Source organism: Aquarana catesbeiana, linkage group LG08 (genome assembly GCF_042186555.1).
Source record: "Aquarana catesbeiana isolate 2022-GZ linkage group LG08, ASM4218655v1, whole genome shotgun sequence".
NCBI lineage: Eukaryota > Metazoa > Chordata > Amphibia > Anura > Ranidae > Aquarana > Aquarana catesbeiana.
Window position 1 is genome coordinate 259,961,896 of NC_133331.1, and position 72,089 is coordinate 260,033,984.

The 72,089-nt window shown below is 44.1% G+C and overlaps 1 protein-coding gene across 3 annotated transcripts; it reads right to left on the bottom strand.

Annotated features, from left to right (window-relative positions):
• Positions 1–29,173: 29,173 nt before the first annotated feature.
• On the bottom strand, positions 29,174–47,582 carry LOC141105366 (bone marrow proteoglycan-like). 3 transcript variants are annotated; one of them, XM_073595230.1, is made up of 6 exons: positions 47,427–47,582; positions 40,859–40,915; positions 37,689–37,924; positions 33,819–33,953; positions 30,363–30,468; positions 29,174–29,375 (listed from the first exon to the last, which is right to left on the bottom strand). In XM_073595230.1, the coding sequence occupies exons 2-6, from the start codon at positions 40,911–40,913 to the stop codon at positions 29,317–29,319; spliced, it is 591 nt and encodes a 196-aa protein (XP_073451331.1). In that variant the 5' UTR covers positions 40,914–40,915; positions 47,427–47,582; the 3' UTR covers positions 29,174–29,316. The 3 variants fall into 3 exon arrangements, with proteins under 3 accessions (XP_073451331.1, XP_073451330.1, XP_073451332.1); XM_073595229.1 differs by lacking the exon at positions 47,427–47,582 and adding an exon at positions 41,103–41,185; XM_073595231.1 differs by lacking the exon at positions 40,859–40,915 and having other exon boundaries at positions 47,427–47,580.
• Positions 47,583–72,089: the final 24,507 nt, after the last annotated feature.

A 72,089-nucleotide genomic window follows, 5' to 3' on the forward strand; every position in this document is an offset into this window, starting at 1 on the left:
AAGCCATTGTGCTAAGTACAAGACCTGCATAATAGCGTAGTATTATGAACATAAATAATTACCGCTTTATAATTGCCTAAATTAAAAAATAAAAAACATGAAAAAAAACAACATACAACAAATAGGTAACCTAAATGTTTAATACATGTAACTTTACAGAATAGCAGACATTGCTATATAATAATCATTCATAACTGCATTTGTTAGCAAAAGAAGGAAAAAAACTAGGAATACTAATTGCAATATACATCAATAGATGCACATGAGGTAGAGCACATCTCACATAAAAACGTTTCTTTCACATACATGGATCATGGTTACAGTGCAGTGCTATATAATAACTTAGTAGAAATTGGCATTTGCTTATACGCAAAATTGCTAATTAGCACTGATTTCGAATTTACTAACATTTGTTCGCCGCTAATTGTGTGAATGAAGAAGAGCGCTTTCGCCTGTTAAAATTTCAATTGGCTAAAATGGGCGCTATTATTTGCAATAGTGCCCAGTACTTCCTGGTGCTATAGTAAATGACCGCCAGTATGTGATATCAAGCTTAGATTTTTATGATAAACCAGCAAAACCATGACTTGTTGTTTTTGAATTTGTGGCTTTTAACAAAACACAGAAAACAATTCTAGATGCATTAATTATTTATTGCAACATCTTCCCCTGCTTTATATACTACATGATGATTTTTAATCTGGAACTTTGGAGATGGAGTTCAGAAGCCTTAGTAGATCCTCCACTCTTAGATGGTACAGACAAAGGGCAGTGAAGTGAAACAGTTGAAAGTATACCATAGACTAGGGATGAGCCGAACACCCCCCGGTTCGGTTCGCACCAGAACCTGCGAACGGACCGAAAGTTCGCACGAACGTTAGAACCCCATTGACGTCTATGGGACTCGAACGTTCGAAATCAAAAGTGCTCATTTTAAAGGCTAATTTGCATGGTATTGTCCTAAAAAGGGTTTGGGGACCCGGGTCCTACCCCAGGGGACATGTATCAATGCAAAAAAAACTTTTAAAAACGGCCGTTTTTTCGGGAGCAGTGATTTTAATGATGCTTAAAGTAAAAAAAAAAAAGTGAAATATTCCTTTAAATATCGTACCTGAGGGGTGTCTATAGTATGCCTGTAAAGTGACGCGTGTTTCCCGAGTTTAGAACAGTCCCTGCACCAAATGTCATTTTTAAAGGAAAAAATCTCATTTAAAACTGCTTGCGGGTTTAATGTAATGTCGGGTCCTGGCAATATGGATGAAAATCAGTGAGACAAACGGCATGGGTACCCCCCAGTCCATTACCAGGCCCTTTGGGTCTTGTATGGATATTAAGGGGAACCCTGCACCCAAATTAAAATAAGGAAAGGTGTGGGGCCACCAGGCCCTATATACTCTGAACAGCAGTATACAGGCTGTAGGTTTGTTGTTAAGTAGAATCTCTTTGTAATTTTGAACGGGTACATTTTTAACGTGTTTAGCTCCAGCCAAAAAATCTTTTTTAAGCTTTTTGGAAAACATAGGGAAGGGTTATCACCCCTGTGACATTTGTTTTGCTGTCTTTCCTCCTCTTCAGAAGATTTCACCTCAATTTTTGTCCCAATGGATTGGAAAGCATCAGTGGAAAGGAGAAATGTTTTTCCCATATTAACTCTTACAGGAGAGAATTTCCCTTCCTAGGGGTAGATTTCATCTCACTTCCTGTTGTCGCCTTCCGTTTGCAAGTAGGAGTCGTTTGTAAGTTAGTTGTTTGAAAGTAGGGTCCTGCCCTATATACTCAGCAGAAATTTGGGCCTTAGGTGTTGCTGTGGCCACAACACTGTAAGCCCTCACAGGGCTCTGCTGTGAAATATTAGATCAAGAATTGTAATTACATGCCCCTGTTGAACAGGAGCTGAAAAATTGGGCCTTAGGCACTGGTGCTGGTGCCACAACACTGCAACCCCTCACAGACACTCTAGTTGGAATGCAGGAACGAGCCCTGCTGCAAAGTATTACATCAAAAATTGTAATTACACGCCCCTGTTAAACAGGGGCTGAAAAATTGTGCCTTAGGCACTGGTGGTGGCGCCCAGAACCAAAAATGTTCTTACAAGCTATCAGCGTGATGATTGAGGAGGAAGAGGATAATTACTCAGGGATAGTCACTCAGCATCAGCATAGGCTGTCTTTGAAGGGATCTGAGATTTTAAAAAAAATGATTCGGTTACATCAGCATCAGGTGCTTGGTAGCTGGTGGTGATCCAAGACTCATTCATTTTTATGAAGGTCAGTCGATCGACCGAGTCAGTGGACAGACGCACCCTGTGATCGGTTACCACGCCTCCAGCAGCACTGAATGTGCGTTCCGAAAGAACGCTGGATGCAAGACAGGCCAGTAGCTCAATTGCATACTGTGCAAGCTCTGGCCAGTGATCCATCCTCAAGACCCAGTAACCCAGAGGATTTTCGGTGGGAAAGGTGTCCAAGTCTGATCTTGCCCCTAGGTATTCCTGCACCATGTAAAACAGACGCTGGCGATGGTTGCTGGAACCGATCATACCTTGGGGCTGCGGACCAAAAAATTGTCTGAACGCATCGGTCAGACGGCCACCTTCTCCACCGCTCCTTCTTTGACTGACCGAAGCCTCAGCAACACGTTGTCCAGAAACAGGAGTTTGTAACCTCCCAGTCTCTGGGAACGCGTTGCACAGACCTTTCTGCAAGGCCTCCCGAAGATGTTTCATCCTCTGCTCCCTCTGCGATGGCAAGATAAGGTCCGCAACCTTACCCTTGTAACGTGGATCAAGGAGGGTTGCCAGCCAGTATTGGTCCTTCTCCTTGATACCACGAATACGAGGATCCTTACGCAGGCTTTGCAGGATCAGGGAGGCCATGCAGCGTAGGTTTGCTAAGGCATTCAGTCCGGAGTCCTCTGGGTCACTAAGGACGACATGGTCCGCAGCCACCTCCTCCCAGTCACGTACAAGTCCATGTGTTTCTTGGGACTGATCCCTTAAAGACTGCTGCTGATGCTGAGTGCCAGGCTCCACCTCCATACTGACACAATCTTCCTCCTCCTCCTCCTCCTCTTCCTCCTCGTCCTCTTCCTGTGTGATCGGCGGGCACGCAGGAACACTGTCTGGATAAAGGGGGCCTTGAGAGCTAAGGAAGTCCTCCTCTTCCTGCCTCTGTTCTGCCTCAAGTGCCCTGTCCATTATTCCACGCAGCGTGTGCTCCAACAGGTGGACAAGGGGGACAGTGTCACTGATGCATGCACTGTCACTGCTCACCATCCTCGTGGCCTCCTCAAATGGTGACAGGACAGTGCATGCATCCCTGATCATGGCCCACTGGCGTGGGGAAAAAAAAACAAGCTCCCCTGACCCTGTCCTGGTGCCATAGTCGCACAGGTACTCATTGATGGCCCTCTGCTGCGTGTGCAGCCGCTGCAGCATGGCCAACGTTGAGTTCCACCTGGTGGGCATGTCACAGATTAGGCGGTTCTTGGGCAGGTTAAACTCCTTTTGGAGGTCCGTCAGCCGAGCACTGGCATTATATGACCGGCGGAAATGCACACAGACTTTCCTGGCCTGCCTCAGGACATCCTGTAAGCCCGGATACCTGCCCAAGAACCGCTGCACCACCAAGTTAAGGACGTGAGCCAAACAGGGCACATGGGTCATTTGTCCCTGTCGGAGGGCAGAGAGGAGGTTGGTGCCATTGTCACAAACCACCATTCCTGCCTTAAGTTGGCGTGGCGTCAACCACCTCTGAACCTGCCCCTGCAGAGCTGACAGAACCTCTGCCCCAGTGTGGCTCCTGTCCCCCAAGCACACCAGCTCAAGCACCGCATGGCATCTTTTGGCCTGCGTACTTGCGTAGCCCCTTGAACGACTATGGAGCACCGCTGGTTCCGAGGAAGAGGCCATGGAGGAAGAAGAAGAGGAGGGGGTGGAGGAGAGAGGTGTATCACAATCATTAGCATTTTGGAGGCGTGGTGGCGGAACAACCTCCAACACTACTGCACCTTGTCCTGCATCCTTCCCAGCTGCCAGCAGAGTCACCCAATGCGCCGTGAAACTTAGGTAACGTCCCTGTCCATGCCTGCTGGACCATGAGTCAGCGGTAATATGCACCTTACCGCTGACCGCCCTGTCCAGCGAGGCATGGACATTGCCTTCCACATGCTGGTAGAGAGCCGGAATCGCCTTCCGTGAGAAAAAGTGGCGTTTGGGTACCTGCCACTGAGGAACCGCACATTCCACAAACTCACGGAAGGGGGCAGAGTCTACCAACTGAAAAGGCAGCAGTTGAAGTGCTAGCAATTTTGCCAAGCTAGCATTCAACCGCTGGGCATGTGGATGGCTGGGAGCAAACTTCTTTCGGCGGTGCAGCAGCTGGGGCAGGGAAATTTGCCTGGTACAATCTGACGTCGGTGTACCAAAATCAGATTGCCCACAAGTACGTGGCTGTGACACACCTAATTCTACACCTTCATTCCTCTCAGTGCAGGTCTCAGAGAGGACTAAAGGTCTAGTGGGGTTGGAAATCTCAGCTGATGAGGAGCAAGCAGAGGTCCTCTTTGTTCTTTGGTGTGGGTCTTTTAGATACGCTTGCCAACGAACTGCATGGCAGGTCAACATATGTCTGGTCAAGCATGTGGTACCCAAGCGGGAGATGTTTTGGCCACGCGAGATACACTTAAGACATATGTTGCAAATAGCAGCGGTGCGATCTGATGCACTCGTCTCAAAAAAGGCCCACACCAAAGAACTTTTTGAATAACGCGCAGAGACTGCAGCGCCCTGCACATGTGGAGCTTTGGGGTGTGATGCAGTCAATGTGCTGCCCTTAGGCTGGCCCCTGGAGGGCATCCTGCCTCGTTGGTGATGTGCCACCTCCTCCTCCTCCTCCTCCTCCTCCTCTCTCCTATCAGGCACCCACGTTGAGTCAGTGACCTCATCATCCCCTCCCTCCTCATCACTGGAGCAAACCTGGCAGTATGCTGCAGCAGGGGGAGCATGACTGCCAGATTGCTGTCCTTCTTGGGCACCCCCTCTGTCCGTGCTCGTGTTACTGCCTTCATCGAGCTCAGTATCATCATCAGAGCCTTCCAAATGCTGGGCATCCTCCTGGAGCATGTACCCAACACTGTGGTCAAACAGTTCGAGGGACTCCTCAGGAGGACATGGTGGGGCTAGGGAAGGAGTCACTGTCTGGCAAAGCAGCGGCCTCTTCCCTCGGCTCAATGTCATCAAAGTACCCTGGGCATGGGTGAGAGAGGATGAGGAGGATGAGGACGGCTTGGTCATCCACTCGACCAAGTCTTCCGCATGTTGCGGCTCAACGTGGCCAGCTGCCGAAAAAAAGGCCAAGCGTGTCCCATGGCCACGTGCTGATGAGGATGCACCGTCTCCACGACCAGCACTAGACACAGAGCTTGCTTGCCCTCTCTTATTGGCTTGTGACTGTCTGCCTCTCCTTCTTGGCCTTCCAGACATACTAATGGCCTGTAGCTGCACTAAGCTGGGATATATATATATATATATATATATATATATATATATATATATATGTACTGATACTGCAGCTAGCAAAATCAACTGCCTGCCTGTAGTATGAGAACACCACCAACCTTCTACAGGTAGCTTTAGCTGAACACTCTGAGGTGGACGCACCCCACTAACTTGTAGGTTTAGCAGAACACTGTGAGCAGGACGCACTGCACTAACTGTAAATAGTCTAGCTGCCTGACTGTGGTACTAATAGGATCAAAAGAACACCAGCAATTTTCTTCAGGTAGTTGTATTTACTGTAACAAGACAAGCCTGCCTGTCAGTAAGAAGATAACAGAAACGGATCTAGCTGAACACTGTGAGCAGGACGCACCCCACTAGCTTGTAGGTTTAGCTGAACACTGTGAGCTGGACGCACCCCACTAACTTGTAGGTTTAGCTGAACACTGTGAGCAGGACGCACCCCACTAACTTGTAGGTTTAGCAGAACACTGTGAGCAGGACGCACTGCACTAACTGTAAATAGTCTAGCTGCCTGACTGTGGTACTAATAGGATCAAAAGAACACCAGCAATTTTCTTCAGGTACAGTAGCTGTATTTACTGTAACAAGACAAGCCTGCCTGTCAGTAAGAAGATAACAGAAACGGATCTAGCTGAACACTGTGAGCAGGACGCACCCCACTAGCTTGTAGGTTTAGCTGAACACTGTGAGCTGGACGCACCCCACTAACTTGTAGGTTTAGCTGAACACTGTGAGCAGGACGCACCCCACTAACTTGTAGGTTTAGCAGAACACTGTGAGCAGGACGCACTGCACTAACTGTAAATAGTCTAGCTGCCTGACTGTGGTACTAATAGGATCAAAAGAACACCAGCAATTTTCTTCAGGTAGCTGTATTTACTGTAACAAGACAAGCCTGCCTGTCAGTAAGAAGATAACAGAAACGGATCTAGCTGAAAACTGTGAGCAGGACGCACCCCACTAGCTTGTAGGTTTAGCTGAACACTGTGAGCTGGACGCACCCCACTAACTTGTAGGTTTAGCTGAACACTGTGAGCAGGACGCACCCCACTAACTTGTAGGTTTAGCAGAACACTGTGAGCAGGACGCACTGCACTAACTGTAAATAGTCTAGCTGCCTGACTGTGGTACTAATAGGATCAAAAGAACACCAGCAATTTTCTTCAGGTAGCTGTATTTACTGTAACAAGACAAGCCTGCCTGTCATTAAGAAGATAACAGGAACGGATCTAGCTGAACACTGTGAGCAGGACGCACCGCACTAACTTGAAGGTTTAGCTGAACACTGAGCAGGACGCACCCCACTAACTTTTGTAGATTTAGCTGAACACTGTGAGCAGGACGCACTGCACTAACTGTAAATAGTCTAGCTGCCTGACTGTGGTACTAATAGGATCAAAAGAACACCAGTAATTTTCTTCAGGTAGCTGTATATACTGTAACAAGACAAGCCTGCCTGTCAGTAAGAAGATAACAGGAACAGATCTAGCTGAACACTGTGAGCAGGACGCACCGCACTAACTTGAAGGTTTAGCTGAACACTGAGCAGGACGCACCCCACTAACTTTTGTAGGTTTAGCTGAACACTGTGAGCAGGACGCACCCCACTAACTTGTAGGTTTAGCTGAACACTGTGAGCAGGACGCACTACACTAACTGTAAATAGTCTAGCTGCCTGACTGTGGTACTAATAGGATCAAAAGAACACCAGTAATTTTCTTCAGGTAGCTGTATATACTGTAACAAGACAAGCCTGCCTGTCAGTAGGAAGATAACAGGAACGGATCTAGCTGAACACTGTGAGCAGGACGCACTGCACTAACTTGTAGGTTTAGCTGAACACTGTGAGGTGGACGCACCACACTAACTTGTAGGTTTAGCTGAACACTGTGAGCAGGACGCACTGTACTAACTGTAAATAGTCTAGCTGCCTGACTGTGGTACTAATAGGATCAAAAGAACACCAGTAATTTTCTTCAGGTAGCTGTATATACTGTAACAAGACAAGCCTGCCTGTCAGTAAGAAGATAACAGGAATGGATCTAGCTGAACACTGTGAGCAGGACGCACTGCACTAACTGTAAATAGTCTAGCTGCCTGACTGTGGTACTAATAGGATCAAAGTAACACCAGTAATTTTCTTCAGGTAGCTGTAAATACTGTAACAAGACAAGCCTGCCTGTCAGTAGGAATATAACAGGAACGGATCTAGCTGAACACTGTGAGCAGGACGCACTGCACTAAATGTAAATAGTCTAGAAGATAACAGGAACGGATCTAGCTAAACTGAATACAGTGTATATATATATATATATGCAACACCTGGGATGCATATATATACACAATACACTGTAAGTGCAGCTAACTGACTGACTGTTCTGCCTAATCTATCTAACTCAAATCAAATGTTACTGTCTGTCTCTCTCTCTCTCTTAATGAACGCCGGAACACACACTACACAGGGCCGCCGTGCAGGCGGCCTTATATAGTGTGGGGCGTGTACTAAATCCCCTGAGCCATAATTGGCCAAAGCCTCCTTGGCTTTGGCCAATTACGGCTCTCTGTTAAGGCGGCGCTGTGATTGGCCAAGCATGCGGGTCATAGTGCATGATTGGCCAATCATCAGCCAGCAATGCACTGCGATGCCGCAGTGAATTATGGGCCGTGACGCGCCACACGAATTTGGCGCGAACGGCCCATAAAGTTCGGAATTCGGCGAACGACCGAACAGCCAATGTTCGAGTGGAACATGGGTTCGACTCGAACACGAAGCTCAACCCTACCATAGACCATCTGAAAGACAAAACGGGACAGAGGTGTTAAGCAATATACAGTATATGGTATGAGAAAAATCTTTCTTGAAAAAATGTTTATAAACCCTTTCCCTACTATCTAGAATTAAAAGTTGAGAGTTGAGCTTTAAATGAATTCCAGCCCAAAAATATTTTTAAGGGATTATCCACTTAAAGACCAGGCTTTTTTTGGCACTTTTTGTTTGAAAAATTGAGCAAAAAATACTAATATAAACACAATTTTTTGGAAAGAATACATTTTAATGATTAAAAAAATACACAATATATACCACAATTTTTTGTATAATATAAAAGATACTACTGCCGAGTAAACATATACCTAATATGTCACGCTTTAAAATTGTGCACGCACGTGGATTGGAGACAAACTACGGTACTTAAAAATTTCCATAGGCGACACTTTAAATGCAGTTTAGCTGTTTAGAGTTACAGAGAAGGTCTAGTAGTGGAATTATTGCTCTCCCTCTAACCTTCACAGCGAAATCTCACATGTGTGGTGTGAAGACCATTTTACATATGTGTGCGCAACTTACGTATACATTCGCTTCTGCACGCGAGCACAGAGTGATGGGGTACTTTACACTTTTTTTCTTATTTATATTATTTTTTTTTTTACACTTGAAAAGTTAACTTGGCAGCTCCCACCCTCCATTCAAAACTGTACTCCCTCCAATGTCATCCTCCTGCTGTCCACCCGAAGTTGTCCTACCACCAATGAACGGCTTGATGAGGATGACAGTGAGGGCGGCTCCTAAGTGGCGGGACTGTGGCCAGTCCGGATTGAACAGTGACTCGGTCCGGATCTGGTCCACGGTCCGCCATTTAGTGATGTCTGCCTTGGGGCCTTTAAAGAAAAATATAATGTTTTTAGTTCTAAGATATTTTCTAGCAAAAATTACTGATTTTTACATGTAAACAAAAAGTGCCAGAAAAGGCCTGGATATCACCGTCTCACCTACTTTCCAAGCCATTTTACTTTCCATTATACAGTGTCTGAGTTTAATGCTTTTGAGGCAACCCCTTGCACCAAAGTAAAATGATGGCCTTCCATTATAAATATGTACTGTAGCACTTTTTTTTTAAGTGTGTCCTTGGTTATAATTGTTACTTGGTCTCCCTGCAAATTCCTGTTGATCCTGCCAGTGATATCCCCCTAATTTTCCTATTGTGGTGTGGTAACAATACTGCACTGCTCCTGAGCTTAGAGCTGAGTTACCACTCTCATGTAGGCTGTGTCTGAGAAAGGGAGCATAAGAGGTACAGATGAATGAAGATTTGGCTCAATCAGGAGATGGAAAGGGACATTTTTGGTTTACTTTATACAGCTTATGCATCACATAGTAAATGGATTTGGTACCGAGATACAGAAATTAACCATAAATAGATTATCCAAAAAACACAAAAAAACGCTTTACTATCACTTTAATCTGTTACTTGCATTAGGGTTAAAAAAGTTTTATACATCTCTGCCCCAAACCACTTACACCCCCCCCCACTCTGTCACCCCCTGCCCCAAACCACTTACCCCCCCATGTTGAGGGCATGTGGTCTGGTATGTTTCCCTTTCCTGACCTGCCAGGCTGCATACCCCGGATAAGGGACTGGTATGGATTTTGGGGGGGGGGGGACTCCACAGCGTTTTTTTTTTTGGGCCGGTTTTACTTTATTTTTTCAAAAGCCAGGTGCCGGAAATTGTAACCGCGGGTCATTTTAAATGGGATTTGATTTGTTTTTTTATTCTTTAGAAATGTCATTTTTGCTGTAGCATGTTTTTTGCATGCTATAGATGCACCACTTTACAGGCACACTAAGGGGACCCCCCAGGCACTATATTTAAAGGAATTTTTCATTTTTATTGTCACACTTTGAGCATCTTTAAAATCACTGCTCCTGAAAAAACTATTGTTTTTATTTATTCTTTTTTTTTTATTGATACATGTCCCCAGTGCAATACCCAGACCCCCATACCCCTTTTTTTGTTACAATTGTGCCCTTCAAAATGGGCACTTTTGATTTTTCCTGTTCAGCTCCCATAGACTTCAATGGGGTTCACTGTTCGGGTTAGAACATTTCCCCCGTTCAGGAGGTCTGCTGCAAACCGAACAGGTGGGTGTTTGGCCCATCCCTATTGGGGAATCATATCAATATGTTGAAACCCAGTGGACCATAATGATCCTATTTAGAGACACCTGGAGGGGTCCATTATTTCTCATGTGTTTTATCTTTGTAATTGGGGATCACAGCCATCTGGTAAGAGGCTTAATTACAGTGGAGGGCACATGTGTATGGTGGAATTCCTTAACAATTCATGTGGTTTGCCACCCAGTGGGGTATATTATTATCTTGAGAAGAATTAGATACACCTTTAGTCCACTATATGCTTTCATTGCTATTGGCACATGGACTTATTTCCATATTGAACGTTATGGTCTATTCAGTTTACTGTTTGATTGTATATTGATACATTTTCAGTAATGAATTTCTTTCATGGTAGCCAGAAGTGCACTTTTATTTATGTATATACTGTATATGTTTTCACATCACTTTTGGTATTCAGGTGATACTGTATATAGGTGCAGCTCTTTAATAACTCATTACACTTCAGCGCAGAAACACACTTTTGTTTAACCCCTTCCCGACCAGCCTGGGCAAACCGTCATAGCTATACGTCGGCTCCCCTTTTGACCACTAGTAGGTGCGCACACGCCGCCTGAGTTACGTGCGCCCGGCGGTCGCGATGATGGCCGGGCGCCCGCGATCGCTTCACACAGAGACAGAACGGAGATCTGTCAATGTAAACAGACAGATCTCCGTGCTGTCAGTGGTGAGGAGAGCGATCTGTTGTTCATACTAGTATGAACAATGATCGCTCTCCTCACCCGGGCAGTCCCATCCCCCCACATTTAGAATCACTCCCTAGGTAACACAGTTAACCCCTTGATCACCCCTTACTGTTAACCCCTTCCCTGCCAGTGACATTAACAGTAATCAGTGCATTTTTATAGCACTGATCGCTATATAAATGTCAATGGTCCCAAAAATGTGTCAAAAATGTCCCATCTGTCCGTCATAATGTAGCAGTCCTGATAAAAATCGCTGATCACCGACATTACTAGTAAAAAAAAAATAAATAATAAAAATGCCATAAATCTTTCCCCTATTTTGTAGACGCTAAAACTTTTGCGCAAATCAATCAATATACGCTTATTGCAATTTTTATTACCAAAAATATGTAGAAGAATACATATCGGCCTAAACAGAGGAAAAAATTTGCTTTTTTTTAAAAATAATTGGGAATTTTTATTAAAGCAAAAAGCACAAAATATTGTGTTTTTTTTTTTTTTTTCAAAATTGTCGCTCTTTTTTTGTTTATAGTGCAAAAAATAAAAACCACAGAGGTGATCAAATACCACCAGAAAAAAGCTCTATTTGTGTGAAAAAAAGGACCTCAATTTTGTTTGGGTACAACGTCGCACAACCACGCAATTGTCAGTTAAAATGGCGCAGTGCCATGTCGCAAAAAATGGCCTGGTCATTGAGCAGCCAAATCTTCCGGGGCTGAAGTGGTTAATAACTAAAGGAAAATAAAAAATATTTTTATTTTGAGTGGAGATAGATTGGAACACCTATCAGTTTGTATTGCTGCCTGTCCCCATTAGGGAGATTCACCCTCTCTTTTTGTCCTGTTTACCATTATCATTAAAAGTGAAAATAAAAGAAAATCCCAAATTTTGAGTTGTCCCCAGAAAAGTAATAGAGGGGAAATGTTCCAATGTGGACACAGGTTCTGGTAACCTGGGGGTCCCCAAGGAATTCCCTTAATTTGCAGGAATTTGCTCTCGCTTCCTGTTTGGCTACGGGACAGGAAGTGAAGGGAAATCTGTGCAATGGGACACAGATGGTGATAAAAAAAAAAAATGTAACAGGGGTTATAACCCTCCCATACTCTATTCAAAATGAAAAAAAATGGTTGCCAAAGGTTACAGCACATCATTACTGCTCACTGACTGGCTGCTAGGGGTTACAGCACACATTACGGCTCACTAATTAGTTTGTAGAGGTTATAACACATGAGTTCTGCTTGTTGATTGGTTGCTAGAGATTACTGTACATCAATACTGCTCACTAATTGGTTGCTAAAGGATACAGCACATCATCTCCTCATTGCCTGCACACCATGGACTGGGGAGGTGAGGGACCCATCAATAGACAGAAAACTTCTAGGGATCCTAGGAGTCCTGGGATCAGTGGCAGTGCTGGGAGGAGGGGAGGGTGTGATCAGTGGCAGTGGTGGGGGGATGGGATTAGCTAGGAGGCTGTACAGTGTGGCAAATTCTGAATCATGTAGAGCAAAGCTGGAAATCTTTGGCAAGTATATATGGGGGATTCTACACTGACCACCTATGTAATGGGAAATTTACAATGACCACCAAAGTGGGGGGAATTTGCACTGACCACCATGTAAGGGGAGATTTTACGCCACCCACCAATATAAAGCAGGATTTCTACACTGACACCAATGTGTAATAGGAGCATTTACACCAACCGCCAGTGTAAGGGGAAATTACAATGACAACCATTGTCAAGGAGATTTGTACTGACCACCATTGTAAGGTGACACTTCTACACCGACCATCAATGTTAGGGAGAAGTGTCACCTTACATTGGTGGTCACTCAGTGTAAATCCTACACTGACCATCAATGTTGGGAAGATTTACACTTAGTGACCACCAATGTGAAGGGGAGTTTACACTGACCACCAGTGTAAGGGCAATTTTGCACTTACCACCAGTGTAAAGGGAAAAGTTACACTGACAACCAACGTAAAGGGGTTTTTTTTCACTGGCCACCAATGTAAGGGGGGATTTACACTCACCACCAATTTAAAGTGGGCTTCTACATGGACCACCAATGTAATGCCCCGTACACACGGTCGGATTTTCCGATGGACAATGTCCGATCGGAGCGCGTTGTCGGAAATTCCGACCGCGTGTGGGCGCCATCGGACATTTTCCATCGGATTTTCCGACACACAAAGTTGGACAGCAGGAGATAAAATTTTCCGACAACAAAATCCGATCGCGTCAATTCCGACCGTGTGTGGCCTGTTCCGACGCACAAAGTGCCACGCATGCTCAGAAGAAATTCCGACACGGGACAGCTCGTTCTGGTAAACTTAGCGTTCGCAATGGATACAGCATTTTCGTCACGCTGCAATGTTCAAAATGGTTTAATACAGCGCACTCTCTTCTTTATAATGTGACAAGAATTAAGTCGTTTTGCTGCTCATATTCACACACACTTCTCACAAACTTTTATTTGGGTTTTTTTAGTGGGATTCCCTGAATATATTGTTATTAGTTGTCACATCTGACAGTTTTAAATTTTTTAATTTTTTTTAATTTTGGATTTTAAGCCTTTTTTTTTCTTTAATGTTTGGATATTTTCCAAGGCTGATCTTTGTTCAATGTTATTTTTATTTTTACTCCAGAATATTTTTGGGTGTGTTTTGTGTGTCAAGTTACCCCAACACCATTGATATCTTTTATTATTTAATCTCAAGGAGATTGTTTGTTTGTTGTTGGTGTCCCTTGTTCATTTCATATTGTATATTTAAAATGTACCTGAATCCTCACAAACAAACTGTCCTTTTTGAAGTAAAACACATAGGAGAGTATAATTCAAAACAAAAATCCTTTATTAAGGGATCAGAACCAAACAAAGAGGAAGGCAACACTGGATCAACAAGAGAAATTAGCAAAGCCTGGGACCCCCACGGCAGACATCAATTCTTCAACATCAAACTTGGTGGCCTGAGGAGTCCATATGTAAGGGAGGGCAGTCTGGTCCGGGATTCACAGAGACTTGGATAGCAGCAGATGACATGTGTGTCCGCAGGCTGTGGTACCACAAGAGGCTGCATTTTTTTGCCCAACAGACTGGATCCAGGATCCTCACTGTCTGGTCTTCCTTTCACGCTTCATTCCCGGCTGTGGCTGTGCAGTTGGAGATGTGGCAGGAGGAGGAGTAGGACCTGGAGGAGGAGTAGGACCTGCAGGAGGAGGAGGAGGACCATCCCAAAGATGTGTGTGAGGTGTAATTTGGCCCCTCATACCTTTCTCCAGAGCCTCCGATATGAGGGCCTCACACATGGCTTTTTGGCCCTCCTCCATCCTCTGCATTTTATAGGCTATGAAGGCAGCAATGTTCTCCTGCCTGGTGTGTGGTGCTCCCAGGACCTCTGTAGCCCTCCAAAAGAATGCTATAGCAGCCTCCTCTAGGGCACTCCTCCTACTGCCACTTTCTGTTTTCAGGGGGGGTGGAGGGACCTTGATATCAGCCAGCCGGCTCGGCCCGGCCACCTCCTGGCTGAGACTTCCCTGTGTATGAAAAAGGGACATAGTTTTAGTTTTTGCATCATCAATCACAATCCTTAATTAGTACTCCCAACTAACATATAGTTCACATCATTGATTGGACAAGCAGAAATATTTCGAGGAATGCTATACCTGGCTCAATCTGGGCTCCTCCACATGTGGCCTGGAAGGCCCAGGTTGGGCGTCAGAAGCCTCAGCCGGGGGGGAAGGAAGCGTGGAAGGAAGACTGGAGAGGGATGGTCTGGGTTCAGTCTGGCCTGCCAGAAAGTGCAGCCTGTCGTAGTACAACATCCTGGGGACATAGATGTCACCTGCTGCTCCGGATCTCTGCGAATCCTGGACTTTATTGCGCTCCCTCAGATATGTGCTCCTCAGGCCACCAATGAAAATCTTTAAATAAGTGATGTCTGCTGTGGGGATCACCTGCTTCACAATTTCACACAATTGCTCCAGTGCTGCCTTCCTCTTTGCTTGGTTCTTGCAATGGGGGTGTTTAATCTCCCACAGACAGGGCAGCTCCCTTAGCATCTCTATGAATACTGAAATGAAGTCATTATCTTTCATTAAGATATCCATGTTCACTGCAAGACACAACACAAGACAAAGCCTAATGTCACACAAAACTCTCCTAATTTTGTTACAATATAGGCCTCAATCTAGAAGCAGTATAGGCACAAGTTTGTCTCTTACCTTCGTTCTTACGATCGGCGCGTCCAATGCTCCTTCCTCCGCTCACAGATCAAATGTAATACGCACGCGTGTTACGCTTTATACACACTGCGCATGCGTGTAACTCCGCCCGCCCCTGACGTTCTTTCTAGTGTATTCCCCGCCCCTTTTCGTTCGGCGCAGTGGGGGAAGAGCATGATGGCGGACATACAGCAGGTGCGGGCTAATTGTAGCAACGAGGAGGAGGAGGAGGAAAGGCCGGATCCAGGCACGTCCCGATCCAGAAGGAGACGTTTTAAGGCCACAAATATGTCGTTTGGGGAGATGTTGGAGATGGTCGGCATCATGAGGAAGTCCGACTATGATGGAAAATATGGGCCTTACCCCAACCCGAACATCCGAAAGGCCAAGATCATGGCGAAAGTGGTCAGGAGTCTAGAGCGGAATTTCGGGGTACGAAGGTCTAAAGATCAGCTCAGGAAGCGGTGGTCGGACCTGAAGTTGAGAGAGCCAGAGCATTACCGAAAGATCCGGAGAGTGCTGCAAAAAAGTAAGTAGTTGTGCTGTGTTCCTATTCTTTCTGTCTTTATTACGTTCGTTCTGCTCCATATGCTTTTATTAGTTGTAACGTTTAAAAAGGTCAACTTTAATGTTCATGGGCACATTATTCGTTCGTATCAAACATTTTTCTTTCGGCCTCTAGAACACCATTGTTTAGGCCATATGCATTTGGATGCCAAATATTTGTTTGTGTAGATGGGTTTGTTACTAGAATGAAATGCAAACTAGATTGTGTGTAAGGAGAGGACACTGAGCAGCTGTTTTCACATCTGGACACTGGAGCACTAGTGTGGGACACAAGAACACCGTTTTTATTAGGGGGGGCCACACAGGTGCTCCAGTGTATACTATAGGGGGGTCTCCATCTGTGAAGCTTGTACCAAACAGGTAAAGTATTGCAGCTTGACAAAGGGCAATAAAAAATATACATCTTGGAACTCTGCTAAAATAGACAATTGTACCCCACTTCCAAGCAATGTTTCCTATTTCTAGTTCTGCCATCAAATATCTGTGTGCTAATTATACCATTTTTGTTTTACATAGGGGAGAAAAGACTCGGACACCCCTCATCCCAGGAGACCAGAGACCCCCCCCCTCTGGAAGAAGGGGAAATACCAACACAAGAAGAAGAGCAGGAGGAAGAAGAAGACGTGGTGGAGATTGGCACCACAACAGGTGAGTGTCTGCGACCACAGGCTCAGGTAAAAGAGATGGATGGTGGCAGATTTTTGAGACCTTTTTTTTTTGTTCTTTATCTCTTTTTAGGTGATCGTGATCCAGAACGTTTTACATCTGAAAGTGCCCAGATACTCATCGGGGAGATCATGGGGTGTAATCTCCAATTGCAAAACATCCAGCAACAAATCAGTGATGTTATTAAAAAAAATAATAACATCACTGATGTTTTGGGGCGAATTTAAACCCCACAAAATCACCTGTTTTATCGTACCAAAATTTTTTCAATGTTTAGAAAAGCCAAATTTGGAGGATGCACAGAGTGTGCCAACATGTGCTATCTGCCATCACGGGAGATCAATGGACGCGTTTTGGGGGTGCAACCCCTTCCTCAATTATAAAGTAGCGTTGAGGAAGGGCTTGCTCCCCCAAAACACGTCCCTTGATCCCCCCTGATGGCAGATAGCACATGTTGACATTCGTAAATTGGTGTGCATCTTCCAAATTTGGCTTTTCCAGGGGTGATTTCCCCCCATCTGAACGCTATATCAAACACAGTTCATAAATACTCATGTCTGATATAGCCTTCAGGTTTTACCATATGTGAACTTTGTAAGTTCAAGTTTTTTGGCTTTCTTGTTGGTTTTACACAGGCCTGTTTTATCTGAAATGGGTATTTCGATTTTTGATAATGCTACTGCAAACATTGTTATACAATGTTGGTTTGTTTTAAAAACCTTTGGGAAATGCACATGTGATTGTGCAGGTATAAAAAAGTGCCTTACTCAAGAATGTGTGGATTATTGTCTCAACACTACAACACTTTTGGGGTGATGTAATTGCTGTTTTATGCAAAAATGGGGGTTATTTCCTAAGGGCAAATCCTCTTTGCACTACAAGTGCAGGTTCAGTGCAGTTGCAAGTGCACTTGTAGTGAAATGTGTTTTTGCATTTAGGAAGTACCAGCCAACACTGTTTTTTATAAGGTTACCCAATCACGACATTTTCTGCACTCAACACATTTCTGTCAGGGTCAGCTAAAACAAACACAAGCAGTAAATGTCCACAAAGAATTTCTTTTGGTTGTTTTTTTTTTTTTTTTTTTTTTTCTGTTTCAATGTTTTTATTGAAAATTTTGCAATACAAGTATATCAAGAACAAAATATACCACTTAATACTCCTCGATGACCAAGGCAGTCAAAAGAGGGCGATACATAGCAGAAACAACATAGAACTTACACAGAAGATGTATCAAGGTAGAGCAAAGTACCTGGCTAGTTTACTGTCTTAGAAAAGAACTGTTAAATTCCGTTAGAAGAACGGGCAACCTGAGAAGAAATTTAAGCTAGAGGCTCCCCCCAGGAAGGCCCCGAGATCATCACTCCACCCCCATGGGAGCACACTGTGGAGTGCGAGAGCTTCAGGGTTCCCACCAAAGGGGGCGTCTCCCCACCTCCTGTCAGATCCTCCGGGAAAGCGCTCGCACTGGAAAGGAACCCCGGCGCAGCAGCTCCCCCGGACGGATCCGACAGACACATCGTCCAGGATAGTAACCTAAGAGTAACTGGCTGCCATTTAGGCTGATACATTATGTGAGTAGTTTAGGACAACCTAAAAGAGCAAACGAGGAGGTTTTGGCCTAGAAAGACCGTTATTAGCCAGTAGCTGGTATAAGAGAGATGAGGTTGGAGCCGGAAAAGAAAGAGTAGAGATGAAAGAAGAAGAGGAGAAAGGAAGCCAAAGGTAAAGAGAGGGAGGGAGGAGGGGTGGGGTCGAAGGAGAGAGGTGGTAATCTTGACGGACTCTCCCCTACGTTAGCAGATGACCTGGGTAAAGTGAAATACCGACATACCGAGCCCAAGGTTCCCAAATCCCTTCAAAACGTGGGACTGTGTCACGCAGTTTAGCGACTATTTGTTCCTGTGACATTATCCAAGAGATCTTCCGTTTGGTGGCCGATATGGACACCGCAGGAGTTTTCCAGGCTTTCGCTAGAGTAACTTTGGCTCCCAAGCACATAAAGAATAAAAGTTGTTGTGTGTTTTTAGAAGTGTTGGGTATTTTGCAATTAAATAGAATGTATGTGGGGTCCTGTGGAACCACTGCCCCAGATACTTTCCTTATGATATGGAGGAATTTATTCCAGAAGCTCCGTATGCGGGGGCAAGTCCACCAGATGTGATGCATCGTGCCAACATGACCGCAACCTCTGTAGCATAGGGGGGAAGAGTCTGGGAATATCCTGGCAAGCCTGGCCGGGACGTAGTACCATTTAGTAAAGAGTTTAATGTTAGCTTCAATTAAGGCTATATTTAAGATACCTTTCGATGATCTGCTGAAGGCTTGGAACCACTTCGCAGGGTCCCACTGGATGTCCAGGTCTGATTCCCAGGATCGAGCGTAAGCCGGGGTGTCCGTCCTATCCGCCAGGGACGCATAGATAATGGATATCCCACCCCTTTGGGGGGCAGATGAAGAGCACCATAGCTCATACGTCGTGGCCTTAGGAGTGTTCGTCTTATCAGTACAAAGTGAGTGGAGAAAGTGGCGTATTTGTAAGAGTCGAAACTTTTCCGAGGTAGGCATTTCCAGAGAGCTCAAACAATGGCCTAATGAAATAGGGCCATTGGGGGTAAGGAAGTGTCCTATTCGGAAAAGGCCCTTGTTCAGCCACCAATGAAATGCATGAATGTTCATCCCAGGGGGAAAGTCAGGATTGTGAAATAGGTGTGTGAGAGGCCTTAAGGGGGAAATCAAGTTGGCGTGGGTATGCAATTGGTCGCAGAGGGCTAGGGAGTGAGATAAAGTGGGGGCTAAGATGGCCGGTCTGTGTTTGGGAGGTCTCCATGTTAAGAAGTCGAGAGTGAAGTGTGGTACCGCTTGTCTCTCAATGGAGATCCAATCTGGTCTGCAGGATTTAGTGTAAATGGCTGAGAATTGTGCTAACTGTGCTGCCTGGTAATATAGCCACAAGTTTGGTAGTCCCAGGCCCCCTTGAGACCGAAGTCTGAATAATATTTCTTTAGCAAAGCGATGGCCCCTGTCCCCCCAGACAAAATTAATCACCCCGGACTGAAATTTGGTCAAGACTGATTTTTTAATCGGTATTGGAAGTGATCTGAACAGGTATAGTAGGCGTGGCAGGAGAGTCATTTTGACTGCGTTGAGTCTACCTAACCATGACAGGCCCTCCCCCGACCATTTCCGTAGGTCCTGCTCCAGGGAGCGGAACATGGGGGGGTAGTTAGCGGCATATAGGTCTCCAATGTTTTTCGTCAGCTTGATACCCAAATAGGGGATGGAGTGGCTAGCCCATGTGAAGGGAAAGTGTGGTCGTAGTTGGTCTATGAGAGGTACTGGTACCGAAACATTTAGGGCCACCGATTTGGTCACATTCACCTGAAGACCAGAGATGAGACCGAAGTCTCTCAAAAGTCTGAGGACGTTAGGTGTGGATGTGAGAGGAGCAGTGAGGAACAAGAGCATGTCGTCAGCAAATAGGGCGCATTTGTGAACGTCAGGACCACACTTCACTCCCTGGATATTCTCGTTCGATCTGATGGCTATCGCCAGTGTCTCGATTGCTATAGCGAAAATCAAGGGTGAGAGGGGACAGCCCTGTCTAGTTCCCCTACGAATATTGAAGGGTTCCGAGTAATGGCCCATTAGTCGCACCTGTGCTGAGGGTGAAGAATATAACGTGTTAATAATCGTGCGGAAACCGTCGCCAAACCCCCAGCGTTCTAGAATGTCAAAAATGTAGGGCCACGACACGGAGTCGAAGGCCTTCTGCAGGTCCAGCGACAGCAAGAAGCCTTCTTGTACAGGGCCTCCGTCCCACCGGGACTGCAGAAGGGAAATCAAGTCAATAGCTCTGCGAACCTGGTCCGGTCCCTGTCTCCCCGGGATGAAGCCCACTTGGTCCCTATGTATATAATGAGCGATAAAGTTAGACATCCTGTTTGCCAGGATTTTAGTCATTATTTTGAGATCGTTATTGATTAAAGAAATAGGGCGGTAGTTGCCCACCTCGCCTGGGTCCCTACCCTGTTTAGGTATAACCGAGATAAAAGCCGAGTTTAAGTCGCTAGGGATAGGGGCTCCATCCCGGAGGGAGTTGAAGAACCGAGCCATGTAAGGAGCCAGACGAGGGCCAAACTTCTTGTAATAACATACCGAAAAACCGTCTGGACCCGGGGCAGAGTTTATTTTCAAGGATTTAATCGTTTCCAAGATTTCGTCGGAGGAGAAGGGGGCGTCTAGCAGGTCGCGGTGTGTTTGCTGTAGTTGGGGTAGGTTAATGTCTTGGAGAAAACGCTCTCTGGCCGTGGAATGAATGTGGGGTACTGTCTCATAAAGCTGTGAGTAATAATCGTGGAATGATTTCATAATGATGGTGGGGTTTTGCGTTAGATTACCCGACGAGGCACGAATCTTGGGAAATACCAAGGTACGAATCCTCGGGCTAAGCTTAGTAGCTAGCTTAGCGCCAATCCTATCCGATTGGTAATAGAAACGCGCGCCGGACCACCGTAAGTGTTTCTCCGCGGAAGTAGTGAGCGAGAGATTGAGTTTCACTCTAGCAGAGTCAAGTTTGGCCAGGTTATCCGGAGTAGGGTGTTGTTTGTGGGCTTTACTCAGCAAGCGGAAATCCGCAGTGAGGCGCGAGACCTCCTCCCTGCTTTCTTTTTTAAGTTGTGAGGAGAGTTGTAGGATCCTGCCCCTCAACACCGCCTTGTGTGCTGCCCAAAGACATCCCGGGGAGACTGATCCCGTGTCATTCTCACTGAAGTAGTCGGAAAGAGCTTTGTCTAGAAGTGTGCAATGGGTTGGGTTGCTTAGAAGAGTTTCATTAAGGCGCCATTGGAAGGAGCCCTTCACCCCCGACCCACCCCTGAGTGACATAGACATTATCGAGTGGTCGGACAGTGGAGTGTCATAAATTTTAGAGGCGGTCACTCTCGGTATTACGTGTGGTGGGACAAATATGTGGTCAATCCTAGAGAAGGTGTGGTGGGGGACCGAGTAGTGCGTGTAATCTCTAGTTTGGGGGTTCATTTCCCTCCAGATATCAATCAGGCCAAAAGATCGGACTATTTGCGCCACCCGAAGGCTACGTTTGGGAGGCCGTTTTGATTTGGGCCGCAGGGGGTTTGATTTGTCAGAGGAATAGTCAAATGGGGTATTGGAGTCTCCCCCCAAAATTACTGTGCCCACGAAATGCGGTTTGAGTACCTTTAGCGTGGTGTCAAAAAAGGTGTCTTGGTGTGTGTTGGGCGTGTAGTATGAGACAAACGTGTAAGCCTCACCATTAATCATACCGGAGACTAGTATGTAACGTCCATCTGGATCTTTGATAGTGTTTGCATGTACGAATTGAGTTCTGTTGGAGAAGCAGACTGCCACGCCTCTCGTTTTGTTGTCAGCATTAGCTAGGTGGAAGTTCATGAAGCTTTTGTGAAGGAATTTGGGCTGATAGGAGGTGGGAAAATGAGTTTCCTGAAGCAGAACTACGTCAGCCTTCAGAGTGTGAAGCTGTTGCAGTATTTTGCGTCTCTTCACAGGGGAGTTAAGGCCTTGTACGTTGTGGGATAGGATCTTAAGTGTCCCAATCAGTGTGGTGGAGTCAGTCATGGGGAGGCAAGGTGTGTGGTGCTAAGTGTTTGTGATTCTTACCTGATGTCCCAAATGTCCCTGGCAGATAGGAGACATTCCCAGCAGCAAGACGGGCTCGACCTGTGGTACCGCAGACGGGAGATCCAGTGGGAACCTGTAGGTGAGGAGGAGGGGGGAGGAGAGGGGGAGGGAAGGAGAAAGGAGAGAAGAGTAGAGAAAAGAGGTAGAGAGGAGTGAAAAAGAGAACCATTAGATATCGTGACCAAAAGTTTTTACCCATAACCCAACGGACCAGCGAGGGGCCCTCCCCTGGCTGGACCGGCACCCAGAACAAAGCAAAAATTCTGCGACCCAAGGGTCGAGAGAGTCTGGGTCCGATAGGTGAATGAACAAGGGTTCAGCTATCGGAGCCAGAGAGAGGCGCACTACGACCACTCCGGTCAACGCCGCCTCTGATTAAAATCGTGTCAGTACATAAACAATGCAATGCAAGCCCTGCCATCACCTGGTATTAGTGAGCAAAAAGCTTCGGATATTGTGGAAGGGAAAGAGAAATAGAAAAACAAAAAAAAAAAAAAAAAGAAAACATTATGAGAAACGGAACAGAACAACCTATTCCCCGGAAAATCTGGACCCATGGGGATCCGAAAGGAAGTCCTGGGGAGAACTCAGAAGAGGAAAGTCACCAAAAAGCTGACATCAAGTTTGTCGTCAGCGTCGACCCCGGGGAGGATCAAGAGCGGAGACTGCTGATGCTGCGGGCCCACTCATGGGGGGAAGGACTCTTTCGGTCGCTTGGAGAGCTGTTTCTGCCACACCGGCGAGACTGGACTGGTGGGGGATGTTCTCTTGACTGACGATGCTCCTCGAGATGCAGAAGACTGTGGGACGTCCTGAGTGATCAGACCCAGATGAAGAAGCAGACGTTCCCCTTCTTGAAACGTTGAAAAGTTGTATGGTTTGTTGCGGTAAGAGAAGTTTAATCTCAGCGGGAAGGACCATCTGTAGGTGATCTCTTTGTCCGCCAGAACTTGTAGGAGCGGTTTCAGGGCTCTTCTTTTTTGAACGGTATATGGAGATATATCAGCGAAGATTTGGACCTGATGACCTTGGAACATCAGTTTCTCTGCTGACCTGGAGAGCTTCATCACTTCTTCCTTGACTGCATAGAAATGCGGTTTCACGATGATGTCTCGTGGCAGACCGTCTGAGCGAGGTGGTTGCAGCGCCCTGTGGGCTCTGTCGAGCTCTAAGCGATGAGCCGGAATATTGGGGATTAAACTTTTGATGAAGTCCTGAACTGCCGTGTGGGTGTCTTTAATAGATTCGGGGAGCCCCCTGAGGCGAAAATTGTAACGTCTCGACCTGTTCTCGAGGTCATCAATTTTGGAGGTGGCGGATTCCAGTTGATCCTGGAGATCCTGGATTCTGGAAGTGTTTTGGTTAAGTCGTAGTATGGCCTGGTCAGATTTATGTTCGATCGCTTCAATCCAGGCACCAATCTGCTGTAGATCTGCATGTATGGAAGCAGTGATCTGTGTGGCTGTGTGGGATAGGCCTCTAGATAACATCTGGGAGAAAGCAGCTATCATGGAGGGGAAATCAGTGGGGGAGGGAGAGAGATCTCTGGCCTGTAAGTCCCAGGAGTCAGGACTGTGAGGTGAATCCAGCTGGGGGGTGAGGGCTGCCCCTCCAAATGTCCTCCTTAACAAAGAGTCAGTGGATGCTAGAGAGGGGAACCCCGTGAGGGTACTCACTGTGGCATCCGAAGCTTGTGAGGACGGTGGGGCCCCTTCATCCTGATCAGCGATAGATTCTGACAGGCTGTGCTGGCTGTGTGAGGAGACGGCCGCCATTTTGGGATGGCCAGGCCGCTCCAGGGATCCGTTCATGGCGTCCGTGAGATTCCGCCTGGAGGAAGAAAGGGACATCCAGGTGTGGCTGGAGGTGTCCCCCAGCTGCTGGGATAGAAAACGGGCCGGAACGAGGGCTTGCACCGCCGCTATAGGCGGCGTTAGATCCGAGTGGCGCGGAGCTCCCGGGCTAAGCGGCCATCTTGGACGCTGCCGCGCATGCGCCCCCTTTTGGTTGTTTTTTATTTGAAAAAGGTGTCACAGATTGTCTGGCATATTGATAGCCCCCCTACCCACAAAGAACTCCAGGTAGCGTAACCGGACATCACGGGCATTCAGGGAGGGCAAGCCAGGACAGCCACTTTCAAGCGCCGTCAGTGTTGATGGATTAGGGATTCCGGCCTCAGGCCCAACTGAGCCAACATAGTTGGCTGAATGTTTTCTTAAAAAATTATGGAGAACACAGCAGGCAAGTATTATATGGTTCAGTTTATACTCCACCATATGGATGGGTGTCAGAAATAATCGGAACCGGCTGGCCAGGATTCCAAATGTGTTCTCCACCACTCTTCGGGCTCTGGCCAGCCGGTAATTAAAAACCCTCTGTTCCGGGGTGAGGGTCCTCATCGGGAATGGCCGCATCAGGTGGTCCCCCAGCACAAATGCTTCATCAGCAACAAACACAAATGGGAGACCTTCAACATTGTCCTCTGGAGGTGGCAAGTCCAAGCTGCCATTCTGGAGACGCCTGTAGAACTCCGTCTGGGCGATCACTCCACCATCGGACATCCGGCCATTCTTCCCCACGTCTACATACAAGAACTCGTAATTAGCCGACACCACCGCCAACATCACTATACTATTAAACCCCTTGTAATTATAATAGTACGACCCCGAGTTGGGTGGTGGGACGATGTGGACGTGTTTCCCATCAATTGCCCCTCCGCAGTTAGGAAAGTCCCACCGCTGGGCAAAGTGGGAGGCCACAGTCTGCCATTCCTGTGGCGTTGAAGGAAACTGTTGAGGAAAAAAAAATAAACATTACTATTTTTTCACAGAAACATGGCAAGCAGATTAGACACAAACATTATGGGGCAACCTCCAGATAGGATTTACTAAGGGGAATTTAACAACAACAAAGTATAAGGTACACCTATCATATTCCCCCTCCCCCCCTCTCATGGGCCATTTCTAACATTATAGGGGGGGGGGACTCTTGGACAGGTAACCCTCTTCACTTCATTGAGAGATGAATGCCTAAATACAGGGTATTACTTGGAACAGCCCCTCCTTAGTTACACTATTGGCAGACCACTGGACAGGTAAGAAGTGTCATAATACAAAGATATAAATACACACTGTACACATTTGAGGACATTTGAACATTCTGCTATTACCTATCAAGATAATAATAGGATACAAAAACTTTAAACAGTACCATTGGAAAGTATACAGGCAGGCCCTTGCACTACATGCTTTGGGGAATTCATCCATAAATCTGACCAGTAAAGAGATGGGTATAGTGTGCATGGGTTTGGCAAAGTCAGCAGATAGATGATTGAGGATAGAGAATTGGGATCAGCTGACTTAGCAGTTGGGGGGGGGGTTAAAAAAAATTTGGGGACACCACAAAAAAAAGCCTCTGGCACTCTGCCTGAATTTAAATAAAAAATAACATTTTCAAACATTTTAGGGGGTGTTTGGGGTAAAGCACTACTATGGAGCTGATAAAATACATTGTTAAGTGACTACATGAGGTGAATATAGGGCCAGGAAAGACCATGCTGGGGAGGTTAGTGAAGGGCAAATATGTATGAAGGACATAAAATAATAATTACCTAAAAATCCAGCATGCATGAGAACAAAGGGGACATTCACAGCACAGGTAAGAAGTGTCATAATACAAAGATATAAATACACACTGTACACATTTGAGGACATTTGAACATTCTGCTATTACCTATCAAGATAATAATAGGATACAAAAACTTTAAACAGTACCATTGGAAAGTATACAGGCAGGCCCTTGCACTACATGCTTTGGGGAATTCATTAAAAAAAATTTGGGGACACCACAAAAAAAGCCTCTGGCACTCTGCCTAAATTTAAATAAGCACTACTATGGAGCTGATAAAATACATTGTTAAGTGACTACATGAGGTGAATATAGGGCCAGGAAAGAACATGCTGGGGAGGTTAGTGAAGGGCAAATATGTATGAAGAACATAAAATAATAATTACCTAAAAATCCAGCATGCATGAGAACAAAGGGGACATTCACAGCATATTACAAGCATGGTAATTAGGGAATGAGGGAAGAAATACAATATATTAGCAAACATTCAATACAATAAAATGTGATATAAAAGGATAAAAATCTTACCTTCATATACTCCTTCTGCTGGACCTGGATGATGGCAGAACAGGTCTCTGGGATAATGATACCCAGAGCCTGGGGGGAGATGCCTGTCGAGAACTTCAAGTCCTGCAGACTTCTCCCTGTGGCCAAATACCGCAAGGTAGCGACCAACCTCTGCTCCGGAGTGATGGCTTGCCTCATGCAGGTATCCTGCCTGCTAATATAGGGGGTCAGCGAAGCCAACAAACGGTGAAACACGGGGTCCGTCATCCTGAGAAAGTTCCTGAAATCATCAGGATTATTCTCACGGATCTCACGGAGCAAAAGCATATGACAGAACTGGTCACGCTGAAGCAACCAATTCTTGGTCCATGAACTCCTCCCCACCCTGTTCATGGACTGGACTTGTGTCAAGGTCAGGACCCCAACACCAAGCCCCCACACAGCACGAACTCTACGAGGAGTACGCATACGAAACATGGCTAGAAAACGGTCGGCTGCTCAGAACGAAGTAACAGAACGCACTGAAGAACAGCAAGGCCTGTGAAGAGCGACCTGAAAAACAGCAACGAGCGGGCAAGATCGCACAGAAAACTCCGATACGAACTGACTGCATGCACTGAAGAGCAGATACAAACCCACAAGCACAAACTGAACGGCAGAAAACGATCTGAAAGCCACGAGTCTGAAAAAGCGCAAATCGTCTCTCACCAAACTTTTACTAACACGAGATTAGCAAAAGGAGCCCAAAGGGTGCCACGCTTGGTTCTGAACCGGCCTTTTCTAGTCTCGTCGCACGTGGTGTACGTCACCGCGTTCTTGGCGATCGGAAATTCCGACAACTTTGTGCGACCGTGTGTACGCAAAACAAGTTTGAGCCAACATCCGTCGGAAAAAATCCTAGGATTTTGTTGTCGGAATGTCCGAACAAAGTCCGACCGTGTGTACGGGGCATAAGGGAGGATTCGAAACTGACCACAAATGCAAGTTAGGATTTTTTTTTACCGACTACCAATATAAAGAGGGGTTTCTACACTGACCACCAATGTAAAGGAGATTTACACTGACCACTAATGTAATAGGAGCATTCACAGCAACCACCAATGTAATGAGAAGATTTACACTGATCATCAATGTAACTGAGCCATTTAGCCTTCATTCATGTTTGTGTGTTTGTTGAGAACACATGCAAAATCGCTTTCCTGACAACACAGAAATTTGCTGCCCTTTAGCAGATACACAGCAGTGCCATTAATTGTTAATGACACCCTCACACATCCGCTGACATGTGCGTTTTCACATGCTCCAAAATCCTATTGTACTGTGGCATTGTGTGATTTTGAAGAAGGGTTAGGGACTTTTTTCTGCATTTCTAGTGCATACAGCAGCCCATTGAAATGAATGGGCCGCCCTACGTGCGACCTACATCTTTATTCACCCTGTCAGTACACCTTTGCATCCTAAAACCCCTGTTAACCTCTGCATCCCAAACCTCTCCCATCCTGATCCTCTCCACTCCAACCCCCCACTTCCTTTAATTCTGCCTGCCTCCTCTGCTCATCTTTGCACCCACCTTCCTTACTTTTATACATCCCCTCCTGGCTCACCTGTGCACCCCAAACTGTAATTCCTTCTCTGCCTACCTCTGCACACCCCACACTACCCTTCCCCCTTCCCTTCACCCCCTCCAATTTGCTTACCTTTGCCGAACAGGCTAATAGTGGTGACCACAGTTGCAGGCAGGACTTTCTAGCATGTCCCTTTACCTCCCATGTGGGCAGCATTCAGCAGAGGTAATGGTGGGACCTCAGGGGGGCATGATATACATCTGAATGCCACCTCTATTTACATATCAATGCAGATGGTCTGAGGCTATTAACATATCAATGCCCCGCTATTTACATATCAATGACAATTATTTGCATATAAACACAGGGTTTGCAGGTGAGTTATCTGTACACAGCAATAGGGCAGGGCTGGGCAGCATTAGTAACAGAACTTAATACTGAGATATTGGGACACAGCACAGGACTAAAACTTCAAGGGACAAGAGAATTTAAACCAGGATAGTTGGCAAGTATGAGGCAGCTGCTTTGGGCCCCACAACCATGACAGGGCCTAGAGTAGCTGCCCCTTTTTCCCTGCCTTAAAGATGGCCCTCGGTTTTCTATTAGTTGAACTAGTGAGACTTTTTTGTACTTTTTTCAACCTAACTATAAGATGTTTCCAGGCACACTGGGGTACTCGATGGGAAAATTGCAGAGGACAAAAAAAAAAATGTGTAAGGAAATAAATAGGGAAATATTTTACACAGACACATTTTCCTTGCCGCAAACAGCTAAATAGAACACATCTACTAGTCCTATATCCCATATAATACTAAAAGGAGCTACAAAGATTGATGCACTTAAAATTCCATTAGCTACTTGACTCTACATAGAGGAAAATAATTTTCAGAAATCATTATTTTTTTTGCAAGTTGCAAACCTTCTCTTTTGATGGCTAAGAATCAGATCTAAAGCAACAGAACAAGGTTAAAAACGGAGTGTTCTAATATTACAGCAGCACAGAAGCCAGGTTGTGTTGTAGGGAGTAAAAGGTTGAACCCGAGGGTCAAAGCTAGGCAGACAGTATTTGAAATCAAGCTTAGTTTTGTATGATAAACCAGCAAAACCATGACTTTTGTTGAAAGCCACAAATTTAAAAACAACAACACAGAAAACAACAATTTGAAATGCATATGTGATTTATTTCAAAGGCAGCATGTAGTATATAAAGCAGGGGAAGATGTAGTTGAAAGCAGACAATCGAGAAATTTTGTGACAGGAACTTTGGTGATTGAGGTCAGAAGCCTTTGTAGATACTCCACTCTTAGATGGTACAGATGAAGGGTAGTGAAGTGCAACAGTTGAAACTATACCATAGACCATCTGAAAGACAAAACAGGACAAAGGTGTTAAGCAACACTATATATATATATATATATATATATATATATATATATATATATATATATATATATGGTATGTGAACTGTATTTCTTGAAAAACGATTAAATACCCCTTCCCTACTATTTAAAACTACAAAATACATTTTTGGACAGAATTGAACTTTATTAAATTTCAGCCCAAAATATTTTCAAGGAATTTTAGTTACTTTTGTGCCATATAAGCTGCTTTAATTTGTAAAATATGATCACTTTTCCTGTACCACCCATTATGTCTTTGTGGTCACTCTCCCACCTCCTACTGTCCAAGCCATTTATTTTCAATTATACAGTGTCTGGTTCACTGTAAATTTAAAGTAGAAAGATGGCCTTTCAATAAAAAGTGCTACAGCAAATACTTAAAATTGCATCTGTGGTTACAATTGTTTCTTAGTCCCCCTGCAAATTCCTATTGATCCTGTCGATGAAGTCCACTTAATGCATTTTCCTATGATGGCAATAATGCTGCACTGCTCCTGAGTTCAGAGCTGAGTTACCACTCAGTAGACTGTGTCTGAGAAAATGATCATATGATTTGGCTCAGTCAAGAGAGGGAAAAGGATGTTTTTGTTTTACTTTATGAGGCTTGTGCTTCACATAGTAAATGGATTAGGTACTGGTTTAGACTGTCATAGAGATAGAGGAGCCTTTGGTTGTACTTTAAATGTACATTAAGTGTTTCTGAACTCCACTTTCTCTCTAATTCCATTAGTCAACCCAGCCCCCCCCCCCCCCCCTTTCACACACACACTCTCTCCAGTATAATAGGAATTTACCAAAAACACATTATCAATAATATAAAAATAGAATTTTGCAGTGAGACAGGGACTCAAATGAATGCTAAAGTATATTCTAAGAAATTAGTATAGAAATTTCTTTCTATAAAGAAATTCAATATTTGCTATTTTATCTTATGTTTTTTGTTACTTACTTGACAAATTCATGGCCACACACCAGGTTCCGCATCTTCGATACTGTCCCCAAGCAAAGTTGGTGTAGGTCACTCTGCTTCCATTAGCATTTATATAGGCACAAGACTATTAAAGAAAAATAGATACTTACAGTATGTTTGTTAGTGAGCAAGAAATACATTATTCCTAAAGATGTAACAGTCCACTCATCTCAAAAGATCCTCCTACTTTTCCTAACACAGAGCATGGTAGCTGCTTCAATAAGCAGAAAACCGCACACACATTCTTAAAACACAAAATTCTACTAGTTTATGGCCAGCTTAAGTGGTTCTTGTACAAACACTCAGGCACAGAAATAGATCAAGATAGGAATGTGTTTCCAAAGCAAGCAAAGTCCTTCCTTCTATTAAGAGAGATATGGACTCCAGAGAGAGAGATGTCATTTTGCTCCTGTACAAATTATTAGTAAGACCTCATTTGGAATATGCAGTTCAGTTTTGGGCACCAGTACACAAAAAGTATATCTGGGAACTGGAGAAAGTGCATAGAAGGGAAACCAAACTGATAAGAGGCATGGAGGAGCTCAGCTATGAGGAAAGATTAGAGGAACTGAATGTATTCTCTCTTGAGAAGAGGAGATTAAGGGGGAATATGATTAACATGTACAAATACATACAGCGCCTTAAAAAAGTATTCATACCCCTTGACATTTTCCACATTTTGTCATGTTACAACCAAAAACATAAATGTATTTTATTAGGATTTTATGTGATAGACCAATACACAGTGGCACATAATTAAGAAGTGGAAGGAAAATGATAAATGGTTTCCAAACATTTTTACAAATAAATATGTGAAAAGTGTGGCGTGCATTTGTATTCAGCCCCTTTGCTCCGATACCCCTAACTAAAATCTAGTGGAAACAATTGCCTTCAGAAGTCACCTAATTAGTAAATCAAGTCCACCTTTGTGTAATTTAATCTCAGTATAAATACAGTCCTCAGAGGTTTTTTAGAGAACCTTAGTGAACTAAAAGAATCATGAAGGCCTAGGAACACACCAGGTTAGGGATAAAGTTGTGGAGAAGTTTAAAGCAGGGTTAGGCTATAAAAAAATATCCCAATGCTTTGAACATCTCATGGAGCACTGTTCAATCCATCAACCGAAAATGGAAAAAGTATGGCACAACTGCAAACCTACCAAGACATGGCCGTCCACCTAAACTGACAGGCTGGGGAAGGAGAGCATTAATCAGAGAAGCAGCCGAGAGGCCCATGGTAACTCTGGAGGAGCTGCAGAGATCCACAGCTCAGGTGGGAGAATCTGTCCTAAGGACAACTATTAGTCGTGTACTCCACAAATCTGGCCTTTATGGAAGAGTGGCAAGAAGAAAGTCATTGTTGAAAGAAAGTCATAAGAAGTCCCCTTTGCAGTTTGCGAGAAGCCATGTGGAAGAAGGTACTCAGGTCAGATGAGACCAAAATTGAACTTTTTTGCCTAAAAGCAAAACGCTATGTGTGGTGGAAAACTAACACTGAACGTCACCCTAAACATAATCCCCACTGTGAAACATGATGGTGGCAGCATCATGTTGTGGGGATGCTTTTCTTCAACAAGGACAGGGAAGCTGATTAGAGTTGATGGAAAGATGGATGGACCCAAACACAGGGCAATCTTAGAAGAAAACCTGTTAGAGTCTGCAAAAGTCTTTAAAAGACTTGAGACTGGGGCAGAGGTTTACCTCCCAGCTGGACAACAATTCTAAACGTACAGCCCGAGCTACAGTGGAATGGTTTAGATCATTGCATATTCATGTGTTAGAATGGCCCAGTCAAAGTCCAGACCTAAATCCAATTGAGAATCTGTGGCAAGGCTTGAAAATGTCTGCTCACAGATGCTCCCCATCCAATCTGACAGAGCTTGAGCTATTTTGCAAAGAAGAATGGGCAAACATTTCACTCTGTAGATGTGCAAGGCTGATCTCCCCAAAAAGACCTGGTTCTGCAAAGTATTGATTCGGGGGGCTGAATACCAATGCATGCCACACTTTCACTTATTTATTTGTAAAAAAACATTTATAATTTTCCTTTCACTTCACAATTATGTGCAACTTTGTGTTGGTCTATCACATAAAATCCCAATAAAATACATTTTGGTTGTAACATGACAAAATGTGGAAAATTTAAAGGGGTATGAATACTTTTGCAAGGCACTGTAGATAGATAGATGGAATTCTATGGTCCTAAAGCACAACTAAACAAAGCTATTTTGTCCATACTTCTCCTGTGAATCACAGCAGTGGATTTAGTTCTGCACTCCTGTGACCCAGATTTAGTTGGCCAAAGCCCACTATTGGCTGACGCCACAGAGCCAGTCCAAGTTCTGCAGGGATCCCTACAATAATTTGGGATCCGCCCAGATGCCTGACTGGCAGCTGGTTCAGCCTCTCAGCTCCCTGCTGGGAACCTTTAGCAAGCTGCTCCCACCCCCTCTACAGCCCGATGCTCATGTGAGCACTGAAGGGGCAGAGCAGAAAGCAAGTGACTGACAGTTACCACTCTCTGTCACTGAAGACCGAAAAGTAAGCAGTCAGCAGTCATGTGACCACTCATAGCAGGGAATAGATGCAGAATCCAATTAGCTGAGTATGATTGTTTGTTTTTTTGAAAACTTGCACTTCTCTTGGTTTCCAAAAACAATTACATTCAAGTCATACCTCTGGTGATAACAGTCACAGTTTCTAGGGTGTTTATGTCGGCTCTAAGCTGAACTGTTAATCCCTCAAATGGCTGGTTGCTTAGCTGATCACATGTGCAGCACCATGGCACATCTAAACAAAGGCTAAGATGGCACTGTTGTCTTGTTGAGATGGTGATCCTTGACCATTTAAAAAAAGTGTGATCAGACAGATCTCCAAATATTTAGGAAAATGAAAAAAGGGATAGAACCTAGTGATGGGCTTAACATGTCAAAAGAAAAATGATTTAAAGGTTCTGCTACAACCCTACATGCTATGAAGAAACCAATGACCGCAAAAATGAAATAAATAGTACAGTATTTAAAATTTAATAGTCATGTGGTTTTAAATAGGGTGTAGTTCCGATTATGTTTCGAAAAATTAATAGGAGATGTTTAGTAGGAAACCTTTAAATCACAAGAAGACCTTTTAAGATACAGAAGGCAGGAAACTGATGGAGATTATTCTCTGCAAAAAAATACTATATGCACACAAGGCTAAGTAACCATTTTTAAAAACCTATTCATTATTGATTGTTGTGTCCTGCCTGTAGGTTGCCTTTGAGCACCAAATTAATTTCTTGTTTTTTGGGGACTTTAAATTTAGGAAAATAATGTTTATCCTTTCAAGTGTTTTAATCAGAAAGCCTTGTGATTCCTTTTGTTCCTCCTCTCCATAACATAGAGCTTGAGTAGCATTTCTTATAGTATATAGTATGATAATATAAACTATCACTTACATTGGCAGGTTTCCACACACCAATCCATGCATAATGCCGGTTTGAACATGCTCTCCGTGCAACACATCTGATCCGTCTATTGGCCCACCAATTAGGAACTGAACTCAGGTTTCCTCTGCGGCACCTGCAGGAATGCTATAAAAGAAGTGGAAAAGGATGATGAATATATCAGTTCATGTAAACACATCATTACTGAGCCACTTATGCCAAAAGTTTGAGGTCACCTGACCATCATGCCTAAAATATGGCCAAAAGTATGAAAATACCCCTTTAAATGATTAAGTTCTTTCCAGTGAAGGGTATTGTTAACACTACAGCATGCATTTTTGGCAATTGTGTGCTTTCAATTCTGTAGCAACAATTCCAATGTGACTGTGCCCTGTGCACAAAGCCAGCTCCAAAAAGACATGTTGACATGGTTTGGCCAGGTTGGCATAGAGAAACTTGAGGGTGCTGTAGAGAACCTTGAAATCAACCCTAATAAATGCTTCTGCGAAGAATCGGACCACTGATGAAGAGCCAGATCTTCTCATCCAATGTCAATATTGACCACACAATATTCCTTTTCCTGAATGGACAGAAATTCCAACAGACACACCCCTAAATGTTGTGAAAAGCCTACTCAGAAAAGTGAAGATTGTTGTAGCTGCAAATAGGGGGCTCACATATGTGTGATGGTCAGGTGTCTACAAACGTCTAAGGAGTGACAAATATGTTTATAGAATTCCTCCATACATGTGACCTTAGCATGATGTCTTCCTTGGCCTACCAGTATGCTTGCCTTTAACCACCTTCCCCTGTTGTTTGTATTTGGTCCATGTTTTAGACACAGCCGACTGTGAACAACCAACATCTTGTGTAACACTGCGTGATGATTTACCCTCTTTAAGGAGTTTGATAATCCTCCCCTTTTTTTCAATTGACATCTCTGGTGTTGGAGCCATGCTTCATGTCAGTCCACTTGTTGCAACAGCTCTCCAAGGTGTGATCACTCCTTTTTACCTACATACTAACAAGCAGATTTAATCTGATGCAGGTGTTAGTGTTTGTAATGAAAATTTACAGGGTGATTCCATAATTTTTGTCAGGGGTTGTAGATGATTTGAGGTCAACAGTCACTTTTATCTGCTGTCCTGTCCATAGCAATTTTTTTTGTGCAAAGCTTCCTTTAAAAAAAATGGCCTTTGTTTCAGGAGTGGTATTTTAGAGTTTGTATTTCCTTGGTGTGTTTTTATATGTTAAGTTGATTAGAGAATTTCCTGACCATCTGTTCTTTAAAGTGGGGTTCCACCCAAAAAAACAAAAATACCTGAAAAATTCTAAAAAAAAAAACAAAAAAACAAAAAAAATTTGGATATTTTTTTTTTTTTTTACTTACCTCTAAATGCCTGTTGCTAGGTGGTCCCTCATAGTCTGCCTCTTCCTTTGCCTGGGCTGGTGACATCACTTCCCCCTCGGCACAGGAAGGGCTCAGCTTTGCTCCCTCCCTCCTGTCAATCATCTGGGACCCATTACAGGTCCCAGGAGATTGAGCGGCCAATCACGGCGCGCGGCGCCTCTCGGGCATGCGCAGTGGGTGCCAGGCTGTGAAGCCACAGCCCGACGCCCACAGTTGAAATGCCGGCGCCGACGAGCAGAGAGGGGGGGGGACGAGCGGGGCTTCGATCCCCCGCATCGCTGGACCCAGGGACAGGTAAGTGTCCAATTAAAAGTCAGCAGCTGCAGTATTTGTAGCTGCTGACTTTTAATTTTTTTTTTTTTTTAATGGAGCCCCTGGGTGGAACTCCTGTTTAAGCTATTTTTTGTTTGCAGCACACCTCTGTATGATGTAGTACGCTCCTAGTTAGATGCTATGCTGTCAGTTAAATGTTGTTCTTTTTGAACTCCTCTGTAATCAGTTACCTGATCAGGGTCCCATAGGCTGCAAGCTTGTTGGCCCCTCCCTTCCTTCTGGAGAGTTCCAGAACATAACAGTGGAGCAGATCGAAGGAGTAACCTGAATATGTTTGGGGTCTCAGACAATCCCTGTAGAGGCGTGACCAATAGGTGACTGCAAAGCACATAAATAATCTAGGGAAGGCTGGGTCTTGTCCAGGAGAAGTTCCCAACTTGGAGGGCTACTGCCCTCTCAAGCAGCCCAGCTGACATTTACCAAGAGTTCATTGAGGTCCCAGCTATGCAAAAGCTGAGGGGCCTATTTACGAAGAACATCTGAAGCTAAAAAAGGGGGACTTGCACCTAGGATTTGGTCTGGAGAGTCAACTGAGCAAATGTCTACCTAACACAGCAGGTAGGCATCCCAGTACCTAAGGAATACAGACCTGAGAGCAGGATCTGGGTGACTGTTATTGCTGTTAACCCCTGGTGCACTAATACTAAGGCTTGCCTGGCCTTGAACATTGCTTACGGTATTCTAGTGCTCTCCATTTCCTGAGCTGTTGTTAAAGGGACTGTCCTAAGAAGTAGCTGCAGAAGTGAAGAGTGTCCTATTATTACTGCCAGCATTCTGGAGTATCCCACAGCCCCATTGAAAGGAAAAATAAAATCTGTGTGTGAAGAACAGAAAGACCTAAAATATCTTAAATTAATATGGCTCACATTTAACATGCACCCCCCCCCACCATCCCTGTTCCCATAGGTAATAAAACATTTAGGCATACACCAGTTAAGCCTATGCTGCTGCTGCTGACCATTTTTACACTGCTATATCCTCACAATATCCCAATTCTTATAGTAAAACTGCAGCTTGTACTTTTTATCTTTGGTAAATCTGGGCCTAGTGTTGCTATTTATAATTTTCCTGCTGCTGGACAATTTTATCCTGCTATATATCTGCAGTCTCCTAATTCTTAATGAATCCTTGATAGTAATTGATACAGGACAGATAAAGGACAGCCACAGCAAATTACGGGCCAATTTCTATTTGCTGGTCAAAGTTGACATATTACCATTTGAAGAAAAAGCATAGGTAACTGTAAGTTATCTGAAAAAAGCTTTTTTTTTAAAAAACTGGAATAAATCAGAATGGGTTCTGTTGTATGAAAGTGAAGCTTATTTTAAAATAAAATTCACAACAAAATATGTCAGTATACATTGTCAAGTGACTCCACGTACAGTTAGGTTTTGTGAATTCTCAATGTTGCTCTTCAAGCCGAATGAAAAGACACCCTCCCTTCCATATAGCATTTAAAAAAAATACATTGGTACATGTCCCCCATGGCAGTGTTGAGCTTCCTATGCCTTTTGCACATAAATTATTAGTCTTAAAAATGGCCAGAATTTAACAATATTTGCCTTTCAAAAGGAATCACCTCTTAGTTCAGGTTTGCTGAATTTCTAGCATGATTTGGTGAAACCTTGGCAAATTGAACAAAGGCAGATTCACCCATCACTATTCATAAAGTCTTGTTTATAGATCAATTCCAATTTCTGCAACCTACTGTGGGATGAACAATGATTAAGAACCATAGTCACTAATAAGAAGAGACAATAAGGTGGAAATATTAGGTGAGGCCATATTTTAGCCATAATATCACAAAACTTTATCAAGCATGATCTTTAAAAACTTGCAGAAATGACATATGAGAAGCCAAGGCCTAACTAAACCTAGTAGGTTCCTTCCATATTTAAATTCACCTTTAGAGTTAACCATCAATTTCCTGTCTTTGCTTATCCTGAAATGATCTTATAGTCACAAAAGTGACTTTTAGTCTGGGTTGTAAAATGTTGCAGATTGGTTTCTATTTTTGTGCTGCCACCCATCCTCTCTACCCTCTTGTATGCCACCTCATCCTCCCACCTATCTATCTCATATTGTTCCGTGTCTAATAAAAATTGAGGGGAAAAAACTTCTGTAAGATTTTCACTAACCTGAGCCCACGCAAAGGTTGTGAGGCAGTTGAAAGCTTGATAGGAACAGGTACTTTTGTCTGGACAAACATCACCAAATCTTGTATTTATTTCTATAGAGACATTGTGGCATTTCCCCAACTGGCAGTCATTTAAATGGGTTGTCTCCAGGGTATCAGGCATGTCACAGTAATTCTCTTGGCCATTTGGATCCTCTATTTCATTTTGAGACATCGAGCCATCTTGAGAGCAATCATCTTAAGAAAAAATACATTTAAAACGTTAAAATTGTTTAAAAGTAGGTTTGAATGTTCATTGCTGCAGGCAGGACCAGACCTACAGCCTGAGCTAACCCCCATTTATACAAATACTTTTAGTTGTGTACTTTTTAAACATGAAATATATTTACCAAATCATGATGTTTAAAGGAAGATCGGTGAAATGCATCAGGAAAGTCTGTGTTTTTGTTGGAGACATTACAGTATGCAGTCAACACATTGATTATCAAAAATAAAAAAAAAAAATACTGCAAGAAGAGCTAATTTTTCTATTTTCTAAAGGGCCAGACTGTAAAGGCTGACACCCAGGTTGTCCATGTGCAGGAGGCCAGCCTTGATGGGAGCAATGGATCTGTGTGTGTTTCAGTATTTGTCTGTGTTTGATTAAGGCCTCCTAAACACTATTCATTGCCATAATGCACCTGCCTGGAGTTCTGCCACCTCTGCGCCGGCCCTGTGCTTTCCACTCACTACTATTACTTCTATGCACAGAAGCAAGGCTTCTGTATTTAGAAGTGACAGCAATCCTGTCCGGACCACTGCACTGAACCCTCCCTGGGCACAGCTGGTGCACTAATGTATCAAGGCGTTGCCCCATTGTGATTCTCCGCATCCGCAGCATCTCTCACCCTGCACAAAGCCACACTGTATCTGAAGTCTGTGTTGGGAGGGGAGATTTAGGGCGGGGAGAAATTAAAAGCATTTAGTGTGGTATTTGTACAGGAAGGTGGAAGGGGGCCTGTGCTGGGTGGGGGAAGACAATCCTGTGAGAAATGGGGATTCAGTGGTGGAACTCTGCACCCTGTACACAGCACCTTCCAGAACCCTGCACCTAGCACCCTCCAGAACCCTGCACCCTATACCTAGCACCCACCTGATCTCTGCAACCTGTACCTAGCACCCTGTTAAACTCTGCATCCCATACCTAGCACCCTGCTGAACCTTGCACCCGGTACCTAGCACCCTGTTAAACTCTGCATCCCATACCTAGCACCCTCCAGAACTTTGCACTCTGTATGTAGTATTTATAGCCCCTTTAGAACCCTCCCACACCCAGTAACTGTGGCATGCTCAACCCCCCTCCCCTACGTGCGTTGTTATGTTCCTGTACCTATTCTCTGAGAACAAAAATCCCTGCTTAACACAATACATTTCCATATACTAAGGTTTACTGTATTAAAGTGTATGTCCATCCAAAATGTTTGGACTAGGACTAGAGCCCTTCTCAAGTTTTTACTGCTATCTAAGGCTTCTTAGAATTACACTAGATGTCCGCTGGGACCCACTTATCGTTTCTGAGAGACACAGAACTGTGGTCTGCCAATGTAAACAAGGCAGATCGCCGTTCTGTTAATAGGGGAGGTAGAGATCCTGTGTTTCTGCTAAGCAGGAACACTGATCTCTGCCTTCTCACAGTAAAAGTACATCCCCCACAGTTAGAACGCACTCTCTAGGAACACATTCAACCCTTTGATCACCCCTGATGTTAACCCCTACCCTGCCAGTGTCGTCAATACAGTGACAATGCATATTTTTAGCACTGATCACTGTATTGGTGTCACTGGTCCTCTAAAAAGGGTCACTGATGCCCTGTACAGACAACTGGTTTTGCCGTTGGAATAAACTCTGAAGGTTTTTCCAACGGAGTTTCGACGGAATTCCGCTCAGGCTGTCTTGCATACACACGGTCACACCAAAGTCTGACCGTCCAGAACACGGTGACGTACAACACGTACGACAGGACTAGAAAAAGGAAGTTCAATAGAGATTAGCCAATAGCTTCCATCTCGTACTTGCTTCAGAGCATGCGTCGTTTTTGGTACGCCGGAAAAGCATACACACGAGCGGGTTTCATTAGTTCCATCTGAAAAATTTAGAACATGTTCTCTATCTAAGTCCGTCTGAATTTTCGACGGAAAAAGTCCGATGGGGCATACACACGGTCGGATTATACGATGAAAAGCTCCCATCGGACTTTTTCTGACGGACATTCCGCTCGTGTGTACGCAACATTAGTGTCCAATTTATCTGCTGCAATGTTGCTGCTAAAAGTCGCTGATCACCGCCATTACTAGTAAAAAAAATTAAAAATAAATAAACGTTCTGTAAATCTATCCCATAGTTTGTAGACGCAATAAATTTTGTGCAAAACAAATCAATAAAAGATTATTAGAATTTTTTTTACCAAAATTATGTAGCAGAATACATATTGGCCTAACTTACATATTGGCCTAAATTGATTGAAAATAGATTTTTTACATAATTTTTTGGATGTGTTTTATAGCAGAAAGTAAGAAACATTTTTTTTTTTTGTTTATAATGCAAAAAATAAAAACCGCAGAAGTGATCAAATACCACCAAAAGAAAACTCTATTTGTGGGAAAAAAAGGATATACATTTTATTTGGGTAAAGCGTTGCACAAACAGTTAAAGCAACACAGTGGGGGTTGTTTACGAAAGGTAAATCCACTTTGCACTACAAGTGCAAACTGCACTTGAAATTGCACTTGGAAGTTCAGTCACTGTAGATCTGGGGGGGGGACATGCAAGGAAAATAAAACACAGCATTTTAGCTTGCACATGATTGGATGATAAAATCAACAGAGCCTCCCCTCATTTCAGATCTACCCCTTAGATTTACAGCGACTGCACTTCCAAGTGCACGTTCAGTGCAATTTCAAGTGCACTTTGCAATTGTAGTTTGCACTTGTCGTGCAAAGTGGATTTGCCTTTCGTAAATAACCCCCAGTGTCGTATCATGAAAAATGGCCTGGTCATTAAGGGGGGTAAACCTTTCCGGAGCTCAAGTGGTTAAGCAATAAAAAGTTTAAACATTTTCTCACTGAAAATGAACATTGTGTTTCCTTTTTACCCTCAAAATTCTAATACGGATATATTAGATTGTCAGCTCACCTGGTTCCTGGGCATAGATGGTTCCCAACAAAAGGAGCAGAAGTAGATGATACATGTCTGTACAAGCAAAAAAAAGTCTGGTTATGTCAATGTATTTACTATATTTTTCACAGCAGGGGAAAAAAGGAAATGCTCGGTTGACCCCAGAGACCAGTCTTTAATGAGAAAAGTCATCACTTTAGGGATCACCTCATATTTTCTTTTTTCTTTCCTCCAAGTTTTTTTCTTTAGAAATTGTGTTTACCTTTTTGTCAATGATGGGTCAGTGGGCTCTTTCTGCATCCAGATGCTTCTACATCTCTTGGATACCTCGGTGCTCCTTTATATACATACATTTTCAGAAGCTGTGGTTTATTATCTTTTAAACCACGATTATACAATAGTATAAAAAGTGCAATGAACGACGCAAGGTGTTCTGTTAATCTCCCAAAACAGTTTTCATCAATTACATAATTATAACTGTCAGCCTTGTATCAGTGACTGTTGTGTTCTTCCATTGTAGAGGTGTTCTGGCATGGTACCTAGCACTGCTTTAAATCCCACCAGAGAATTGTATGTGCTAGTGTGAGTTCTCTTCAATAGTTCGATAACATATTGATATATTAAGGGGTCAATTCACACAAAACAAATATTTCCAGTTTTGGTAGATGTTTGTCAGATGATTTAACTCACCATTTCTTTTATCTTTTTGGGGACTTTATTGTTGATATCTCTGAGCTGAGTTCCTTTATTTGTGCACCTCTTACATCCATTATGAGGGGCTCCCACCAACGTCCATTATGAGGGGCTCCCACCAACGTCCATTATGAGGGGCTCCCACCAACGTCCATTATGAGGGGCTCCCACCAACGTCCATTATGAGGGGCTCCCACCAACGTCCATGTCACGGAACGTCCCACACTCCGCTTGAGTGCTTCCGTCATATACCACTTCTTCCCAGTCTGTATACAGATATCAGATATTCCAACCTCTCTGAGCACAAAACAAGGCGACACTTGCTTGTTGCTAACATGAACTCACTTTATTTAGAATCAAAATTACAAGACTTTATATGCCGTTGGAACCTCCTCTAACAATACAACTGTAACCTAATTAACATGAGCTAATTAACTAATCCTTTATACAGCCTAGGTGACTGAGACATGCAGCAGCTCCAATAGTAGTCGTCCCGTCTCCTACATTGTATAGAGGACAATGTGATCAGCTCATTCAATTAACATAAACACAGGTAGTTGGAGTTGATGACACCAGCATCTCCTCACAGGATGTGTCCCAACAGTATGAATCGGTCTTATCAGCACGGGGCTGCTGGAGAAATCCCCCCTCCCTCTTTAGGGACACAAATCCACAGCAAGGAGTCCCCAACAGAATCAAACAACATACAATATATACATATATACACGACTGAGTCCGATTAGTACAGTTCAGACTGGATTTCTCATTCACCTCACAAAGAGTATTGTTCCATTGAAAATCCAGGGCCCATAATCAAAAGGCAACAGGCTTGCATTCAGTCCTCTCCAACAGCCTCTGTCCCAGCTAGGTCTGTCACAGTCCATTATGAGGGGCTCCCACCAACGTCCATTATGAGGGGCTCCCATCCATGTCCATTATGAAGGGTTTCCACCATGACTGCTAGATTTTTATTTATTTTATATTATAGGGAAGAAAACAAAGGTGGACAGGAACACCCAAAACTCCCAAGGAACAGGAAATTTTTTATGATAATATGAACACTGTCAAATTTTGGATTTCCAAATGTCTTTGACTTGTATGCCATCCGCTTACATCTATTTATTGTCTGATCGCTATTTGGGGAGAAATATTTTTATATTCAAAACATGTATTAAAATATAACCTATAACTCAGGTAGTAATAAAAAAGTAAGTGATTTTCAATGTGAGATCCCTGTACATACAGTCATGGACCAAGATGTTGCACATGAGCATCTCATAAACCTGGTCTATTCAGAATACAGTAACAGGTATATAGTGAAGAAGCTATGGGAAGAAATTTTCAGGGAATTGCTTGATTTAACCTAGTTGAGTGTGTGATCATTATCACCACAACTCACATGTGACATTTGTCCGTGGCATGGGGGGAGAGGGGGGGGGGGCATGCTGGAAGTACTATGTACAGTTCCTTGAAAAAATCTGACAGAGCTTGAGCTGTTTTGCAAAGAAGAAAGGACAAATATGTCACTCTCTAGATGTGCAAAGCTGGTAGAAACATCTAGGAAGGTGGTTCTACAAATTATTGACTCAGGGGTGCTGAATACAAATGCACGCCACACTTTTCACAGTGTTTTTACTTCACCCACTTTGTGTTGGTCAATCACATAAAATCTCAATAAAATACATTTACGCTTTTGGTTGTACCATGACAAAATATGGAAAATGTCAAGGGATATGAATACTTTTTCAAGGCGCTGTGTCTCACCCTTATCATGCTGGCACTTGTAGTGTACCTACATCTCACCCTTTGCATCCTGACACCTGTAGCCCACCTACATCTCACCCTTGGCATGTTGACACTTATAGTCCACCTACATCTCCCCCTAAGCATGCTGACACCTGTAGTCCACCTACATCTCACCCTTGGCTACTCAAGACCTGTAGTCCACCTACATTTCACTCTTGACATGCTGACACTTGTAGTCCACCTACATCTCATCCTTGGCATGCTGACACCTCTAGTCCACTTGCATCTCCCCCTTGACATGCTGATACCTGTAGTCCACCTACATCCCCCCTCCTTGGCATTCTGACACTTGTAGTCCACTTGTGCTCTTCAAATGACATAGCGTTGCTTTGGGAACTCTATCCGGTCATCGTGCCTATCTTTCAAAATGTCTAGGGAAAAAAGTGATGACAATATGGCGATTGCTCAAGGACCAATACATATGGGACCTCAAGGAAAAGGCGGAAGAATGCCATAGTGGCTCAAGAGCCGTAAAGAAAAAGAAGAGCGTCTTTTTCGATATGCTCGAGTTTCTACAAATTGTCATGGACTTAAGATAGTAAGTATCAAATATTGGAAGATGTCATACTGACCTGTTCAGAACAATGGTTTTGTGAATTGTAGCATACAAAGATCTGATAATACACAGATGTGGACAAAGCCACATAGAGAACAGTCCTTAACCACTTCAGCTCTAGAAGGTTTACCCCCCCCCCTTCATAACCAGGACATTTGCGTTACGGCACTACGTTGCTTTTACTGACAATTGCGCGGTCGTGCAACGCTGTACCCAAATAAAATTGATGTCCTTTTATCCCACAAATAGAGCTTCCTTTTGGTGGTATTTGATCACATCTGCAGTTTTTATTTTTTGTGCTAGAAACAAAGAACGACCGACAATTTTGAAAAAAAAACAATATTTTTTACTTTCTGCTCTAAAACACATCCAAAAAAAGAAAAGTTAAAAATTAACATAAAGTTTATGACAATATATATTCTGCTACATATTTTTGATGAAAAAAAACCCCAATAAGCATATATTGATTGGTTTGCGCAAAGGTTTTAGCGTCCACAAACCATGGGATATATATATATTTTTTTACTATTAATGGCTGCGATCAGCGACTTATAGCGGGACTGCAATATTGCAGCGGACAAATAGGACACCCAGCTTACACTTTTGATGTTTTTTTGGGGACCAGTGACATTATTACAGTGATCAGTGTTAAAAAATATGCACTGTCACTGTACTAATGACACTGGCAGCGAAGAGATTAACATCAGGGGCGATCAAAGGATTAAATGTGTGCCTAGGGAGTGCTTTCTAACTGTGGGGGAGCTGCTTTTTCTACTTAAAGACGCGGATCAGTGTTTCTGTTTCACAGGATTCATGTCTTCTATACACACAGAATGACAGTCTGCCTATGTAAACAAGGCAGAGTACCAAACGATCGGCGGGTCCCGCGGGACCCGCCGATCAGCTCCCGCTATAATAAAATCATAGCACAAGTGAGCTGCCGATGGCGCACTTTCGTGTCCAAAACCTGGAAGTGCCGAATCACATATAATTGGGCATGGCGTGTTGGTAGTGCCAACACATCGTAACCCTATAGATGTACTCTTAATGAAAGTAAGAATTGGCCTCGCTGTCAAAAATTGACAGGTGCATATAATTTCAAACAGTGACGAAAAAATTGGGCTTTGGGTGTTGGTGGTGGAAAAGGAGGCAGAATAAGTCACTCTGGCAGCTGCTGGGGACTGCGCACTAGTGGGTGATGAAGGATAAGGAGGGTTTAGTGAGCCAGTACACCACCTCCTCTGCATGTTGTGGCTGGATAGCACAGGCAACATCACTAAACAGAGGAAATAATGCCCTGCCTGAGAACTGATTACGTCCATCTATGCCTGTGGACACAGACACTGCTGGCCTCCTCACAGTGCCATGGGAACATCTGCCTCTCTTTGTTGGCCTCCCAGACATGATAGTTGGGGGGCTTATTAACAAAATAAAATAAAGATGTGTAAATGTGTACGTAGATGCACTTTAATCAATGGAATCTTGATTTAACTTGAGTACTCACTACACAAACACACTCCAATAACGCACTGAAATATACTGCGTTAAACGTGCAATAACGGACAGAAATATACTGTGGTAAACCTTCAATAACGCACTGAAATATACTGCATTAAATGTGTAGTAACGCACTGCAATATGCTGCGTTAAATGTGCACTAATGCACTGCAATATACTGCGGTAAACCTGCCCTGACAAAATAAAGTGACACTAAAGTAAAATTGAACGGTCGTACTACACTAACATTGAACTATTACTAGATTCACACTAAACTGACACTCTACAGTCACAATAGAATCACAATAGCACTATAGTACACTAACTCGCTAGTAGAAATGAACAAAGTCCCCCTGTTCTATCTCTCTCTACGCCAATATCACACTGCAAATGGCCACAATGGGAAGAATATTTTTATAGTGTGGGGTGGGACTAAGAGCAATGCACCATGATTGGATAGAGTCATCATTACAGTGTCCAGTCATAGCTCTGACAGTGCTATGTGTCATGATTGGGCAAAGCTTTCATTGCTTCAGCCAATCAGGGTTTCCAATCCACTGTGCAATGGCACAGTGCATTGTGATCGTTTGGTGGGCCAAACAGTTGAATGCCCCAATAATTTGGGTGTTAGTTGAATGGGTGAACAGCCAATGTCTGGCCCAAACTCATGCTCGGGCTGAACCGATAGCCCAAATCTATGCGGTATGCCTGCGCCCTCACATGTTAGTGAGGGAAAAACTATGTCAGACAAAAGATGCAGTTCAGCTTAACCACTTCAGCCCCGGAGGATTTGGCTGCTCAATGACCGGAGCACTTTCTACAATTTGGCATTTAGAGTCCAGACCAGAAGGAACTACATGTGGGAAGCACATCATCTCCGACCTCTATCTTGGATCTCATCAGTGGTGGATATACTAAGGCTCATGTGATCTTCCGTAATCAGAGGGTCTATGCTTTGTGGTAAGAGTACATGTGTATCGGTGGAGGATTCTATTTAAAGTTTACATTCACTAATACTTCTGATGGGTTTCTTCAGTTTGTTCCATAGCTATCATGACTTTGTGATCTTCATTGTGCTTCTGCATTATAGATACATTTTTTCTGCACATTTCAGATTTGTTTATATTTGTTTTTTATATTTTTTTGAGCGCAACTTATTTTTCTTTGTATAAAGAAAACAAAAAAGCAGGCCTGGCACATTCTGTCCACTTCAACTGGTGAAGTGTTTCGCACACAAAACCCGGTATAGAACACCAGGGAAGAGTTACTTATGGCTACAGAAATCGATCATATTAGAGTATCAAAGTTCAAAATTTATTATATTAAAAACAGATTTGGCACAATAAGAGGCCAATATCAAAAGAAAAACAGCTTCACAATTAATTGGCCTACAACAAATCACAGTTATGAATATTTTATCAAACATACACATAGACACAAGACATTACATATAACAATTAAAAAGAAACGTCCGGACACAGTTAAACAACACACAGATAAGTTGTCAGATGAAAATTCATCATAATTATATCTTTAAGAAAAAGATAGCAATGGCTGTATCAATCAATGACATCTTAACCTGTGTGTGGCTCCAGGGAAGGATGGATAGAAAAGAAATAGTATAGAGAGAGGAAGGCTAGCGTGGTGATGGGGAGCTGGGATCCAGATCACATCATCAGAGAAATAACCATGATGGTTTAACCCTGGAACTAGGAAAAAATATCAAATGGAAGTCCAGTAAATGTAGCAGAGTTTAAATATGAAAGGTCCTGGTACCGATAACAGCTTGTGGGGATATGGACCTTTATGTGGGGGACTGCATTCTCCTGGAATTATATGAACCTTAATTAGTATTTAATTTTGGTACCGTCAGGGTAGTACAGTATGGGTTGTAGCTTCAACTCCCTGTAAGGTAGGGGATAGGGGACTTAGTATATGCAGTTAATATAACTTGAAGTGTCCTATTATGGGCTTGATAGAGTCGCCCTGTAGTGGAGGTACTTTATCGTCCAGTACGAGTAATGTGTGGATTACCTTTGTCCTCCGTAGTCCCTTCCGTGAGTTGGTAATGAACGTATCTTACTCACATATCCCGATGCCTGTCTATTTGTTGTTCAGTGCACCCGGCTGGTTGCCGTGCATGATCGGATGTCTCCCCGCTACTGCTAGCATCCTCAGCTCTGCGGAAGCGGCGTCACGTGACGGAACGGTTGTGACGTCTTTGCGTATCGCTATTAGAAATAACGTAGCTTAATCTGGACGATGATTGGACGGCAATCCACACTCCCTTTTATTGTCATTTCTTCGTCAGTACGCTATTCATCAGAAAGAATTATAGGTACAAGTGTAATGTTTTCAAAGTGACTTTTAATGATATTCAAAAAATGGCCATTAATCGCCAAAAAGTTCAAGGTCAGCTTAGATCATTATCTGATTGGCTTCACTAGTATAAATCATTGGCTTTATAGGGTAACTGGCAGAGAAGAAAAAGAAAGAAAAAAGAAAAGAAAGAAAAAAAGGGAAGGAAAAAAAAGAAAAGGAAATAACATAAGACACGCACAAACAGGGGAAGGAAAAAAATATTATTATATATACATGTGGGGGGAAAGTGTCAGGCTCCTACTTACCAGACCGGCGAGTCCAATCGGGCAGAGGGTAGGCTCCCTTACGCGTCCGACTGACGGCACCTGGTAGAGTAAACAGAAGGCACGAAAGTACGGAGTGGTATGAGAGCCTGTATTCACTGTCCAGATACTGCAGGGTTAACAGATGGGAAGGCTGAAGCTGGCTGGAGCACAGGCACAAGACTGAGCAGGTTAGTTTGGAAAGCAGGCTGGGTAAACAACAGACAGGCAGCTTGGATCCAAGGGCGCAGGCAGACGGATGGTCAGGAGACAGGCCGGGTTCGGTAACAGGCAGATGGCAAAGGTACAGTGGAGCAGGCAAACGGATGGTCAAACAAGCATAAGTCAGGTACAGGCAGAGTTCAGAGAGAGATCGGGGGACAAGGCCGGGTCAGCAGGTAATCAGGAACGGACAAGGTACAAGGTCAGGCACTGGAACGACTAGCTGTTGATCAGGCAGCACTGGTCACAGGGGCACGCCGGCTTAAATGCAGCTTTTGGCGCCAAACGACGTGCACGCGCGCGCCCCGGCACACACAGGCACGCGCACCCGCCAACGCCCGTGCGCGCGCCCCCGCACACCGGCGTGCACAGCAGGCCGACCCTGGACACACACACCAGCACCGCGAGGGACACGCACGGCGGGGTCCACAGGAACGACGCGCCCTGCCGCACACCACCGCGAGCACCCTGTCTGCCGAGGTACGCCCTCTGACAGTGCCCCCCCTCAAGGGCAGCCTCCGGATGCCCAGCTGGGCCAACCTGGTTGCATGGGAGTCCTTGAAAGCTTGTAACAATTCATCAGCATGGAGATTACTTTCAGGCTCCCAAGAGTTATCCTCGGGTCCATACCCCTTCCATTTAATGAGGTACTGGAGCTGATTCTGCCTCTTTCTACAATCCAGGATTGCCTCGATTTCGAATTCTTCCTCATTGTTGACCAAAACAGACTCCGGTGGCTTGGCCTTACAGTCAGGAAAGGAATCAGGGATAACTGGTTTCAATAACGACACATGAAAGACCGGGTGAATTCTAAGGGACTCCGGCAGATTAAGTTCATATGCGACATCATTCACTTTTCTTTTCACCTGAAAAGGACCCATAAACCTAGGTCCCAACTTCCTGGAGGGACAAGCCAATTTTAAGTTACTTGTGGAGAGCCACACTTGGTTGCCAGGTTCAAGGACAAGTTCTCCTCGTCTTTTCTTGTCAAACATTTTTTTGAAGGATGCCTGGGACTGGGCCATGGTCTCCTGCAAGATCTTACAGTTTTTGGAGAAGAACTCCATTGTTTCAGTTACCGCAGGTAGGGTACATTCCGGGATAGAACTGGGAAGGAAGGAAGGGTTGAATCCATAATTGGCAAAGAAAGGAGTCTGGTTGATAGCTGAGTGTAGGGAGTTGTTGTAAGAGAATTCAGCGACTGGTAACAGGGACACCCAGTCATCTTGCGTAAACACAGAAAAGCAACGGAGGTATTGCTCCAGCGTCTGGTTAGTTCTTTCTGTCTGGCCGTTTGTCTGAGGGTGGTAGGCCGAAGAAAATGCCAATTCAATTTCCAGAGCACCACACAGTGCCCTCCAGAACCGGGAGGTGAATTGGACACCCCGATCCGATACAATATTCGCAGGTACCCCATGTAGTCTCACTATTTCTTTGACAAATATCTTCGCCGTTTCTACGGCTGTGGGTGTACCCTTCATGGGGAGAAAGTGTGCCATCTTGGACAGTCTATCGATCACCACAAAGATGGTCGAGAAACCTTCAGATGGAGGTAGCTCCACGATGAAGTCCATTGATAACATTCTCCAAGGCCTGTAAAGGAATCGGTAAGGGTTTCAACAAACCCCAGGCCCTTGAGCGGTTGCATTTATTCCGGGCACAAGTGTGGCAAGAACCCACATACTTTTTACAGTCCTCCACTAATCGTGGCCACCAAAAGGTGCGTTGCACCAATTCCGTCGTTTTCCGGGCTCCGAAGTGACCCGCCAGCTTGTGGTCGTGGCACAATTCCAATACCAGCACCCTAAGTTTTTCAGGTACAAAAATCTTGCCTTCGTGCCAGAGCAACCCATCCCTTAAACTGGTCCCAGTAGGTTCAGGAATTTCTGAGGAGGCTTGCGTAATTCTGGAAATCAAATCTCCCTGGAGGAGTAAAAAATTTCCCACTGGCAGGATAGTATCTGGAGGAGCAATTTTCTTGGAATCATAAAACATTCGAGATAAAGCATCAGGTTTTCCATTCTTGGATCCGGGTCTGTACGTGATGTGAAAAGAGAAGCGGGAAAAAAAAAGTGCCCATCTAGCCTGTCGTGGTTTAAGTCGCTTGGCTGACCTTAGGTATTCCAAGTTCTTGTGATCGGTATAGATGAGAACAGGATGTACAGCACCCTCCAACAGATAGCGCCATTCCTCCAGAGCCGCCTTGATGGCCAAAAGTTCCCGATCTCCCACATCATAATTCCTTTCTGACAACGAGAGTTTGCGGGAAAAGAATGCTACTGGGAACAAAAGGGCTTTGGGGCCCTGGCGTTGAGAAAGTACTGCCCCCACTGCGATCTCCGAAGCATCAACTTCCAGCACAAACGGTAGCGCAGGGTCAGGGTGTTTAAGGATAGAGGCAGATGTGAACAGTCCCTTTAATTTCTCGAAAGCCGCTTTTGCTCTGGACGTCCAACAGAATCGTGCTCCCTGTTTTGTAAGTTCCGTTATTGGCGAAATGATTTTAGAAAAGTTTTTAATGAATTTCCTGTAAAAATTAGAAAATCCTACGAAACGTTGGACCCCTTTTTTGTCTGTAGGTGCAGGCCAGTCCAGGATGGCAGACACTTTTTGTGGATCCATCTTGATACCTTCCACAGAAATAATGAGTCCCAAAAACTGGATACTTTGAAGTTCGAACTCACACTTGTCAAGTTTAGCGTATAGGCCATGTTGCCTGAGCCGAGCAAGAACATTCCGGACGTGCCTGCGGTGATCAGCCAAGGAAGAAGAGAAGATGAGTATGTCGTCCAGGTAAACAATGACGTAGAGGTCCAGGAATTCTCTAAAGATGTCGTTCACAAAGTGCTGGAACGTAGCTGGGGCATTACAAAGACCGAAAGGCATGACCAGGTACTCAAAGTGCCCGAAACGAGTGCGAAAGGCGGTCTTCCACTCGTCACCCTCTCGGATGCGAATTAGATTGTATGCACCCCGAAGATCCAATTTAGTGAAAATTTTGGCAGTGCCCAGCCTTTGGAATAACTCAGGTACCAGGGGAAGCGGGTAACGATTCTTAATTGTTATCTTGTTCAATTCGCGGTAATCGATACATGGCCGCAGAGAATGGTCTTTCTTCTCTACAAAGAATAAGCCAGCACCGGCCGGGGAAGTGGACGGGCGGATAAATTTTTTCTTCAGGTGTTCGTCTAGATACTGCTTCAGGGTGCCCAGCTCCTGCTCAGTCAATGGGAAGATCCGGCCGAAAGGTACCTCGGTTCCTGGAAGCAGTTCAATAGGGCAGTCGTAGGGCCTGTGTGGAGGTAGTAATTCTGCGCCCTGCCGCACACCACCGCGAGCACCCTGTCTGCCGAGGTACGCCCTCTGACAGTGCCCCCCCCTCAAGGGCAGCCTCCGGATGCCCAGCTGGGCCAACCTGGTTGCATGGGAGTCCTTGAAAGCTTGTAACAATTCATCAGCATGGAGATTACTTTCAGGCTCCCAAGAGTTATCCTCGGGTCCATACCCCTTCCATTTAATGAGGTACTGGAGCTGATTCTGCCTCTTTCTACAATCCAGGATTGCCTCGATTTCGAATTCTTCCTCATTGTTGACCAAAACAGACTCCGGTGGCTTGGCCTTACAGTCAGGAAAGGAATCAGGGATAACTGGTTTCAATAACGACACATGAAAGACCGGGTGAATTCTAAGGGACTCCGGCAGATTAAGTTCATATGCGACATCATTCACTTTTCTTTTCACCTGAAAAGGACCCATAAACCTAGGTCCCAACTTCCTGGAGGGACAAGCCAACTTTAAGTTACTTGTGGAGAGCCACACTTGGTTGCCAGGTTCAAGGACAAGTTCTCCTCGTCTTTTCTTGTCAAACATTTTCTTGAAGGATGCCTGGGACTGGGCCATGGTCTCCTGCAAGATCTTACAGTTTTTGGAGAAGAACTCCATTGTTTCAGTTACCGTAGGTAGGGTACATTCCGGGATAGAACTGGGAAGGAAGGAAGGGTTGAATCCATAATTGGCAAAGAAAGGAGTCTGGTTGATAGCTGAGGGAGCGGGAGTTCTGCTGGGAGGACAGGGTACTTGTGGGAGCATCCAGGTGGTACGAAAGGTACTGGTGGTTCTTTCAGTACGTCGTTCTCTCAACCTACGGTCTATTTGGATGGACAGGTTGATAAGCTCTTCCAGGGTCTGAGGTACCCCTACCCGTGCCAACTCATCCTTGAGAGGATCTGACAACCCCATCCTAAACTGATGGCGCAAAGCAGCGTCATTCCATGCCGTGTCAGAGCTCCAGCGTCTGAACTTGACGGCATAATCTTCTGCCGCTCGACGGCCTTGACGAAGGGCATGTAAGGTAGCTTCCGCGGTGGCGGTAAGTTGGGGGTCTTCGTATAGTTGAGACATAGCATCGAAGAAGGCATCCAGGCTTTCAAAGACAACAGACTTCTGCTCCAAAAGTCGGTGGGCCCATGTTTGGGGTTCGCCAGATAGTAAGGAGATAACGAAGCCCACCTTAGTGGCTTCTAGAGAGAATGTGCGTGGCTGAAGGGCAAAGTAGAGATTACAGGCATTCCGGAAAGCACGATACCTACTTCGGTCTCCTAAGAATCTTTCAGTTACTGGTACCTTTGGCTCTGGAGGTAACATGACCACGGAGGGTGCTGAGGTTGCAGCTGCGGACCCCTGCGGGCCGGTAGGTGCGGATAAGGCCTGTACACGCTCTTCCAGGCTTGAGTATCCCTCTTGTAGGCTCTTCACTGCCTGGGTTAGACCCGCCAGATGTCTGCAGAGTTCATCCATGGGAGAAGCCCCCTGCCCGGACTCGGTCATGGCTGCCTGATACTGTCAGGCTCCTACTTACCAGACCGGCGAGTCCAATCGGGCAGAGGGTAGGCTCCCTTACGCGTCCGACTGACGGCCCCTGGTAGAGTAAACAGAAGGCACGAAAGTACGGAGTGGTATGAGAGCCTGTATTCACTGTCCAGATACTGCAGGGTTAACAGATGGGAAGGCTGAAGCTGGCTGGAGCACAGGCACAAGACTGAGCAGGTTAGTTTGGAAAGCAGGCTGGGTAAACAACAGACAGGCAACTTGGATCCAAGGGAGCAGGCAGACGGATGGTCAGGAGACAGGCCGGGTTCGGTAACAGGCAGACGGCAAAGGTACAGTGGAGCAGGCAAACGGATGGTCAAACAAGCATAAGTCAGGTACAGGCAGAGTTCAGAGAGAGATCGGGGGACAAGGCCGGGTCAGCAGGTAATCAGGAACGGACAAGGTACAAGGTCAGGCACTGGAACGACTAGCTGTTGATCAGGCAGCACTGGTCACAGGGGCACGCCGGCTTAAATGCAGCTTTTGGCGCCAAACAACGTGCATGCGCGCGCCCCGGCACACACAGGCACGCGCACCCGCCAACGCCCGCGCGCGCGCCCCCGCACACCGGCGTGCACAGCAGGCCGACCCTGGACACACACACCAGCACCGCGAGGGACACGCATGGCGGGGTCCACAGGAACGCGCGCGCCAACGCGCGCCGACGCGCCCTGCCGCACACCACCGCGAGCACCCTGTCTGCCGAGGTACGCCCTCTGACAGAAAGGATCATTATCAAAACTAGGAAATTTTAACCAATATAGACTTATTGGGTAGAGACATCCACTCTCCATGTCCTGCTGGGTGGCCATCCCAGTAAGAACATAAGTTCCCTGAGAGAGCCACACAGACTTCCAGTGATATGGTGATCCAGTTTGGCAAAAAATCAAATTAAATTAAATGAAATCAAATTAGATCACTAGGACAGAATACAATTCAGCTCTCCAAGAAAACTTGCAGGTTCAGTTCAGTATTGAGGCCCATCAGCACGAGGGACTTCAACCTGTATATCCACCATTTTTCTTTTTGGAGGTGTATACGGTCAAAGTCTCTTCGTCTGGTGGGCAATTTTAAAACATATATCCCTTTTACCTTCATGCCAGTAAGACTTTCACCATGGCATTGGGCAAAATGTTTTGCCAGGGGTTTTTCAGGGTTCTTTTCCCTAATTTCTCTTAGGTGCTCCCTTATGCTCACCTTGTGTCCTTTTGTTTTCGCTATATAAATTTTAGGGCAGGGGCAGGTGATCTTATAGATAAGTCTCGCTGTTGAGCAATTAATTAAGTCCCTGATCTCAAGACCTTCTTGATTTAGGGCATCCATAAATGTCTCTGTTCTGTCTACAAAGGGACAGATCTGACGCTTATTACAGGGGAACATGCCCTTTGTTCTAGGGTAAGTCGACAGCCAATTGGGATCTGGTTCCTTTGTGAACTCAGATTGGATTAGCATGTCTCCTAGATTTTTTGCCTGGTGGGCTACCATTTTTGGAGCGGTGCCCACTATTTCGATTAGGCCGGGACTATTTGTCAATATCTCCCAATGTCTTTCTAGGCTATTGCGTACCAAGTTCCATTGAGCTCCAAAAGCTGTTATTATTCTAACAGACCTACTGTTATTTGGGGATCCCAAATCCTCATAGCTGTCCTCCTTTTGCAATAGACTTTCCCTACTTCTACCTGCTGCCTTCTTTTTGGCTTTCCTAATTTGACCAAGTGAGTAACCTCGTTCTCGAAATCTTTTATACATCTCAGCTCCCTCTTTTTTGTAGTCCTCTGTTTTTGTGCAATTTCTTTTAATCCTTAAGAAATGTCCTACTGGGATTCCGTTTTGCAGCCAGTGTGGATGGTGGCTATCGGCATGTAAGAGGGTGTTAGCCACAGTTTCCTTGCGGAACGTGTGGGTATGTAACTGCCCCTCCTCTACTGTTATCCATAGGTCAAGGAAAGAGATTCCTGTTTGATCAAATGTGTATGTCAAGTGTATACTACGCTCATTTCGATTAAGTTGACCAATGAATGTATGTAAATCCTCTATACTGCCTTGCCATACCATTAGTACATGGTCGATGTACCGTAACCCCGTGTGTACGTTACGGTACATCAATGAGTTGAGCACCTCATCCTCCTCCCAGAGTCCCAAGTGGAGGTATGCATAGGCCAGTGCCCAGGCCGCCCCCATCGAGGTACCTCTGATCTGTTAATAGTTTTGTGTAGAAAAACTATCGGTCTGCCAGGTGGATTCAATAGGTCTTTATGTACCTTGGGTATGATATAGAAGGTAGGCACATTATATTCCCTCACTTAAAGATGCTCATATTCACGTGTAGTCAGGAGACCCGCCTCTCTAGCTTCCTTTAGTTTCTGGTATAGTTGTCGTACAACCTCAGGGAAGGGGTTGTAGTCCAATCTCCTATATGTCAACTGATAATTTAAGAGGAGTTTAGTTTCATTTTCATAAGAGTGCTGATTCATTAGAACAACATTACCCCGCTTATCTGCTTCTCTTAATGATGATGTTATTCATTTCCCTAAGTTCTTTAAGTGCTTGTCTTTCCGCATGTGTTAGGTTGCCTGTACCCATTTGTGTCCAGTCAACCCCATTTATGTCCACTTGGACCATCTCCAATAAAAGGTTTAACCACCTATTCTTGGATAAGGGGTGCATTTTCTTGGATCGAATCCTTAAATGAGCTATTCCCTTAGTGGGATTCAAGGTCTCAGAGGTATCCTCATTTTCCTCCAGGAGTGAGTTTGAAATTTCCAAGGCTTTCTGATCCTCTACATCTAGATGAAGTTCATCAGTATTGGTAGTATCTTTCCTCTCATATAGAGATCTCAGAAAGACTTTCAGAGGGAAGAGTGTTATGTCTTTATAGACAGTAAACTCATCCATATTGCTGACTGGTGAGAATGACATGCTTTTCTATAAGAGACTAATGTGTTCTGGGGAGAGGAAGAAATCAGACAGATTGACTATCTTCATGTCTTTCATGTCTTCATTCTCAAGAGGAACATTATTTATGTCTAGCATCTTTTCTGACTCCTTGTGTACGATCGCTCGTTGCTTGTTTTTATCTGTTTCTCTTTGTTTTGTGTTTTTAGTTGAGTTTTGGTTTTTGAATTGACTTTTGGAGGTGGAGTATGGTCTATGGCCTGCTCCATCCCCTCTTTCTCTAAAAAAGTTACTGACTTAGTATTGTCCTTGTCTGTGTTGCTATTAGATTTTCTACGCATTGATCTTGACTGTTGACGCGACCCCCTTTGTCACTGTTTTGTTGTGTTTATATCTGACAATATTTATTGCAGCTCTTATACCTGTATTTTGTGCAATATTTTCAGTAATATTGCTTTGCAGTTTTTTACACAAATCAGCAGCCCTTGCAGGGTCGAGAGCTAACTGTAAATATACATCATTCATTTGATGTTAAATACCTGGGTTATGGCAGCAGCTAGCCAGTATTTAACCCCAGTATCTTTATTTACAATAGGTGGCCGGCTTTCCGATAAAAATGATCCCAGGGCGGATTCGACACAGGATCACTTTTATAGGCAACGGGAGAGGCCCCCCTCACCTCTTTCCGGTGTCTTCCGGGTTTACCGGAGCTATCGGTAAACCCAGAAACAATCTTGTCCGGTCGGTAACTGGGCAGGAAGTCAAGTAAGGGTAGGATGGCCCTCACTTGGCTCTATGCCCTTGGAGGACCAGAGCGACCTCTGACATCACTTCCGGTTCTCGGCCATCAACTTTTTTTTTTCTTAAAGTTAAAATTACTTTTTTTTGCTTTTAAAGGTAAATGAGAGTCTTTTTGACCCCAGATCTCTCAATAAAGAGGACCTGTCGCACTTATTTATATTACAAGGGATGACAAAAAAATAAAAATTAAAGGGACAGTGTAAAAGTAAAAATAAAAAGTAAAATAAATAAGTAAAAAAAAAAAACTGAAAGCACGAGTGGAAGCGAACGCATACCTAAACAGTGTTTAAACCACACATATGAGGTATCGCCATGATCGTTAGAGCAAGAGCAATAATTCTAGTGCAACCTTCTCTTAACTCTAAACAGGTAAACTGTAAAAAATTTGAAAGCTTCACCTATAGAGATTTTTAAGTACTGTTGTTTGTGGCCATTCCACAAGTGTGCGCAATTTTAAAGCATGACATGTTAGGTATCTATTTACTCCACATAACACCATCTTTCACATTATACAAAATAACTGGGCTAAATTTACTGTTTTTTTTTTTTTGTTTTAATTCATTAACGTATATTTTTTCTAAAAAAATTGCATTTGAAAGATGCTGCGCAAATACAGTGTGATATAAAATATTTCCATGACCACCATTTTATTCTCTAGGTTCTCTGCTAAAAAATATATATGATGTTTGGGGGTTCTAAGTAATTTTCTAGCAAACAAAAATGATTTGTACTTGTAAACAACAAATGTCAGAAGTAGGAGATGAAGCCTCTTTCAAAGTAATCTGGGGAAAGGGTGGGTACCATCATCCTTAATTTTTGGATATTGGAAAGGAGGGGAGTGCCTGGAGCTGCTCCAAACATTCCCCGCAGCACTAAAAAGTAGAGGACTATCTCGGTACCCAAGAATTAGGCCAATTTAAAAGAAAATTTTACAATTTTAGACATGGTTAAAAACAATTGATACAAAGGTACATACAATGTGCACTCAAAACCGTGCACAGTAATGAAAGCAGCTAATGGACAAATAAACCCTAATGAAGGGTAGCTGAGATTTGTATACTGACGAGATCCCCTACATGTTTTGCAGTGACCACTGCTTCTTCAGGAGGAGTCAGTCAAAAACATCTACAAGAGTAAATACAATTTCATAATTGAACAGTTATAAGCAGATTTCAATAGTTGGTAGATTTAAGTGTGTCAAACATTTAGGATACAATACATGATAGATTAATCTTGGTGAAGTCATAAATTGCTTACCAATGACAGCCCTAGAAGCAGTACCAAAAGAGGCACCCAAAAAAGGGTAGTCCCCCCAGGGCGGACAAGGGAGACACTATGAGCACAAAAACCATAATTGAAAAAAAAAAAAAATAGTAAGACTTCCACCATGGCATTGGGCAAAATGTTTTGCCAGGTGGTTTTTCAGGGTTCTTTTCCCTAATTTCTCTTAGGTGCTCCCTTATGCTCACCTTGTGTCCTTTTTGTTTTCGCTATATAAATTTTAGGGCAGGGGCAGGTGATCTTATAGATAAGTCTCGCTGTTGAGCAATTAAGTCCCTGATCTCAAGACCTTCTTGATTTAGGGCATCTATAAATGTCTCTGTTATGTCTAAAAAATTACAACAAAGGTTTGGATATCGAATGGTAGCTGCAAGACATAACACCTTGCGGTAGCGTTATGGCATCCTTAAAGTACAGCAGATAAAAAATACATATAGATTAATTCTCAATCACAAAATCTCACCACAGGGATCACATATAATGGTCATATGTATCCTAAATGAAATAATGGAACAAAAAGCTAAGTACTAAACAGAAAGTCGTTGCACATGGAGGTAGGTATAGATGAATAAAGCAAAAGGAAGGGGGGTGTAGAAAATTGGGATTTATACAGGATGGCACTTCATAAAAAGGGTTTGTATGAGAGAGCTTCATTCTGGCCTGGCGGTATAAGAGTGTTTAATCGCTCTATCCAGATGGTCTCCCGTCTGAGGACCGATCTATCCCAATCTCCCCCCCGTGGATCCTCTGGGACCACCTCTAATGCCCCGTACACGCGGTCGGACTTTCCGACGGAATATGTGCGATCGGAGCTTGTTGTCAGACATTCTGACCGTGTGTGGGCTCCATCGGACTTTTTCCATCGGAATTTCCGACACACAAAGTTTGAGAGCAGGCTATAAAATTTTCTGACAACAAAATCCGTTTGCGTAAATTCCAACCATGTGTGGACAATTCCAATGCACAAAGTGCCACGCAAGCTCAGAATAAATTAAGAGAGGAAAGCTATTGGCTACTGCCCCGTTTATAGACCCGACATACGTGTTTTACGTCACCGCGTTCAGAACGATCGGATTTTCAGACAACTTTGTGCAACCGTGTGTATGCAAGACAAGTTTGAGCCAACATCCGTTGGAAAAAATTAATGGAATTTGTTGTCGGAATGTCCGATCAATGTCCGATCGTGTGTACAGGGCATAAGACCATAAACGTAACCACTTCGGGCTGGAATCTATGATGTAAACCTATGTGACGTTCCACAGTGGTACATTTACCACTGGATGAATAATACAGGTGGTCTCCCATTCTTTGTCTAAGCTCTCTAATGGTTTTGCCTACATAAAATGCATTGCAGGCACAAACCATAAGATAGATGACTCCTCTAGTGCCACTATTGACATGTTTAGGGGACAAAAAGAGTTTTCCATTAGGGAGCACAAAAGTTGTGCCGGCTAGAATCCAGGGACACCATGAGCAATGGTCACAATGAAAGTTACCCCAGGGGCCGATGACTGCCGGGGGTTCCTCCCGATAGTGACTACTGGTAAGTCTGTCTCGGAGGGAAATTGCCCGATAAAGAAGGGGCGGGAACAGGTGACCCCAAAGGGGGTAGATTGGACCCTTGCTCATGTACACTAGACCGATCATTGTCTATTGCCCCCTCCTCATATAAAAGCATCAGGTCCCGTAAAGCTCTAAACTCCTGCATAGAGAAGTGCTTGGTTCTCCCAGCTAATTCCTTTTCCAATTTTTTCTGTCTTCATCAAAAATGAGTCTAAAGGTTAGATTGTGGGCGCAGGGGTAGAGGTCTTTGATCATTTCAAAAATATTAATAGGTTCTAAGGGACAAAAACCTAGGCCCAGTTGTAGGATCAACTCCTCTTCAGTAGTCAAGCTGAAAGGGGTGAGATGAATGATGTTTAAAGAAGGTGAAACATTGATAGCCTTTAGTGTAGTGAATTTGCAGATAGGTTTTATAATGGAGTTTTTAGAACGAACGTGTCCAGGTTGCCCTGTCGAGTGGGTTCTGGTGTCATTGAGAATGAAAAATCTGGGTTGGTGACAAGTGCTTTAATGTTAAACTAAAGAATTCTAGGGATAATATTGTGCAAAGTAGGATTATGTATGCCACTGCCTTGGGTTTGTGCCCCCAATAAAATGGGTTGCAGTGGTTTGTGAGGTTTACCGTGTTTTTCCCTTTCTTAGGGTCCTTTAGAGAGTGCCCATCACCAGTGAGTGATCTATTACGTGAGGTGATCGGTAAGTGCGCATTTGTAGGATGTGATAAGACCTGTGAAGACAAAGAAGATACAGAGTAGTCAGATTAATTTAAATCCATTAGGTTGGGCGTGTCCTGTGATATTCGTGTCCGTGTTCTACCTCTCCTGGCAGGGAATTTCCCCATCCATCTATAGGCATAATCTTCTGAGAAAGCTAATTTATCTTTCATAAATTTGCCCTGATTTTTGACTATGATCTCTTTATTGAGTTCCTCAAGGCGTTCCTTAAGATCTTTTCATTTAGTAGCAAATGTAGTAGAGTCTATAATGTGTCTAAACTGTGCGCATAATCGCTCAATCTCACCATCCAAGACCACCATATCAGCCTGGTACTGGGAAGTTAGTTGCGTCATTAATTCTATACTACATTTGGTGAGAATTTGTTCCCAGGATTTTTTTAAACCTAGGGATGGATCTTTAATAGTCGGAAAAACTTGGACACGCTGTCCCAAGGGGCAAACTTTTTTGTTTTATATACAGTACGTTTCAAAATATTGGATATGCCAATGGAGATGGGATTTCCTTTTAAGGAGATTGAACATCCTATCTAGAAAAAACTTGGTTTCATCTTTAAATTTCTGACCTGTTATAAAACTCGCTTGGATAATAGACAGAAATCCTGTCCATGCTGTACCGAGAACATCCATGACAACAGCAGACGTAGTCAATCTATTAGATTAGTCTAAATAGTGGATACATTACGGAGATTTTGATAATGAGAAAATGTTAAAAAATATTTATTGATCAAAACATACAAATGTATATAAAAAAAGAGGCAGAGAAGGAGAGAGAGTTACCATGGCTTCTTCAGGAGGAGTCTGTTCAAATATGAAATTGTATTTACTCTTGTAGATGTTTTTGACTGACTCCTTCTGAAAAAGCTGTGGTAACCGCAAATATGTAGAGGATCTCGTCAGGATATACATCTCAGCTACCCTTCAGTGGGGTTTATTTGTCCATTACCTGTTTTACTGACACTGCACATTGTATGTACTTTTGTACCAACTGTTTTTAACCATGTCTATTCTGTAATAAATGGTAACATTTTCTTTTAACCACTTAAGGACCAGCCTCATTTTGGATTTTAGGTGTTTACATGTTTAAAACAGGTTTTTCTGCTAGAAAATTACTTAGAAGAAAAACCATATATAATGTTTGGGGGTTCTAACACCTTAGAGAATACAATGGCGGTCATTGCAATACTTTTTTTTGCACCGTATTTGCGCAGTGGTCTTATAAGCGCACTTTTTTTGGAAAAAATTCACTTTTTTGAATAAAAAAATAAAACAACAGTAAAGTTATCCCAATTTTTTTTTATATTGTGAAATATAATGTTACGCCAAGTAAATTGATACCCAACATGTCATGCTTGAAAATTGCACCCGCTCGTGGAATGGCGTCAAACTTTTCCCCCCAAAAATCTGCATAGGCGACGTTTAAAAAATTCTACAGGTTGCATATTTTGCGCTACAGAGGAGGTCTAGGGTTAGAATTATTGCTCTCGCTCTACCGGTCGCTGTGATACCTCACATGTGTGGTTTGACCACTGTTTTCATATGCGGGCGCTACTCGCGTATGCGTTCGCTTCTGCGCACGAGCTCGTCGGGACGGGGGTTTTAAAAATTTTTTTTTTTATTTTTATTATTTATTTTACAATATTTTATTTATTTTTACACTGTTTAAAAAAAAAAAAAATTGTGTCACTTTTATTCCTATTACAAGGAATGTAAACATCCCTTGTAATAGAAAAAAGCATGGCAGGACCTCTTAAATATGAGATCTGGGGTCAAAAAGACCTCAGATTCAATATTTACACTAAAATGCAATAAAAAAAAAAAAAAAAGTCATTTAGAAAAATGACATTTGAAAAAATATGCCTTTAAGAGGCGTGGACGGAAGTGACGTTTTGACGTCGCTTCCGCCCAGCAGTGTCATGGAGACGAGTGAGCGCCATCTTGGCCTCGCTCGTCTCCAGACACACCACAGAGGAGGACGCGATCGCCTCCACCGCTACCGACGGCTCCGGTAAGCGGCGGAGGGCACCGGATCGCGGCGGGAGGGGGGGGCCCTCTCCCACCACCGATAAAAGTGATCTCGCGGCGAATCCACCGCAGGGACCACTTTTATCTGAAAGCCGGCCGCCGCACGAAAACGGGGATACCGGGGTTATGGCAGCTAGCTGCTGCCATAACAACGATATCCCCGTTCAAACTTAGGACGTACATCGTCGTGCGGCGGTCGGGAAGTGGTTAAATTAGTCTAATCCTTGGGTACCGAGATAGTCCTCAACTTTTTAGTGCTGTGGGGCATGTTTGGAGCAGCTCCAGGCACTCCCCTCCTTTCCACAAATGTCAGAATAAGGCCTTGTGTTAAAATGGTTAATATAATATATTCCTGATCCTTTGGTCTTATATTGTTATGACCTACCATGTCCCATGATGTTTTTCCTTATTTTTTTATATGCTTTAGCCAATGTGTATGACTCTTCCATGTGACTTTTTTTTCTCTTTGTGAAAAATGCAATAAATGATTAAATATAATAATAGCCACAAAAGAAACAAAGACAGTTAAAAAGTGGTCTTTGGGAAAAATGCCACTTATATCACTGGTAAGTGGGATGAATGCTCCTTACTTTAGTGATCAGTGTGAAGTATTCCCCCTGATAGCTAAAAAGATTGTGTCAGTAGTTACATATTCGAGAGGCAAAAACAGCTTATTGCTCAAAGACCCTCCCAGCAGCCTCTCAATGAACCCTAAGATTCTAATGAATCCTGGATGAGAAAGGCTGGGGGAATACATCTGTTCAATGATGGAGCATGATCTGGGTGTCCTGATAGATCATAGACTTAAAAATGAAATCCACTGCAGGTTTAAAGAGAATCTGCAAAAATGTATGGCATATAAAGTATATATTCATAATATGGTGGACTAACTTTCCCATTGTGCCCTACTTTAGTGATGCAAAAAGATGGCCTTGCTGTTCTATTCCCCATCACTTTCATCTTTTCCCAGTTTTGTATCTTCGACCATTGGGAAACCACTAACAATGTAATTCCTTTGTATGTGCACTGAAATTACATTGCCCTAGCACCCAGCCCCATTCTCCAACATCTTAACGGCCACATACGCAAATAATTTTTTTTTTCTAGTAGATAAATAAAAGATTTTTGGCTAAAATGGCGTACAAAGTAAGAATAGAAAACTGCTTGCTAGCAATGTTTTTTTAGCACGTGATGCCAAGCTGCAGCTTCTAGAGCAAGCAATTACTCAAGAAAGAGAGATATTACCTTGTCTCTATACAAGTTTTTCTAAATGCTGAAAAGTAACTGACTATTATTAAGTACTGTAAAACAAATAATACCGCAGATCAGTGATTCAGGGAGTATCCTGTTGCCCTAGGGAATTGTGAATTTTTGTTTTTCCCTGGTGGAACAAATTGGTCCATATAATAACTTGAAATAGTTATTTATGTAACATTATAACAGATTTGTAATACTATTATAATAAAATAATTTTTTTGTTTATAACATTAAATTCTGTATAATTTTCTTATAAAGTTATTATATAGTTTAGTATAAACTGTAAAATATACTAGTATGAGCCCTATAATATAGAAGGGACTATGAACGTAAAAATAAATAACATCTGCATTCTTGTTAGATCATGAATTATTTTATCTATGAAACCAAAAAGTTTAACAACTCAGAAATCTTAAGTAACAATAACTGCAGCCTGAGCTTATCAGATAACCAGGCACCTGAGTCCACCAAGATAATGATGATGCTTTGTGTAATAGCTAACGTTGCCGTAACTTTTAAGCTCATGGTGGAATCATTTTTAAAAAGTTATTATTGTTATTTTTTACTACTAAATGCAAGAAATATTTATATCAATAGTGATGTATCGTCATTATTAATTATATATTCAGGAATGTGTGTTACCCAAAGTAATCAATGGCCTTGGGAAATCAAATAGGATTTTCTTTCCCTGTAGGAGCTATTTTGACCTCTCCATTAAATATTTTTTCTTTTGGATGAACTTGATAGACTTTACAATATAACTGTGCAACAGGTATATCTCAAAGTACATAAATTCAAGGGATATCCAGCTCAGCTCTTTGGGCATACTATGTATATGCAAAGAGTGAACCTTTAGGCTTGGTTCATATATGAGCCGCATGTGGCTCACAGCAGAGGTCCAGTGTATCCTGGTTCACCGTTTCAGGCACGATTTCAGCCCGAACCTGAGTCCACCAATATAATGGTGAAGATCTGTGTAACAGCTGCCATTGCTATAACTTGTAATTTTATGTTAGAACAGTTTTAAACTAGTTATTATTATATTTTTTATATTATTACAGTGGAACCTTGGTTAACGAGCAACGCGGTTAATGAGCGTTTTGAAAGATGAGTGTCACAGAACGTCCCACACTCCGCTTGAGTGCTTCCGTCATATACCACTTCCTCCCAGTCTGTATACAGATATCCCAACCTCTCTGAGCACAAACAAGGCGACACTTGCTTGTTGCTACCAAGAACTCACTTTATTCAGAACCAGAATACAGTCTTATATACACAGGAGAAGATTACTCTAACAATATAAACGTAACCTAATTAACATGAGCTAATTATCTAATCCTTTATACAGCCTAGGTGACTGAGACATGACCTTTCGCCCAGACTTGTGGGCACCGAGTTTCACACAGTTATATCAACACAATAGCAGTCGTCCCGTCTCCTACATTGTATAGAGGACAATGTCATTAGCTCATTCAGTTAACATAAACACAGGTTGATGACACCAGCATCTCCTCACAGGATGTGTCCCAACAGAATGAATCCATTGAAAATCCAGGGCCCATAATCAAAAGGCAACAGGCTTGCATACAGTCCTCTCCAACAGCCTCTGTTCTGGCTAGGTCTGTGACAATGAGCAACTTTTTTTTTTAAATCCTGACTCAGTTTGTGAGTGTTGTCTCACAACACGAGCAGAATTCAAGCTAATGTGGTGTGCAGTACTGCATTTGGCCAGAGCTGCGGGGGCACTGGTGACACTCGGAATGGTTCGGAGCCATTCGGAAATACTCTGAATCACTCAGAAACACTTGGAAATACTCCATTCCTGAGTGTTTCTGAGCCTTTCCGTGGGCTTCCGAGTTCAGCCAAGCTGTCCCCGAATATTTCAGAGGCTCTCCGGTGCCCCCCCACCTCTGGCCACATGTGATATTGCATGCAATAGAAGTCAATGCGGAACAAATTATCTTCGTCTCCATTGACCTCTATGGGGAAACTCGCTTTAATATGCGAGTGCTGTTGTGTTTGTGTTTACACACACAAATCCCTGTTCTGGCTCTCATGCCCACAATCGTATCCCCGGCCACGCACATTGGGTCTCCCGCTGTGCAGCGTGCGCGCCTGCTATGGCTCTTAAAGGAGCCACCGTACATATACAGCAATTTGCGCAGGAGAGCCAACCTGTCGCCTGTATACAGTGGGGAGAACAAGTATTTGATACACTGCCGATTTTGCAGGTTTTCCTACTTACAACGCATGTAGAGGTCTGTAATTTTTATCATAGGTACTCTTCAAGTGCAAGAGAAGGAATCTAAAACAAAAATCCAGAAAATCACATTGTATGATTTTTAAATAATTAATTTGCATTTTATTGCATGACATAAGTATTTGATCACCTACCAACCAGTAAGAATTCCGGCTCTCACAGACCTGTTATTTTTTCTTTAAGATGCCCTCCTCTTCTCCACTCATTACCTGTATTAACTGTACCTGTTTGAACATGTTACCTGTAAGAAAGACACCTGTCCACACACTCAGTCAAACAGACTCCAACCTCTCCACAATGGCCAAGACCAGAGAGCTGTGTAAGGACATCAGGGATAAAATTGTAGACCTGCACAAGGCTGGGATGGGCTACAGGACAATAGGCAAGCAGCTTGGTGAGAAGGTAACAACTCTTGGTGCAATTATTAGAAAATAGAAGAAGTTCAAGATGATGGTCAGTCTTCCTCGGTCTGGGGCTACATGCAAGATCTCACCTTGTGGGGCATCAATGATCATGAGGAAGGTGAGGGATAAGCCCAGAACTACATGCAGGACCTGGTCAATGACCCTAAAGAGACCTGGGACCAGAGTCTCAAATAAAACCATTAGTAACACCATCATGGATTAAAATCCTGCAGCGCATGCAAGGTCCCCCTGCTCAAGCCAGCGCATGTCCAGGCCCATCTGAAGTTTGCCAATGACCATCTGGATGATCCAGAGGAGGAATGGGAGAAGGTCATGTAGTCTGTTGAGACAAAAATAGAGCTTTTTGGTCTAAACTCCACTCGCCATGTTTGGAGGAAGAAGGATGAGTACAACCCCAAGAACACCATCCCAACTGTGAAGCATGCAGGTGGAAACATCATTCTTTGGGGCTGATTTTCTGCAAAGGGTACAGGATGACTGTACCATATTGAGGGAGGATGGATGGGGCCATGTATCGCAAGATCTTGGCCAACAACCTCCTTCCCTCAGTGAGAGCATTGAAGATGGGTCGTGGCTGGGTCTTCCAGCATGACAACGACCCGAAACACACAGCCAGGGCAACCAAGGAGTGGCTCCGTAAGAAGTATCTTAAGGTTCTGGAGTGGCCTAGCCAGTTTCCAGACCTGAACCCAATAGAAAATCTTTGGAGGGAGCGAAAAGTCCATATTGCCCAGCGACAGCCCCGAAACCTGAAGGATCTGGAGAAGGTCTTATGGAAGAGTGGGCCAAAATCCCTGCTGCAGTGTGTGCAAGCCTGGTCAAGAACTACAGGAAATGTATGATCTTTGTAATTGCAAACAAAGGTTTCTGTACCACATATTAAGTTCTGCTTTTTTGATGTATTAAATACTTAAATCATGCAATAAAATGCTAATTAATTACTTAAAAATCCAGAAAATTACATTGTATGATTTTTGTTTTAGATTCCGTCTCTCACATTTGAAGAGTACCTATGATAAAAATTACAGACCTCTACGTGCTTTGTAAGTAGAAAAACCTGCAAAATCGGCAGTGTATCAAATACTTGTTCTCCCCACTGTATGTATGGGAGCCAGTTGGGAAGTGGTTAAGGAAGCTGAGGGATACTCCAAAACACTGAACAGTAATTTGAGGACATTTTTCACTTTGTAGTTACTTCTTGCAGCTACTTCGTCCCTTGAGCAGTAGGACATGAAGTGGGCAGCACAGGGAAACCATAATCAATGTTCCAGGCCAGACAAATCTAAATACTAGTACACCGGGGGGGGGGGGGGGTTAACAGCAGCAACTGTCACTAGGATCCTTCACTACCCACTGCAGTGTTCCTGGATACCCTTCATACTCAGGCAGATAGTCTCCTCAGTGGAGCCTCTAGGCCAGATCCTCAGTGAAACCCCCCACAAGAAATACATTTGCCTAATTATTACTAGCAGCCTATGTAGGAAGGTGCTACCTACTGTTTTTACTGTATGTTCCAAAATGTGTATTACACAAAATAATCACTTGCCTTAGGAAATCTGAAAGGATTCTTTTTCCTGTGGAAGAAAAAGTTGCATTGCATGAATCTATCTATGGCCACCGCTGCCACCCCCTCCCTATTCAGGAGCCCGGACCCTTTTTGGACGCCTGAATTACAGCGGCAGGGAGGTGTTTTTGAAGCACCCGATTAGAGCCATAGGCTCTAATAGGCGTCAAAAAAGGTGATCTGTGAGCGCCATACTGGGTGCTCGCAGGTCGTTCAGCTGTGTTAGAAAAGCAAATGAATTCGCTTTTCTAACACTAAACCGCCCCTCTGCCAATCAGGTGCTCGGACCTGAAACGACAGGCTCTGTGATTGGACGCTTATCGGGCATCCAATCATAGCAGAGGACGGGAAGAGAGGATGGGAGAAGATATCGAGGAGCATCGAGGAGCTGTCCCACCGAGACAGGGTAATTGCAGATGGCAGGCGGGGGCACACTGGCAGCATTTGATATGGCACACTGGCAGCATTTCATGGGGCACAGTGGGAGCATTTGATATGGCACAGTGGCTGCGTTTGATGGGCACAGTGGCTGCACTTGATGGCATAGTCGCTGCAATTTATAGGCACAGTGGCTGCATTTGATGGCACAGTGGTGGTAATTTATGGACACAGTGGCTGGGTTTGATGGCACAGTGACTGCGTTTGATGCTACAGTGGCTGCGTTTAATGGCACAGTGTCTGCGATTGATGGTACAGTGAGGCTGCATGTAAATATTCAAAAATTGATTGCATGGTGTTGGTTTAGTTGGCCCCTGAGCAGATCAGTTTTCTTTATACTCCCCCCCTCCAAAAAAAAAAAAAAAAAATGGTATGAAGAAACAAAAAGCGGCAAGCCAAGCTAATACTTAAGTGTGGTCAAATTTCATTACCAGTGGGAGGGGCTTAAAGAGGTATATTCAAAGCAGGCAGTAGCGCCCGCCAAAACCTATAGGGGGATATAATTTCTTCCATTAAAAAAAGTATGGCAGCGGCAACATGTATGCACACCAGGCCACTACCTCTGTAGCTAACGTGGGAACAGTTGGGAGGTAAAAAACAGCTCAGAAGCCGGGTTTCACCACCCTCCCCTAACTGCTAGTGTGAACGAGCCATAAAGGGCACTTACAAACCTAAGCATACTCATTCCAATAACATGAAATGGTTCCATTACATACAGTGTAGCGCTTTCAAATCCCTAGTTGTATATCTTGAATAGGGATGAGCTTCGTGTTCGAGTCGAACCCATGTTCGACTCGAACATCGGCTGTTCGATCGTTCGCCGAATTGCGAACGTTATGGGCCGTTCGCACTAAATTCGTGTGGCGCGTCACGGCCCATAATTCACTGCGGCATCGCAGTGCATTGCTGGCTGATGATTGGCCAAGCATGCACTATGACCCGCATGCTTGGCCAATCACAGCGCCGTCAGTAGAGAGAGCTGTAATTGGCCAAAGCCAGGGTGGCTTTGGCCAATTATGGCTCAGGGAATTTAGTACACACCCCACACTATATAAGGCCGCCTGCACGGCGGCCCTGTGTAGTGTGTGTTCCGGTGTGCTGAGAGATAGAGAGAGAGAGAGACAGTGTCATTTGATTTGAGTTAGATAGATTAGGCAGAACAGTCAGTCAGTTAGCTGCACGTACAGTGTATTGTGTATATATATGCATCCCAGGTGTTGCATATATATATATACACTGTATTCAGTTTAGCTAGATCCGTTCCTGTTATCTTCTATCTAGACTATTTACATTTAATGCAGTGCGTCCTGCTCACAGTGTTCAGCTAGATCCGTTCCTGCTATTTACATTTAGTGCAGTGCGTCCTGCTCACAGTGTTCAGCTAGATCCGTTCCTGTTATCTTCTAGACTATTTACATTTAGTGCAGTGCGTCCTGCTCACAGTGTTCAGCTAGATCCGTTCCTGCAATTTACATTTAGTGCAGTGCGTCCTGCTCACAGTGTTCAGCTAGATCCGTTCCTGCTATTTACATTTAGTGCAGTGCGTCCTGCTCACAGTGTTCAGCTAGATCCGTTCCTGCTATTTACATTTAGTGCAGTGCGTCCTGCTCACAGTGTTCAGCTAGATCCGTTCCTGCTATTTACATTTAGTGCAGTGCGTCCTGCTCACAGTGTTCAGCTAGATCCGTTCCTGCTATTTACATTTAGTGCAGTGCGTCCTGCTCACAGTGTTCAGCTAGATCCGTTCCTGCTATTTACATTTAGTGCAGTGCGTCCTGCTCACAGTGTTCAGCTAGATCCGTTCCTGCTATTTACATTTAGTGCAGTGCGTCCTGCTCACAGTGTTCAGCTAGATCCGTTCCTGCTATTTACATTTAGTGCAGTGCGTCCTGCGCACAGTGTTCAGCTAGAGCCGTTCCTGCTATTTACATTTAGTGCAGTGCGTCCTGCTCACAGTGTTCAGCTAGATCCGTTCCTGTTATCTTCTAGACTATTTACATTTAGTGCAGTGCGTCCTGCTCACAGTGTTCAGCTAGATCCGTTCCTGCTATTTACATTTAGTGCAGTGCGTCCTGCTCACAGTGTTCAGCTAGATCCGTTCCTGTTATCTTCTAGACTATTTACATTTAGTGCAGTGCGTCCTGCTCACAGTGTTCAGCTAGATCCGTTCCTGTTATCTTCTAGACTATTTACATTTAGTGCAGTGCGTCCTGCTCACAGTGTTCAGCTAGATCCGTTCCTGTTAAATTCCTACTGACAGGCAGGCTTGTCTGGTTACAGTATATAAAGCTACCTGAAGAAAATTACAGGTGTTCTATTTGATCCTATTAGTACCACGGTCAGGCAGCTAGACTATTTACATTTAGTACAGTGCGTCCTGCTCACAGTGTTCAGCTAGATCCGTTCCTGTTATCTTCCTACTGACAGGCAGGCTTGTCTGGTTACAGTATATAAAGCTACCTGAAGAAAATTACAGGTGTTCTATTTGATCCTATTAGTACCACGGTCAGGCAGCTAGACTATTTACATTTAGTACAGTGCGTCCTGCTCACAGTGTTCAGCTAGATCCGTTCCTGTTATCTTCCTACTGACAGGCAGGCTTGTCTGGTTACAGTATATAAAGCTACCTGAAGAAAATTACAGGTGTTCTATTTGATCCTATTAGTACCACGGTCAGGCAGCTAGACTATTTACATTTAGTACAGTGCGTCCTGCTCACAGTGTACAGCTAGATCCGTTCCTGTTATCTTCCTACTGACAGGCAGGCTTGTCTGGTTACAGTATATAAAGCTACCTGAAGAAAATTACAGGTGTTCTATTTGATCCTATTAGTACCACGGTCAGGCAGCTAGACTATTTACATTTAGTACAGTGCGTCCTGCTCACAGTGTTCAGCTAGATCCGTTCCTGTTATCTTCCTACTGACAGGCAGGCTTGTCTGGTTACAGTATATAAAGCTACTTGAAGAAAATTACAGGTGTTCTATCCCAGCTTAGTGCAGCTACAGGCCATTAGTATGTCTGGAAGGCCAAGAAGGAGAGGCAGACAGTCACAAGCCAATAAGAGAGGGCAAGCAGGCTCTGTGTCTAGTGCTGGTCGTGGAGACGGTGCATCCTCATCAGCACGTGGCCATGGGACACGCTTAGCCTTTTTTTCGGCAGCTGGCCGTGTTGAGCCGCAACATGCGGAAGACTTGGTCGAGTGGATGACCAAGCCGTCCTCATCCTCCTCATCCTCTCTCACCCATGCCCAGGGTGCTTTGTCTGGCAAAGCAGCGGCCTCTTCCCTCAGCTCAATGTCATCAGTGACTCCTTCCCTAGCTCCACCATGTCCTCATGAGGATTCCCTCGAACTGTTTGACCACAGTGTTGGGTACATGCTCCAGGAGGATGCCCAGCGTTTGGAAGGCTCTGATGACGATACTGAGCTCGATGAAGGCAGTAACATGAGCGCGGACAGAGGGGGTGCCCAAGAAGGACAGCAATCTGGCAGTCATGCTCCCCCTGCTGCAGCATACTGCCAGGTTTGCTCCAGTGATGAGGAGGGAGGGGATGATGAGGTCACTGACTCAACGTGGGTGCCTGATAGGAGAGAGGAGGAGGAGGAGGAGGAGGAGGAGGAGGAGGAGGAGGCGGCAGCACATCACCAACGAGGCAGGATGCCCTCCAGGGGCCAGCCTAAGGGCAGCACATTGACTGCATCACACCCCAAAGCTCCACATGTGCAGGGCGCTGCAGTCT

Bases quoted from the DNA above. Each gene is read 5' to 3' on its own strand.
- LOC141105366 (XM_073595230.1), bottom strand. From the start codon at position 40,913: ATGTATCATCTACTTCTGCTCCTTTTGTTGGGAACCATCTATGCCCAG. The intron at 37,925-40,858 runs GTGAGCTGACAA...TTTTTTCTTAAG, and splicing joins CATCTATGCCCAGGAACCAG to ATGATTGCTCTCAAGATGGC. The intron at 33,954-37,688 runs GTTAGTGAAAAT...CTTCTTTTATAG, and splicing joins CAACCTTTGCGTGGGCTCAG to CATTCCTGCAGGTGCCGCAG.